Below are 72,089 nucleotides of genomic sequence, written 5' to 3'. Positions count from 1 at the left end.
CCCAATCTCTTCTCCAATATTGTCGAGAAAGTAATAGTATTTTGAAAAAACATGTGCGCAACATATATTTTGTGTCACTGTCCTTACTCTACCATTTTATAACTAAAGTCAACTGAGACACCTTGCAGTTTCAAGTGAAAAAAACTGAATCTATCAAACTTTCTCATAATGGAGTTTTTAATAGACTCAAGATTTTATATACTCTCAAATGCATATTTGTTTTTAATTTTAAAAACTTACCTTAACTGAAAATAACTTGAAACGAGTTTTCCTTCAAACAGTTTATCTTGTAATAATACAGGTAATAGTAAAGATGTATGAATTGAGGAAAAAATAAAAAACCCTATGATATAACAGTGCAAATCAATCTCATTAGGAAAATGTACAAAGAATGAAATATTACAGACTGTATTCTTTATAAACACCTAAATGTATAACCCTTATTCTGTTTGGATTAATATATCTGTTTACACTCAAAGTTGTTAATTAAAAGGCCTACCACAAACATCTTTCCATTTTCTAATGATTGAAATTATTTGTAGTGAACACTCGGGAAAAAGTCTATTCGAACATTTTCTAAGTCTAGCAGCTCCAACTTCTGTGGCAGAGAGGCTGTGTCTTATGAGCCACAGCATCAATTTTTATACATCCTCAAGCCACTTCTTAGGATTAGCCCAAGAACTATTCTCAGATGACCCTTCTGAACTTCCAGATCATGACATTAAGAAACAGTGACAGCCTGAGGGTTGCATCTGCAGTTTCCTTCCTCCAGTTAATGTAGACTATGAAGTCTGCTCCAGGGAAGGGATGCCTAACTTCCATTTTTTGACTGCCTAAAATTATTTTTTTTCTTGAGAAATGAATCTAATAAGTCATCCACAGTCAAACCTATTTAAGAAGACCCCACAGCAGGTGAAATATATAAAAAAGATTATTCTCCTCAAAATATAAATATGCTTTCTTAAAGTAGTATTTTTAAATAGGAAGCTATAAAGAAACAGAAGCAGGAAGAGAAAAAAAAAAACATATTTGGCCTTAGTGCCAAAGGTAAATATATCTTTTATGAAAATCCACCTGAATATAAGAGCTGTTTCAATTCATTATTTCCTCTGCTTTTTGACAAATGAATCTCTGTTTATCGGTATCCCCCAGTCATCGCTGCCACAAATATATATTTTTTAAAAAAAGAACAGTAAAACAATATTTTAAAAAACAGAGTTTCTGTACTAATTTTAGAAAATGTGAGTCAATCGGTATTATTTGCATGTAGTTGCATTCAGCAGACAGTCTCTTACTTGCTTTGCTGGAAATATGTACACTTTTCACCTGAAATAGAAACACACAGACTTCTTGTCAGAATTGGGACAAGATAGTTTGCATTTCCTAACCAGGTTAAAATAAATTCATATATATTTGCAAACACTGCTTCAGACTTATTATAATAGTATTACATTGTCAGTGAGGCTGATAAATAGCATAGCAATTACTACAGTACTCATAATAGTTTATACTTATGTTCAGGAATAAAAATTATAATAGAGAAAAATGTTTTATTTACCAGAATATATGTCCATTTGAATTCCAATTTCACAATAAAAACACTACTTAAAATTATTTTTAGCTCAGTATTTGGTAATAGGTAGATTTTAAATACCAGGGGCTTCCCTGGTAGCTCAGCTGGTAAAGAATCCACCTGCAATGCAGGAGACCTAGGTTTGATCCCTGGTCCAGGAAGGTCCCCTGGAGAAGGGATGGGCTACCCACTCCAGTATTCTTGGGTTTCACTGGTGACTCAGATGGTAAAGAATCTGCGTGCAATGTGGGAGACCTGTGTTTGGTCACTGGGTAGGGAAGATCCTCTGGAAGAGGGCATGGCAACCCACTCAAGTATTCTTGCCTGGAGGGCTACAGTCTGTGGGGTCACAAAGAGTTGGACACAGCTGAGCACGTAAGCACACACAGGTTTTATATGGAGAAGCTTGGATAAAGTCTTTTAAGAATTTCTGACTTAGGTATTTCTACTGTAGAGCACAGATTCATTCATTCCTGTTGAACAAGCATTTCTTGAAAGCTCAGGCCTGGTGCTCCATACTAAGAATACAAAATTGGAAGTAGAAATTATGGACTTTAAGAAATGAACTATCTAATAGAAAGTAAAGCAAATAAAAGAGATCATTATAATACTGTATAATAAGTCCTGTAATAAATGTATGCAAAGTATATGCTCAGAAACCACAAAGGTAGGCATTGAGTCAGGAAGAGGCTGCAAAGAGAATGCTACCAGTGTTAAGTCACAGAGATGTTTGATAAAGTAGACATATTTTACCACTTTGAAAAGGTCATATATAATATTGTATAATATAAATACGGTAGATTATAGGAAAAGGTGTTAAGGCAGGGAGTATATTTTGTTGTTGGAACAAGGCAAATTCACTCCTATACTACATTAACAGTTAATATATTTTTCTCTACATTGCATAGAATAGCTGCTGGCTGCTGTGGAATCTCACATGAACAGGCAGATATTCTGTGTAAACCTGAAAATTTATGGTCACCAATCTCAGCTTGGCCTTCAGTAACCCTTTAATATCTATCTTCATCTGTCCAGGCTGTTCTACCAAATACACCATAAACTGGATGGCATATAAATTATAAGCAATTATTTCTCAAAGTGCTAAAAGTTAGGAAGCTCAGGATTATGGTACCCACATGTTCAGAGTCTGGTGAGGGCCCGCTTGCACATTGATGGCTATCTTTTCACTTTAATCTCACATGGCAGAAGAGACAGGGTTTCTCTCTGGGGTCTCTTTCATAAGAATGATTATTCCGTTCATGAGAATTCTGCCTTCATGACCTAGTCACCTCCCAAGGATCCCACCTCCTAACTCTATCACATTGTGCAATAGGTTTCAACACATGAATGGGGAGGAAAGGAGGTTGGGGGAAGGCACGGTGAGGTATGCAGGGCATAAACACTTAGTCCATTATAGTATATGATCACATTTTTCTCATTAGCTTTCTTGAATAACATCTACAACAACATTTTCAAATTTCATCCATTCTTAGTGCTTGACATTTTATGATATTTCACTAAAATAAAGAAAATACATAAAGCAACAAAACTTCCAATTACCTTTGCAGCACCTGCTAGCTTTAATTTACACACACCCCTGTCAAAATTGTGTCCCTCTTCCTAACCAGGGAATCTTTCATTTTTGCCCTGAGTCCCAATCTCTTTCCTTATTCCCTTTACTTCCAGTTTCTCTGGTCTATTGATTGTTACCATTTTTGTATGTCGTTATCTGTTCTTATGAATTTTATTTTTAAATTCATTTATATTTAATTTAATCTTATATTGATTTATATTTATAGTCATTCTTATATTAATTTATATTTAATCTAGTGACTTCTATTGAAACTTTAAAATCCTCCCAGAATTGAGATTTTACCATCTAACAACTGTTTGCTTTCCTCCCTGTCATGTCTATATGCAATATGTCCTGACTATAATCCTTATTTCTACCTCCTCGTCTTTCATTAACTGCCAATTCACTCAGTCCAGCATCTACCCTCTCCCTTCTGACAGAGAACTCCGAGTTAGTTTAGTAAGAATTGCGATTCAATGAAAACATTTTTTCTTCACAATATTTGATAAGTATCCAAGATTGTCATGAACTCAGCTGAATAAATATGTTAGTCTTTTCTAATAAAGGAACTTTTATATTAAAAAATATTTCTATAGAAAGTAATGGCATACCATTCTTCTCTGGTGGCTCAGATGGTAAAGAGTCTGCCTGCAATTCGAGACCTGGGGTTCAATCCCTGGGTCAGGAAGATCTCCCTGAAGAAGGAAAGGGCAACCCACTCCAGTATTCTTGCCTGGAAAGAACAAAGGAATGTCCCAAGGACCTTTCTAATGGACTGGAGCCCATCCCGTTTTTGAAGCCAGAAGGAAAGGACAGATTAATAAAGTGACCTCGGGCTTTGCAGGGAGGGTGGGGGCAGTGAGGCTGTAGAACTGAAAGAGGGTTAAAGGGTGGGGGCTAAGTGAGTAGGTTCTGTTGTGGAGAAACCTCCGCCTTCCATCATCACATGCCATCTTGAGGCTGAAGTCTGAGAGGTTTTCTCCAGTGTGGTGTTGTCAGATCAAGTTATGCATAACTTCAATCTTAGCATTGGGTTTGGCCAAAAAGTTTCTTCAGGTTTTTCCATAACATTGCATGGAGAAACTGGAACAAATTTTTTGGTCATCCAAATACTTAATTTGTGTTACTTCCATTCTGAGATTTCTCTGGGCCTTCCACGTGGAACTATGCATTCTGGAATACATTTTTTTTGTGATGGTTCAATGGGATTGTTGGGGGAATGTGTAATTTCCTGTCTGTCTTATTGCCACAAAAATTCCTCCTTTGAGAAGGAAGTTGGCAGAAATTCCTGGGTTGCACTCTAACTACAACCCCCCTTCTTCATGTGTGCCTTTAAAAAATTATTTCTACACCTCTGCCACTTCTCCCCATTCTCCTTCCTTGATTTGTAATATTAACCATAACTTCAGGTTCTCAGTTTAGACTCAAATTCCTTTGCTTTCACGTTAGTCAATCACTGAGTCTAATGAATTCTGTCTCAAAAATATTTCTTCAGTACAGATTTCTCTACCTCAGGGCCAGCCCCTGATGTAAGCCACTGGGATTCCTTGGTCTCCTGCAATATCTTTCCAGTGGATCTGTCCACACTCACTCTTGCGTACTTCCAAATGATTCTCCACAAAACTTCCAGAAAGCCTTTGAACACATGAATCTGCTCTCATTTTCTTGCATAAGCTATTTCAGTGGCTTTCCTTGTCAAAGATCCTTAATTTCACTCTGGAACAAAAGATTGTGTAAGAACACCACATTCTCCCTTAACTCTTTGGCCTTCATTACAGTCTCAAATTATGAGTTTCTCATACTTCCTAAGTTACCAGGGAATCATTTCCTCACCTTCTTTTTTTTTTTTCTTGTTAATATCCTTGCCACACAAGTTTCTTTCACCTGGATAATTTCTATATATTTTTTATAAATGAACTTAACTATCAGATATTTGTGGATACCTGCTCTGAACCCAAATTATGTTATGGTGTCTGCATGTGTATAGACATGTGTTTTTGTGTGTGTGTGTGTTCTTCCTGTATCCTACTTTTTCATGGTGCTTATCTACTATAAGTATATGTATAATTAATTTTTAATGTCTATCTTACACAGTTTTATCAAACAATTTTATATTGTTTATTTTTATATTGTTTTTTAATCAAACAATATTTTATATTGGCAAGGGAGTATGTCTGCCTTAACTTCATTTTGTGCCATCAAGAGTCTGCATCATAGCAGTTTTCTCTCTTTTTCTCTTTTCCTTTCCTTTCTTCCAGTCACTTTTCTTTCTTCCTTAACAATATCATTTGGACCTAAATAAATACATTACTAAGTGAGAGTTGAGGTACATAAGGAATCTGGAGTTTGAGAATAAATATCAAAAATCCAAACAGTAACAATTGACAAGTGACCAAAAGATGAAATATGTGATTAAACTGAAAGAGAAGTAAAAGCAAAGAGAGAGATCTACTAATCAAAGTATCAACAGTCCTTTTAGAAATTAATATTCTGAAAAATCCACGTGGGTTAAAACTTTCATTTTCATTTATTGCTGCCAACTAAAAATTATTCCTCTCTGTCTGCCTCTATAAGGATGAAGTCACTAGCCACTGCAGTTGTTGATTTTCTACAACCCCTGAAAGGAGTTCAGGGTGCAGATCAGGAATGAGACACTGTAAACTCTAGGAAAAAAACCCAGCAGAATGGGCCTTAAGGTAGTTAGATATTTTCAGAAGATTTTATGAGCTCAATTTATTGCATTTTCTCATATTAAAATCATTAATGTTAGTATTATTAACAAATCATTAAGAAATCATACTATTAACAAACCATTAACATGAGCATTAAAAATCAACAGAGACGTCTGCTCCTCATGACTAGCAGTAAACTTTTACCAAAATATGTGCTGAATTGCATGTATTCCCCCTTCCTCAAAATCACTTATTACAAAATCACACATATATACTCCCCCAACCCTTGGGAGCAGTTCCTCAAAGGTATCTATGAGGCTGTCTCCCAGGCTATAGTACTCATTTGGCCCCCCGATATAAAAATATAAAACTTAACTCAGAACTCTCATGTTGTGCTTTTTTTTTTTAAGTCTACATTGTGGAAAAAGATATATTTTGAAGTATTACTTACTCTTCCAATACTCAAACACAACAGTTGCTTTAAAGCCATCATTGACCCTTATGGTGGTTCCCACATGTGTATGGCTTTTTAACTAATTAAAACTGTGGTAGAGGTTTGTTTTGTTTTCTGAATTTTTTGTGTGACCTTAGCATAAACATTTTGCTACCTAGTGTTAATAATAACCATTTTAGTAAGGGTATGGAGAAGGCAATGGCACCCCACTCCAGTACTCTTGCCTGGAAAATCCCATGGACAGAGGAGCCTGGAGGGCTGCAGTCCATGAGGTCGCGAAGAGTCAGAAATGACTGAGCGACTTCACTTTTAATTTTCACTTGCATGCATTGAGAAGGAAATGGCAACCCACTCCAGTGTTCTTGCCTGGAGAATCCCAGGGACAAGGGAGCCTGTAGGCTGCCGTTTATGGGGTCGCACAGAGTCGGACACAACTGAAGCGACTTAGCAGCAGTAGCAGCAGCAGGAAGGGCATACTATTCCCCTGAATTAATGTTCTACAGTTTACTAACTGTTCCCTGATTCCTAGCTATTTTTCTTTCTAATTTCCCCTATTAAAAATAAGTCTACTATAATAGCTGGCTTAATGGGTATATATTTTTCAAAGTCTTTAACATTCCCCTAGGTTCATCTTCCAAGAGAGATATTAATGAATCTTAAGATATGAACATTATTATGGATCTAAATATAAACTTCAAATGCTTTATGTGAATCTTTCTAAAGCCATTGTTTAAACTTGGAATAAACATAGAATATAGATGGCACAAAAGTGTGTCAAACTTGATGACACATATACAAGTAGAGAAAATAGGAATTCAAGTCAAATTGAGTACTTGGCCTAGAAACCTAGGCTCTGTAAATTAATGAACTTCCTTCCTTTATCTTCCCTCCTCCCTTCCCCCATCCCTCACTCCCTCTTTGTTTCTTTTTTCATCTGCTGTTATTGTTGATAGTCTGCAAAGGCATCCTAATCTATTTGAAATTAGCTTTCCAAAAGGCAAAATTGCTGTTTGAGAAGATAACATTCAAAACGATCCCTGGGCATCAGATAGTCTATTGTGAGACAGACTGAATTATGCATTGAGTTGCCAGGGACTGAATAATACTATTTCAAAAACTTTTTTTTTTCCCCTCCAATACTTTTAAAAATAGGCGCTGATAAGTAGAAAGAATTTAAGATTTCCTCTCTATTTATTTCATGCTTTGTTTCCTTCTAGTCTTCTTTCTTACTACATTCTTTTTTTCCTTCAGTTTTGTGTGTGTGTGTTAGTCTCTCAGTTGTGTCTGACTCTTTGTGACCTCATGGACTATAGCCCACCAGGCTCCTATGTCCATGGAATTCTCTAGGTAAGAGTACTGGAGTGTGTTGTCATTTCCTTCTCCAGAGGATCTTCCAAACCCAGGGATTGAACCCAGGTCTCCTGCATTGCAGGTATGTTCTTTACCATCTGAGCCACCAGGGAAGCCCTTTTCCTCAGTTATATTCCTTCAGATACATTCTTAAAACAAAAATAATATATACTAATTGTGTTGTTGATGTTTAATTATAAGAAAGAGCCTCATCAGTACAGCAAAGTGACTTTGCATTTCAGAACACATTAACTTTCAGCAGAAATATTCCTGCCAAAGACCTTGTTTTGCTAGTGCTTTAATTTTCTTTAAGCCTAATTTTCTTTCTCTGTTTGTTATGTAATGGAGCTTCTGAAAACACTGACAATCTCTGCTCATTTTGCCTTGAGCTAGCATGGGATTTTTTTTTCTAAGGAAGTGCAATTGCTGAGAAAAGTTAATGGATAATTCAGCAGCAATTTTGCAATAGCAAAAGTAAAGAAAAAAGGAATGTATGAACAGTAAAAAGCTCAGGATATAAAGGGTGAATGGTTAAAACGTATTGGAATGTCCAGACTCAAAAACACTGATGATAAAGATTTAAAAGAACATATAGTCTCAGTTTTAATTATGTATATTAAAGATCATAATTCTTTAGAATATGTCCCCAGATGTCTATAGAAACAATTACATTTTAAATGATCAGTTGGTAAACTAAACATTCTGTTTATGAGCATTAGTGAAAGGGTAAACTAAAAAATAATTTAAAATTTTGAGCATTATCCCCACTCTGTTAAACAACTTTTGAGCAATTGAGAATCTTGTTAAAAAAAAAGAAGAAAACAATATACATGTAAATTTAGTGAAATGATAAGATCCTATGCAGAATTTTCTACACAGAAAAAAGCAGCATAAATATTGATCCCAGGCTTAGCAAAGACGTCATAATGCATATGTGTATATATAACATAACCTACAGATCTTCACTGGGTTTATCTTTCCAGCCTCCCTTCATGCTACCCACATACCTACTCCCTCCACTTGAACTCACTCACCTTAAATTGCTCCCTGCTCCTTTCTATGCCTTGTTCCCATTGTAATGTCTCTTTCTATGCCTTGTTCCCATTGTAATGTCTCTTTGTATTTATATTCTAAGAGTATAAACTTTATTTCTCAAAGATATATCTCAAAACTAAAGACAGTTCGGAGACAATTTCAAATATGGTTACATGCAAAAACCTTAGATAAATATTTATAAATTGAATCCTTTTAATGTTACATGCTCTTTATATTGAAGCAAAATTTGACTTAAGGTAAAAGTCATGTGACCCTTATTTATTTCCTTCATAACATTATAAATGTTGCTCATCTGAATTATGGAACTACTGACTTCTACTATAGAAAAATATGAGATGTCTTTTACATGAAATGTAACTCTGTCCATGTTTTGGCCAGAGTACAACCAATGAGACAGAGCAATAAGAAAATATTTTAAGAGATTTATTTCAAGGAATTTTCTTATATGCGTGGGGACCAGCAGGGAAAACCCCAAAAGCCAGAGGCCACAGCAAGGGCAAAATGGCCCTCAGGAATAATTGAAGCTGCTTTCCACAGCCAGTTTCTTCTTCAAGAGTTCTGCTCTTAAGGCTTTTCAATAGACTGAACAAGGCTCACTCAGATTAACTGGGATAATGTCACTTAAAGACAATGGACTGTGGAATTTAATCACATCTAAAAAATATTTTTACTACAACACCTAAATTACTGTTTGATTAACTGAGGGGGCAACAGCCTAACAAGTCAAAACTTTAAACAGTCACAGTCAACCCCCTCACCCTCACCCGACCCCATCAACTGGGGCATGCACACACATGTCTTTTAAACCAATTCTTAAATAAAGACAATAACTAAGAATAACTAAGTCATACTTCCAAAAAACATGATACAACTATCCTGCCTAAGTCCACAAACAGGCTAATTCTCTCTCTAGAAGAGGATACAAAGTCTTGACTTGATGCTTTAAATTAAATACTGAGCTATAAGTTAATTATTCATGCCTCTTAGATGACAAGGGAATAAAATATGGAAGAAAGTATCAAGTGTGTATAATACACATATATGTATGTATATACAACATACAACACACACACTCACACACACACACACACAGGCTCCTCTGGTGGCTCAGTGGTAAAGAATCTGCCTGCAATGTAGGAGACACAGGATTGATTGCTGGGTCAGGAAGATTCCCTGCAGAAGGAAATGGCAATCCACTCCAGTACTCTTGCCTGGAAAATTGCATGGACAGAGGAGCCTGATGGGCTACAGTCCATGGGGTCACAAAAGAGTTGGACATGACTTTGTGACTAAAATATATATATATATATTTTATATATTATATATATATACACACCCACTCACACACACTCTTATAACAAAATGAGTAATACACATAACTGTTACAATCCTCATTTCTGCAAATGGTCACAGGGTTACAGATGTATTTAAAACTACTTTTTTCCCTACCAATTCCAAATACCCTTTAAAGAAGCACTTCAGCAGGTCATGGTTATGTGCCTGTGGAATTACTCAATTTCATTCCTCAAGGGGCTGGGCCATTAGCATTCTTGTCTGAAATGAATGGACATAAGTTTGAGTAAACTCCAGGAGTTGGTGATGGATAGAGAGGCCTGGCATGCTGGTGTAAACAGACACAATTGAGTGACTGAACTGAACTGAATTGAATGATTATACTTTTCCATTGACTTTAATTGTAGGACATGATTATACTAAGAGGCATCATGGGGAATATTCTGTATTCCAGACATAACTTTCCTCACTCCCATTGTGTAGCGAGAACCCAGTTACCCTGTGGTAATCAGTATCAGCAACCTGGACAGTGTAGCAACTGTCATCTTTGCCTAGTAATTCAGAGGCAGGCAGAGCCTAATGTGAAGGGCCAGGAACTAGGAATCCTGGCATGCTGCCATACATGGGGTCACAGAGAGTTGGATACAGCTTAGCAATTCAACAACAACAACAGAGCCTAATATATCCAGGTGGCATTCTAAGCTTCCAGGCAGTGAAACTACTGTTGCATCTCATTGTGGATACAATATTCCCTTTGGATCTAGGGCCTCTAAGCCAGCAAGACCTAAGATCATGGGGATGGGACATAAAAACTTTTATTAGTAGATCAGTCGGTTTAACAGTGAGTGGGACTGCTCCCATTTCTGATCCTTGATTCCTGGACCAATGAATCCTAACTGTGGAAGAATCTGCCCCATAGAATAAATGCCTATTTAGACTGTTGGGACTGCTCCCATTTCTGATCCTTGATTCCTGGATCAATGAATTCTAACTGTGGAAGAATCTGCCCCATAGAATAAATGCCTATTTAGACTGTATACAGCCTCCTTCAGAGCAGACTGCCTAGGTCCTATAAGGTATTGCCATCTATGTGGCACTATAACTGAGCCTTAAGAAACTCTTTAACTGTTCATTTCAGGATCATACAAACATGGTAAGATCAGTGAATTTCATAAGCATGGGTCCACTGACATTTTACTTGTTGTCAAGTGAATTCCTCACTCAGAAGCAGTGCTATATGGAGTATCTTGATAGAGGACAAGGCATTCTCTAGGTCCATGGTAGTAGCTTTGGCAGAGGCATGGATTTTTCTTTCCTGTACTCAGTATCCAGAAAGTGATTAGTCACCCAGTCACATCCGATCTTTGTAACCCAATAGATTGTTAGCCTACCCCGCTCCTGTCCATGGGGATTCTCCAGGCAGGAATACTGGAGAGGGTTGCCATTCTCTTCTCTAGGGGATCTTCCCGACCCAGGGATCAAACCCAGGTCTCCTGTATTGCAGGCAGACTCTGAGTTACCAGGGAATCCCTATTCTGGCAGGAAGTGTCTATTCTAGCAAGAGTAAAGTTCTGCTTTTTCTGTGATGGAAGCTGTCTTGATGATCCAGTTTTATTGTGGGGGACCCAGTTTTATTCTCTATATCTGACAGAGTGGACAATCAGCAGAAGCTGTAGTCAGGTTGGCCTTAATGGGTGAATGTCTATATTGCTAAGCTTATGTATATCCATTCCTTGCCACCATGGTCAATCTGGTCATGAGCTCACCAGGCAATGAAAGAGGTAGCTAGAGGAAGAAATTGACTTGTATTCAAAGAATGGGTACTTTTATCCACTTGCTTTTCAAATCTTCCTCAACTGAGGTCACCATGTCATGAACAGTCATATAGCATAGAAATATCTTCCCACTCACCATGAATAGTGGTATATCCACATGCCTCTTCCTCAGATTTCCCTGTCACCAGCTTTATTAGTCATATTCCTACCAAACTCTCACCACCCAGCCAAATTATTAACCAAAGCCAATGAGTTGCTGTAGACTGGTGTCTCTGATCATCTGCTTCTGGCAGAATGAACAACTAAATACAATGCCCAACATTCTACCGTCAGGAAGGACCTCTTTTTGTTATTGTCCTTTGGGATGTCCCAGAATTGGGCTACAGTACTACAACTGCCCACCTTCAGGTGGTGCCTGGATATCTTACAGAACCATCCAAAAGAGAATTGTTTTTCTTCTTCAGTCAGACTATATATGAGACACGTCTTCATAGAGACGTGTCTATAAGATCATTAGTATGGGCTTCAAAAGTGAAGGCAATGTAGTGGTGGGGACCAAGGTCATCTGGGCCACTTTTTCATGCAACTAACCTGTGCCTTTAGACTCTGTACAAGCCTAATCTTGTATATACTACTTCCAGTGGGTAATGGACTACTTGTTCAGTTCAGTCTCTCAGTCATGTCCGATTCATTGCAACTCCATGGAATGCATGTTTGACATGCTCAAATTTATAGCTTCAAGGGTCAGACAATATCAATTAATGATTGCTACATCCGTGCAAAATCTCCATATGCACCACTATGATCTCTTTGTTCATGAGCCCATTGGGCATGGAGAAGAGTGGAAAAAGGCTGACTGGCACCCACAGAATGAGTAATCCTATACATTTGGTTAGTACAATCTGCTGCAGAAGTCGCTATTTTGTGAGCATTCACAGGGGTACCTCATGTTGCCTGGGTAACTTGGTGAGTCATGGATACACATCCAGTGTGTCTAAAAAAAACCCCATTAGTAAACCAAAAGCTGTTTCTCAAATTGAGAGTAGTTATCTGTAGAGGATATCAGGGTTTTGTTCCAAACACCTAATGCACATGCTGTGTTTAACCTAAAGAAGCCTGCCAAAGGTACCAAACTTCCAGCATTATTGAATTTTTTAGGTCATATGGTCCAAGAGTTATACGGTTTGCATGGCAGGCCACACCTGTTGCAACATCTTCTCTTATTCTTGAGCCTCACTCAAAATAGTTTGTTAGTCATTTGGTAATGAGTCACAGTGGCATAAAAAATTAGAAATATATTATCTCCATATTTCATGGAGGCCCATTATCTATTGTCCTTTTGTTGTAGGAGAGCCAGATCTGCTACTTATTATTCACCTTGGAAGGGATATTTTAATATGTCCCACACCAACTGTTGTTGTTCATTTACTCAGTCATGTCCAACTCTTTGAGACCCCATGGACTGCAGCATGCCAATGGACCCCTAGAAATATAATTAAGATAACAGGCCCATGAGATTTTTAATATATTTGCCACTGACACATAGATGTCTAATATATCAGGTATAATTGCTGCTTCCTGCTCACCAGGTCCAATTGGCATAATATCTGTGTAATGAACCAGTATGATATCTCTTGGAAGAAAAAGACAATCAAGGTACCCATGGAGTAAATTATAATTCAGGGCTGGGAGTTGATATATCTCTTAGGTAGAACAGTAAGGATAATAGTATTGCTGGCCTTGCCAGCTGAAGGCAGTATTTAATGACAAATATTCAGCAAAGGACATCTGCCATCAATGGCTATGAAGCAGTTTTAGGGGATATGCTGGTTTGCTCCAGCAATGAAATAACATGGAGAAAAACAGCTACAGTTGGAATCTACCACTTGATTAAGCTTATGATAGTCTACACTTTTTCTCCAAGACCTACTTTCTGCACAGGCCAAACAGGTGAGCTGAAGTGCCATGGTGGAAATCACCACAGTGCATCCCTTAAGTCCTTGATGATGGCAATCCTTGAAATTCCTCCAGGGATGCATATGGCCTTGGTTTACTTTTGTCTTAGGAAAAGGCCATTCTAGAGGTTTCTACTTGGTCTTTCTCATCATTAAGAGACCTCACTCCATAATTTGGGGAACTAATATGGAATTTCTGCCAGTTGCTTAGTAGATCTATTACGATTAAGCCTTCTGGGACTAGGGAAATCACAAAATATGTTTATTAAAAAAACTAAACTATAAGATTTATCTGGAAAAATTACACTGATCACCTCACCTCCATAGGCTCCTCTCTAAATGATGGACACAATGATGTTTTGTGTCTCCAGGAATTAATTTCAGTTCGAAGATAGTGTCCAGTAATCTCTCAAAAGTAATATTTCTCTTTTCCTGTAACATGACTGTAAGTCCTGTGGGAACAACAGAGAAAAAGGTGAACAGCACTGACTTGGGCAGAATAGCAGGATCCTTCCTCAAGTGGAGTTCTGTGTCTGTAAACTGGCTCAAGTCTGGGAGTTGATTGAGAGACCATAACCCAGTGTTTCAGTGTTTAAGTTGGACTTCTATGCACTTAATATACAATTCTTCTCCTTCAGTTCAGTCACCCAGTCATGTCCAAATCTTTGTGATCCCGAAATCGCAGCATACCAGGCCTCTCTGTCCATCACCAACTCCCGGAGTTTACTCAACTCATGTCCATCAACTCGGTGATGCCATCCAACCATTTCATCCTCTGTCGTCCCCTTCTCCTCCTGCCCCCAATCCCTCCCAGCATCAGAGTCTTTTCCAATGAGTCAACTCTTCGCATGAGGTGGCCAAAGTATTGGAGTTTAAGCTTCAGCATCAGTCCTTCCAAAGAACACCCAGGATCAATCTCCTTTAGGATGGACTCGTTGGATCTCGTTGCAGTCCAAGGAACTCTCAAGAGTCTTCTCCAACAGCACAGTTCAAAAGCATAAATTCTTCAGTGCTCAGCTTTCTTCACAGTCCAACTCTCACATCCATACATGATCACTGGAAAAACCGTAGACTTGACTAGATGACCTTTGTTGGCAAAGTAATGTCTATGCTTTTGAATATACTATCTAGGTCGGTCAAAACTTTCCTTCCAAGGAGTAAGCGTCTTTTAATTTCATGGCTGCAATCACCATCTGCAGTGATTTTGGAGCCCCCAAAAATAAAGTCTGACACTGTTTCCACTGTTTCCCCATCTATTTGCCATGAAGTGATGGGACCAGATGCCATGATCTTAGTTTCCTATTGTTGAGCTTAAAGCCAACTTTTTCACTTTCCTCTTTCACTTTCATCAAGAGGCTTTTTAGTTCCTCTTCACTTTCTGCCATAAAGATGGTGTCATCTGCATATCTGAGGTTATTGATATTTCTCCAATCTTGATTCTAGCTTGTGCTTCTTCCAGCCCAGCGTTTCTCATGATGTACTCTGCATATAAGTTCAAGAAGCAGGGTGACAATATACAGCCTTGACGTACTCCTTTTCCTATTTGGAACCAGTCTGTTGTTCCATGTCCAGTTCTAACTGTTGCTTCCTGACCTGCATACAAGTTTCTCAAGAGGCAGGTCAGGTGGTCTGGTATTCCTATCTCTTTCAGAATTGTCCACAGTTTATTGTGATCCACACAGTCAAAGGCTTTGGCATAGTCAATAAAGCAGAAATGGATGTTTTGGGGGAACTCTCTTGCTTTTTCCATGATCCAGTGGATGTTGGCAATTTGATCTCTGGTTCCTCTGTCTTTTCTAAAATCAGCTTTAACATCTGGAAGTTCATGGTTCACATATTACTGAAGCCTGGCTTGGAGAATTTTGAGCATTACTTTACTAGCCTGTGAGATGAGTGCAATTGTGTGGCAGTTTGAGCATTCTTTGGCATTGCCTTTTTTTTGGGATTGGAAGGAAAACTGACCTTTTCCAGTCCTATGGCCACTGCTGAGTTTTCCAAATTTGCTGGGATATTGAGTGCAGCACTTTCACAGAATCATCTTTCAGGATTTGAAATAGCTCAACCGGAATTCCATTATCTCTACTAGCTTTGTTTGTAGGGATGCTTTCTAAGGCCCACTTAACGTCACATTCCAGGATGTCTGGCGCTAGATGAGTGATCACACCATCGTGAATATCTTGGTCATGAAGATCTTTTTTGTACAGTTCTTCTGTGTTTTCTTGCCACATCTTCTTAATATCTTCTGCTTCTGTTAGGTCCATACCATTTCTGTCCTTTATCAAGCCTATCTTTGCATGAAATGTTCCCTGGGTATCTCTAATTTTCTTGAAGAGATCTAGTCTTTCCCATTTCTTGTTTTCCTCTATTTCTTTACATAGATCACTGAAGAAGGCTTTCTTATCTCTCCTTGCTATTCTTTGGAACTCTGCATTCAGATGTTTATATCTTTCCTATTCTCTTTTGCTTTTCACTTCTCTTCTTTTCACAGCTATTTGTAAGGCCTCAGCAGACAGCCATTTTGCTTTTTTGCATTTCTTTTCTATGGGGATGGTCTTGATCCCTGTCTCCTGTACAATATCATGAACCTCATTCCATACTTCATCAGGCACTCTATCTATCAGATCTAGGCCCTTAAATCTATTTCTCACTTCCACTGTATAATCATAAGGGATTTGATTTAGGTCATACTTGAATGGTCTAGTGGTTTTCCCTACTTTCTTCAATTTAAGTCTGAATTTGGCAATAAGGAGTTCATGATCTGAGCCACAGTCAGCTCTCGGTCTTGTTTTTGCTGACTATATAGGGCTTCTCCATCTTTGGCAGCAAAGAATATAATCAATCTGATTTTGGTGTTGACCATCTGGTGATGTCCATGTGTAGAGTCTTCTCATGTGTTGTTGGAAGAGGGTGTTTGCTATGACTAGTGCATTTTCTTGGCAAAACGCTATTACTCTTTGACCTGCTTCATTCCATATTGCAAGGCCAAATTTGCCTGTTACTCCAGTTGTTTCTTGACTTCCTAATTTTGTATTCCAGTCCCCTATAATGAAAGTTCAGTTCAGTTCAATTGCTCAGTCATGTCCAGCTCTTTTTTGGATCCCATGAATCGCAGCATGCCAGGCCTCCCTGTCCATCACCATCTCCCGGAGTTCACTCAGACTCACATCCATTGAGTCCGTGATGCCATCCAGTCATCTCATCCTCTGTCGTCCCCTTCTCCTCCTGCCCTCAATCCCTCCCAGCATCAGAGTCTTTTCCAATGAGTCAACACTTTGCATGAGGTGGCCAAAGTACTGGAGGTTCAGCTTTAGCATCATTCCTTCCAAAGAAATCCCAGGGCTGATCTCCTTCAGAATGGACTGGTTGGATCTCCTTGCAGGCCAAGCGACTCTCAAGACTCTTCTCCAACCCCACAGTTCAAAAGCATCAATTCTTCGGTGCTCAGCCTTCTTCACAGTCCAACTCTCACATCCATACATGACCACAGGAGAAACCATAGCCTTGACTAGACAGACCTTAGTCGGCAAAGTAATGTCTCTGCTTTTGAATATACTATCTAGGTTGGTCATAACTTTTCTTCTAAGGAGTAAGCGTCTTTTAATTTCATGGCTGCAGAATGAAAAGGACGTCTTTTTTTGGTGTTAATTCTAAAAGGTCTTGTAGTTCTTCATAGAACTGTTCGCCTTCAGCTTCTTCTGTGTTACTGGTTGGGGCATAGACTTGGATTACTGTGATATTAAATGGTTTGCCTTGGAAACAAACAGAGATCATTTGTCGTTTTTGAGATTGCAGCCAAGTACTGCATTTTGGACTCTTTTGTTGACCATCATGGCTACTCCATTTCTTCTAAGGGATTCCTGCCCACAGTAGTAGATATAATGGTGATCTGAATTAAATTCCCCCATTCCAGTCCATTTTAGTTCACTGATTCCTAGAATGTCGACGTTCACTCACCATATCCTGTTTGACCACTTCCAATTTGCCTTGATTCATGGACCTGACATTCCAGGTTCCTATGCAATATTGCTCTTAACAGCATCTGACCTTGCTTCTATCACCAGTCACGTCCACAACTGGGTATTGTTTTTGCTTTGGCTCCATTCCTTCATTCTTTCTGGAGTTATTTCTCCACTGATCTCCAGTAGCATATTGGGCACCTACCGACCTGGGGAGTTCCTCTTTCAGTATCCTATCATTTTGCCTTTTCATACTGTTCATGGGGTTCTCAAGGCAAGAATACTGAAGTGGTTTGCCATTCCCTTCTCCAGTGGACCACATTCTGGACTTCTATGCACTTGACCTGGAACTCTTCTCCTTGCTGCTGCTAAGTTGCTTCAGTAGTGTCCGACTCTGTGTGACTCCATAGATGGCAACACACCAGGCTCCCCCGTCCCTGGGATTCTCCAGGCAAGAACACTGGAGTGGCTTGCCATTTCCCTCTCCAATGCATGAAAGTGAAAAGTGAAAGTGAAGTCGCTCAGTCCTGTCCGACTCTTCGCAACCCCATGGACTGCAGCCTACCAGGCTCCTCTGTCCATGGGATCTTCAGATCAAATAAGAATTTAGTAGCCTTCTCTTTTATTTCTTTTTAAGGTTACCATATTCAACTAAAATCACCATACCTCTCTGTGAGTCAGATTATTCTACTTGCTTTGACTCTACTGTATATTAAGTTAAACACATCTACCTTACCCTTTCTGCTTAGATACCATGGTATATCCTGTACCTCTGCAATCACAGTATCCCCATTGCATTTAGGAAACCCAGTTAGATGGCAGCAGTTCTCACTGTACGTTATGATAAGCTGAGAACAGCAGCCATGGGCTTTTCAATAATTTTGAAGCTTTCCTTGCAATTTTTTTTTTCTCAGTTTTAGTGGAAAATGTCTCCTCTGCACCATTCAGGATACAGGAGCAATTCTAACATGATAAATTCACTCTAACATCCCAAGATCCCTAAGCCTTCAGCCACTTCCCTTTATAGTATTGACTGATAGGGCAGTTCTGGTGTATGATACCATAGGATTTCAGCCCCCAAATTAGCCAAAAATAAACAAATGGGACCTAATTAAACTTAAAAGCTTTTGCACAGCAAAGAAAACCATAAACCAGACAAAAAATTGGTTCAGAGGGTAAAGTGTCTGCCTACAATGCAGGAGACCTGGGTTTGATCCCTGGGTCAGGAAAATCTCCTGGGTCAGGAAGATCCCCTGGAGAAGGAAATGGCAACCCACTCCAGTACTCTTGCCTGGAAAATCCCATGGACAGAGAAGCCTGGTAGGCTACAGTCCATGGGGTCACAAAGAGTCAGGCACGACTGAATGACTTCACTTCTTCACTTCTTCAGAGTAGGAGATTTTGCAAATGAAGCAACTGACAAAGGATTGATCTCCAAATACACAAACAGCTTATTCAGCTCAGTATAAAAACAAACAAACAACCCAATCAAAAAAAAAAAAAAATGGGTGGAAGACCTAAATAGACATTTCTTCAAAGAAGATATACAGATGACCAAGAGGCTCATTAAAAGATGCTGACATCACTAATCATTTGAGAAATGCAAATCAAAACTACAGCGAGGTACCACCTTACACTTGTCAGAATGGCCATGATCAAAGGCCATGATCAAAAAATTAACAAACAATAAATGCTAGAGAGGGTGTGGAGAAAAAGGAATTCTCTGCACTATTGGTGAAAATATGAACTGTTACAGCCACTATGGATTTCAGTACGGAGATTCCTTAAAAAAACAAAAATAGAACTACCATATGACCTAGCAATCCCACTACTGGACCTATACTCTGAGAAAATCATAATTTCAAGAAGACACATGAGCCCCAATGTTCACTGCAGCACTATTTACAATAGCCAGGACACAGAAGCAATCTAGATGTTCACTGACAGATGAATGGATAAAGATGTGGTACATATAGACAATGGAATATTACTCAGTCATAAAAGAAACAGAATTACGTCATTTGTAGTGATGTGGATGAACGTAGAGTCTGTCATAGGGAGGGAAGTCAGAAAGAGAAGAACAAATATATCTATATTCATGCATATACATGGAATCTAGAAAAAAAATGGTACAGGAAACTATTTGTAGGGAAGAAATAGAGAAGCAGATATAGAGAACAGATATGTGGACACAGTGTAGGAAGGAGAGGATGGGACAAATTGGGATAGTAACATTGACATATTACACACTGCCATGGGTAAAATAGACAGCTATGCATACCTATGGTTGATTCATGTTGTTGTTTGACAGAAAACAAGAAAATTTTGTAAAGCAATTATCCTTCAATTAAAAAAATTAATACATTTAAAAGATAGCAAGTGGGAAGCTGCTGTGTAGCACAAGGAGCCCAACTTGGTACACTGTGATGGCCTGGGGAGGGTTGGAGGGAAGTCTAAGAGGAAGAGGACATATGTATACATACAAATGTAGAACATTCACTTTGTTGTACAACAGAAACTAGCACAACACTGTAAAGCAATTATAATCCAATAGAAATAAATTAATACAAATAACAAACTAGCTAAGAGGTAGAGCCCTTTCTAATCCATCAGGCTGAAATACTGAATCCGGAACATCTGCATAGTGAGCCCATATCAAAAAATTTAACCTGATCCAACTTTATGTTCCTTCCAACATTATCTTAAATTCTTATGATCCATTCCCACACATATTTTCCATATTTCTGTCAATATGTGCTTAGTTGCTCAGTAGTGTCTGACTCTTTGTGATCCCATGGACTGTAGCCCACCACACATCTCTGTCCATGGAGATTCTCCAGGCAAGAATACTAGAGTGGGTTGCCATTTCCTTCTCCATTCTGTCAATATACATTTGAAAAAGATACAATTTTTTTGTGTGTTGTGCACAACTTTAAGGGTTATAGGTTGTACCTCCCTCGTTGGGGCCCACTAAAACTTGAGTCTGGTTATAGGTCTAGAAGCAAATAGAGGTTGTGGGTGTAGGTCTGAAGGAGACTCCTTAGTGGTTTGTAAGTCAACTACCTCAGGTCCACTCAGCTTAGCTAGCATAATCTTCCTTAAAGTCAACTGATTACAAACTTTAATCACATCTACAAAATATTAATAGCTTCACAGAAGACCTGAATCAGTGTTGAAATGAATAGCTTGGAATGATAGTCTAGCCAAGTTGACATGCATAACACTGGTATCTCAGTCCCCTTCCTCTCCATGTATTCACCAGAGGCAGGCACCTCACCCAGTTTCAGCCATTCACAGTCCTTCCCCAAGGACTCTGTAAACATAACCTTGAGACTCTTTCTTTCCAATCACTGAAGATACGATGTACAGTTTGTGTGCTGCAATTACCTGTTTTGGGACCAGCAAAGCCTAAAATTACAAAACAATCACCGAGAGTGAGAGGGGAAAATGAAGAAGAAACAGATATATGAATCAGAGAGCACTGACTCTGCTGGAGTAGTTTCTGGTTGTTCCTAAGGATCAAGCACATTCATATCCTTGAATTCCTTGTTAGATACTGCGATCCTGGCAATACATTTCTCTTTTGCTTAACATTACTTAAACTGTGTTTCTGTCACTTGCAGTAAAGAATATTCTAATTTCATGAGGTTTTCAAACAAACTATTTGAGAGAAAAAAGTACTATGGAAAAGTGTAATGTAATGAATAAATAAAAAGCAAAGCAAAACATTTTGACCAAAAGAAGAAAAAAATAGACAATGAAGTGTGATTCAAAGTCTACCCTCTGAATTCAGATATTACTGCTTTAAACCACATCAGCAGTGTATGTGTACTTCCATTTATTAACTGAAACATTTCACTGGGTACCTCTGATGCATCAAGTACCATCCTTGACATGTTAGGAGTACTCAATCCTACTCACACAGAGCTTAAAGGCTGACAAATATTTCATATTTATGATTCTCAGAATCCTACGTGGAGACTAAGACTGATGTTAAGTGCCTTACATAATTACAGTCAGTAATTATGCCATCTTCATAGACATAGTAAGAACATGAAATAAGATATTGCAAACCAAGTCCTTAGCAACATTGCCTATCCCATAAGTGAGTATTTATTAAATGTTAACAAGTAAATGACCTCATTTCTAATATTAAGGAGTTAGTTGAAGTTATCTCTAAAGTCATTTTCAGCTTAGACAATCATGATTATGTTGGGGACTAGGTGCTGCCAACACTATCTTTCATTCTCCTTTTCCTTCTTAATCAAAGATTTCTAATATTATTCAGTGTGGCAATATGCCCATTAAAAAGATGACATTTTTCAAGATCCCTTTGCAGGTTGGTATGGTATAACTGTAAACTTAATTCTGGTCAAAAAGTCTATGCAAAATGTTGAGTGGTTCTGTTGAGAAAGTTCCTTAATAAAATGTGGGACAGGAATTCTGTACCTTTTTTGCCTTTCCTCCCTTCCTCTCCTTTCCTTTCTGGAAATTCTATGTTACAGATGAAGCTGCAGCAGCCATCTTGTAAACTTTCAGGCGGAAATGACTCATTATGGATGATGGAGCAAAAAGACAGAAGGAACCTTGGACTGAATTGATTGCACACGGCTACCAAGTCAACTAGCAACTGCTTACCTTTGCAGTTCTTTCATGTGAAAGAATAAACCATATAGAGTCTAATCTTTGTACCGTGGTGTCTATTATAGAGCAAAATGTAATTTATAACTGACAAAAAGCAATTTTTAGGGAATAACAAGTGAAAGCTAGCATAAATAAAGATGTCAAAAGTCAGAAGGGAATAAGGACCAACTTCAGTTAAGGAAATGGCAACCCACTCCAGTACTAGTGCCTGGAAAATCCCATGGATAGAGAAGCCTGGTAGGCTACAGTCCTTGGGGTCTCAAAGAGTTGGACATGACTAAATGACTTCACTTTCACTTTCAGTTACAAATGGGCTTCCCTAGTTGCTCAGGCAGTAAAGAGTCCACCTGCAATGCAGGAGATCCAGGTTTAATCCCTGGATTGGGAAAGATCTTCTGGAGAAGGGAATGGAAACCCACTCTAATATTCTTGCCTGGAGGATTCCATGGACAGAGGAGTCTGGCAGGTGGGCTACAGTCCATGGAGTCACAAAGAGTCACACAGGACTGAGGGACTAACTTTTCAGATACAAATAGTTATTGGCATGTCCATTCTCCTCAGTGATTTCCTCTATGTAAGTCTAGCTCCAACTTGAAAAAGGAATTTGAGTTAACAAGGGGACAGGCACTAAGATATTATCATATACACTTTAAGGGACAAATATAAAATGCTTACTAAAAAACTGTTAGAAGTCAAGACTAAAGAGCACACGTCAGTCAAGAGATAAAGAGCTACTCGCATCTAAAGGTTAAAGCATTTAAACCCTAAGATCTGGAAATACCCTGCCAGTACTGGTACACTCCCTTGGCATTTATCTTGTCATTTAAAATCTTCACAGCATGTAATGTATTGGCTTTATTCTTCTTGCTCTATAGGAGATTAGAAGATGGTAAAAGGACTAGAGAGAGAGGAGGGAAAAGAGAGGCAGCAGGGAGATAAGACCTCTCTGATGGTGGTATACAACACAAAGACTCATGGGGCACAAGTGTAGACATTTTTTTTTAAGGGGTAAGTATTGACTTCCCAGGTGGCTCAGTGGTTAAAGAAACTGCCTGCAATGCAGGAGCCACAGGACACCATGGGTTCAAACCCTGGGTCAGGAAGATCTCCTGGAGGAGGGTATGGCAATCTATTCCAGTATTCTTGCCTGAAGAATCTCATGGAGAGAGGAACCTGCTGGGCTACAGTCCATAGGATTGCAGACAGTTGGACACAACTGAGCATGCATGCATGCACACGTATGTATTTATATACATATATATGTCAATATTCAATGTTTTTAAAACCAGAGATAGAACCAGCTTCACTTTAAGCAGATAATGTGTATCCTTTCCTTTGAGAACTATTTCTGATGTTGAAATGGGAGAATGAGTCCCCCTACCTCTCCTGTTACTTCATCTCTTCCTCTCCTCCCTTCTCCTCTCTTCTTTCTTTCCCCACCAACCCACCCCATGCTTCCTCTGGTGGGTTAGCATACATTTGAAAATTCTGCAGTTTCCTGGCATTAAACACCCTTTTACAAAAATTGACATCTGGAAAAGAAATGAACCCATAAAATGCTATCAGCATAACTTACCTAAGTAAAATTTTAAAGCTAGATAAACCCTTCTCTGATTTTGAAAGTCAAGATTAAAAAATTAATTAAAATTAAGGAATAAAAGGCTAATTATATACATGAAAGGACCAGCATCATGTATTACAAAAACCTAACTGGGCTTTTAAAGGACTGATTGCTTTTTGATATTCTTTTCCACCTGCTCTGCATTTTTTGTTTGTTTCGACTTTGGCACTGCTACTGTGCTTCTGAGATGACTTTCTCCCTTCTTTATATATTGGTTCATCAGCCCATCTCCTCCATGAATTTTCCTCTGAGGACCCAACAATAAGATGTCTTTCCCTTTTCCAAAGGCTAATCGCAGTTAGTGCCTGACACCACAGAGTCCTCAGAGACAATTAGTATCTAATGGTTAAGAAGACAAGTCAGACTGTCTGGGTTTATATTTCAGTATGGGGATCTTAGTCAAATTTCATCAACTCTAAGATTCAGTTTTTTTTTTTCCTTTTGCACAATAAACATAATAACATTACTATCCCCTTATATCTGTTGCAAGGATTAAAAGAGGAAATATATAAGATATGCATAGCACAGTGCCTAGCACATAGCAAATTCAGTAAAAGCCAATTCTTATTTAGATCATGTTAATAGTCATGTGCTTAATCTCTTTAACTTAGACATCAAACTCCTAGAAGACAGGCGCATGTCTTCTCTCAATATATACTATCTTTATGACTTATCATATTGCCTAACACACAGAGAACACTCAATTTATAATTGTGGAATCATCCATGGTCAACATTATCTTTTGAAATACATAATGATAATGACACTAGCAAGTTATTATTTTTTAAAAAATGTTTAGTGAATATCTACGTGATACTAGTCATTATTCTAAGAACAGGAAATATATTAGCATATAATACAGAAGGGAAAAAGCCCCTTCAGTTTTACAGGTTATCAAAACCAAAATTTCCTTATCTTTGGATTCAGATTTATCATGCTTGCTTCAATGACACTTCTCTACAAAATTATAGCTTGAAATCTCCTGCAGTATCACAATAAGATAACCTATCTTGTTAGAATTGCAAATAGGCTCTAGACTAAAGTACACCTATCTTTCCTGAGAATAAAGTCCTCAAATATTAGTGCCTCTTTAATGTCAGTATATGTCACAGTTGGTGCTTTGTTCACATAGCATGCAGTAATAGAATGACAGTACAGAAGGTTCCTTGGGAGCAACAGGGGAGCTGTTTATCTAGGGCCAAGAGAGTCAACTCAGTCACATGAGCATGGAGGGGTATGTACAATTCACCACATTATAGCCAGAAGGATACCTTTAAAACACTCCATGTTTGACCACTTCCCTGCTCAAAACTTCTAATGACTCTCCATTACAGTCCCAGTGAAATCCAAATTTTTACCATGATCCTTTGCTATTTCTTCATTTTCATTCCCTACCAAATCTTCTCTTTTTACACTCAAAATATAAACCCCATCAGGGAAAGTATTACTTCACCAATCGCTTCATCCTCAATTCTCAAAACAATGCCTGGTTGAATATATGTAGAAGTTATTAATTTGTATCTGTTAAATAATGAATTGATGATCAAAAATACCCCTATTTTAGTTCTTTCCTGTAAATGAGGGTGATTCCTCAGGGCAACCTATACACATGGCATAGCTTGACATTAATTAGCTTCATAGTTTCAGGAACACTATACACAGTGAATTTAATAGCAGTGGACTTCAAAGAGAGGTACATTCACCAGACGAAGTACAAGGAGCCCTTACAAAGTTTTACAGAACCTCTAAAGTGCAGACACTTTGTCTTCCATTTAAAATTGCATCCAGGGGAAACAAGAGTTTTCTGGAGCTCAGACTCAGCTGCCAATGTGTCAGGAGGGGGAGTCTGGCAGACAAATTCTATGAATGCATTATAGCTGGCTTTTGGCAAGATTTGGACTTCCCTGGTGGCTCAATGGTAAAGAATCTGCCTGCATTGCGGGAGACCTGGGTTCAATCCTTGGGTCAGAAAGATCCCCTGGAAAAAGGAATGGCACCCACTCAGGTATTCTTGCCTGGAGAATTCCATGGACAGAGAAGTCTGACAGGCTACAGTCCATGGGGTTGCAAAGAGTTGGACACGACTGAGCAACTAACACTAACACAGCCTAAATTTGGTAATACTTGAGGCTATAAGGCTATTGAGTGTATATTTTCTTCCATCACAGAAAGGTAGATTCTATTGCATTTTGCAAAAAAAAAAAGTGTAACATATAGGAAGATCTGTGTTTTCATGCATCTGTTCACAGTGATAGGTGGCTCATAGGCTAGATTCTGAAACAAATACCTAGGTTTAAATAATAATGGCCCCACTGTGTTGCTATGTGATTTTACAGGACCCAATCATTAAAATGGGAGTAGTATGTAACTCTTTGTTTTGTTGCTGTTGTTTTGTTCATTTTAAGGAAACTAAAAATTACCTAACCATTATGCTCCACACAAGACCTGGCATGTAAAAGCCTCTCAATAGATGTTAGCTAGTAATATTTCCCTATATGCTCTTACATATTCTTTGGAAGAGTCTAGGCTATTTGCATTCATGACTTTTACTAGTCTACATAACTTCAGAGTTCTTTTTCCTATTACCTTTTTTCATTTTTAATAGCAATTACCTTCTTTAAAAAGTGCCTGCTAAGTTGCTTCAGTCATGTCCAGCTCTGCAACCCTACAGACTGTAGCCCACCAGACTCCTCTGTCCATAAGATTTCTCAGGCAAGAATACCAGAGTGGGTTGCCATTTCCTTCTCCAGGGGATCTTCCCAGCCCAGGAATTAGTCTCTTAAATCTCGTGCATTAGTAGGTGGATTCTTTACCATTAGTGCTACCTGGGAAGTCCCTTAAAAAGAGAGGCAGCTATTTTTTTTTTTTAATATTTGCCTTACCAAGAAAATTGCTAAATTAATTTTCAAATCTAGAATTATGGAAGTATTGGTCGAAAATCATTTTATGGTTAAGTTAAAAATTAAGTTAATGTCTAAAATTCAAAAAAGCATTGACACATATTTTCCACCTGCAATACTAGGAAACATATTTACAGAGAAATCACATTTGATTTGTCAGGTCTATCTTAAATGAGAGGAAAGCACAGGTACATAAATATTGGAGAACGAGGTTTATGCAATACAGTAGGTTCTCAACTGCTTTCCCTGAATCATAATCTAACATCCTACATTCCTCTTCACCTAAACGAGCTAAAGCATTCACTTGTAATAGAATCTGCTTTATTTCAGCAACAATGATTAGCCTGCCTGTTTGGACAGCTGCTGCAGTAAATTCAGGAGACTGACAGGGATGAAGACACTAGCACATCCACAGAGGAAACTTCAGTTAGTTAATCAAGGTTTATTAACTGTCATGTGCAATAAACCAGTTGGCATCTTGTTCAAAAAAATACAGACAAAAAAAAATTCTTGTTTCCCATTGTTAAATAATTATATTGGGGAAATATATCATAGCAATAGGGGTTTTACATATCTAGGAATATATTAAAATACATTTTTAAGAATATCAAGAATTCTCAAAAAATTAAGAATAAATTTTTAAAAATTAAATAAATTAATAAATAAGAATTAAAATTAATATTAAAATAATTCAATTAACATATCTATAAGTTGTTTTCCCTCAATAAATTAGGAATATATGTTTGATCAGATATTAGATATTGATTAAATATTATATGTGTTGTTGTTCATTTAGTCATAAGTCATATCTGACTGTTTTGCAACTCCATGGACTGTAGCCCTCCATGTTCCTCTGTCCATGGATTTTCCCAGGCAAGAATGCCAGAATGGGTTGCAATTTACTTCTCCAGGGAATATTATATATTAGAAATATTGATATGTACATATATAGTTACTTATTATGTTAAATATGATATGCACCTATTCATATTTTATATGTAACATTTATTTATATCCTTATAATATTATCACACATAATAATATATAATAATAATACCATATTCATATATAGAAATATTGAGGGGTAAGTATTCTGAAGGAAATGATGAACTAGCATTTGAAGAGGCAATGGATATAAATCATTAGGGATATATTTCCCCTAAGGTCATCACATAAAAAGCATTTTTGTCTCTTTTTAAATTAATTCTTACTGGACCAGCACTTATAGTTGCATCACAAATTACAATGTTGTGTTAATTTCTGCTGTATAGCAAATTGAATCAGCTATATGTGTGTATATGTATGCATGTATGTATGTGTGTATATAGTGTGTGTGTGTGTATATATATACACACATATATATATTTCCTCTTTCTTCCCATTATGGGTCACCAAAGAGCATTGAATAGAGTTTCTTGTGCTCTACGGTAGGTTCTCAGTATTTATACATTGGAGAAGGAAATGGCAACCCATTCCAGTACCCTTGCTTGGAAAATTCCATGGACTGAGGAGCCTGGTAAGCTACAGTCCATGGGGTCGCAAAGAGTCAGACTCGACTTGCCAATCCCAATCTCCCAGTTCATCCCACTTCTCTTGTTCCCTTGGTGTTCATAAATTTGTTCCCTATGTCTGTATGTCCATTTCTGCTTTGCAAATAAGTTCATCTGTATCATTTTTCTAGATTTCATATATAAGTGATATATGATATCTGTTTTTCTGACTTACTTCACTCTATATGACAGTCTCTTGGTCCAACCACTTCTCTGCAAATGGCATAATTTTGTTTCTTTTTATGATTGAGAAATATCTGGATATTAACAGCTTATTTTGAAGGTAAAGAGAAAGTAAACTTCAGTGCTGTAAAGAACAATATTGTGTAGGAACCTGGAATGTTAGGTCCATGAATCAAGGTAAATTGGAAGTGGTCAAACAGGAGGTAGCAAGAGTGAACATCGACATTTTAGGAATCAGTGAACTAAGATGGCCCAGAATGGGCAAATTTAATTCAGATGACCACCATTATCTATTAACATGGGCAGGAATCCATTAGAAGAAACTGAGTAGCCCTCATAGTCAACAAGAGTGTGAAATGCAGTACTCGGGTGCAATTTCAAAAACAACAGAATGATTTCGGTTCATTTCCAAGGCAAACCATTCAGTACCAGAGTAATTCAAGCCTAACCCCCAACCACTGATGGCCAAAGAAGCTTAAGTTGACCAGTTCTTTGAAGACTTACAAGACCTTCTATAAGTAATATCAAAAAAAGATGTCCTTTTCATCATAGGAGATTGGAATGCAAAGTAGGAAATCAATAGATACCTGGAGTTACAGGCAAGTCTGACCCTGAAGTACAAAATGAAGCAGGGCAAAGGTTAAAAGTTTTATCAAGAGAATACACTAGTCATAACAAACATCCTTTTCCAACACAACAGACGACTTTATACATGGACATCACTGGATGTTCAATACCAAAATCAGATTAATTATATTCTTTGCAGCCAAAGATAGAGAAGCTCTATACAGTCAGTGAAAACAAGACTAGAAGCTGATTGTGGCTCAGATCATGAATTCCTTATTGCCAAATTCAGACTTAAATTGAAGAGTCAAGAAAACCACTAGGCCATTCAGGTATGACCTAAACCAAATCCCTTATTATTACACAGTGGAAGTGGCAAATAGATTCAAGGGCTTAGACTGAATAGATAGAATGCCTGAAGAACTATCAACAGAGGTTCATAACACTGTACAAGAGACAGTGACCAAAATGATCCCAAAGAAAATGAATTGCAAGAAGGAAAAATAGTTGTCTGAGGAAGCTTTACAAGTAGCTGAGGAAGAAGAGAAGCAAAAAGTAGGGGAGAAAGGGAAGGATATATCCAATTGAATGCAGAGTTCCACAGAATAACAAGAAGAGATAAGAAAGACTTTTTAAGTGAACAGTGCAATGAGGTAGAGGAAAAAAATAGAATAGGAAAGACTAGCGATCTCTCAAGGAAATTAAGAGATACCAAGGGAATATTTCATGCAAAGATGGGGACAATACAGGACAGAAATTATAAAGACCTAACAGAGGCAGAAGAGGTTAAGAAGAGCTGGCAAGAATACACAGAACTATACAAAAAAAGTGTTAATGACCAGAATAACCACAGTGGTATGTATGCTCACTCACCTAGAGCCAGACATCCTGGGGTGTAAAGTCAAATGGGCCTTAGGAAGCATTACAACAAACAAAGCTAGTGGAGGTGATGGAATTCCAGCTGAACTATTTCAAATCCTAAAAGATGATGCTGCAAAAGTGCTCCACTCAGTATGCCAACAAATTTGGAAAAGTCAGCAGTGGCCACAGGACTGGAAAAAGTTAACTTTCATTCCAATCCTGAAGAAGGGCAAAGCCAAAGAATACACAAACAACCTCACAATTGTGCTTATTTCACATGCTGTCAAGGTAATGTTCAAAATTCTTCAACTTAGGCTTCAACAATAAGTGTACAAAGAAATTCCAGATGTACAAGCTGGATTTAGAAAATGCAGAGGAACCAAAGACCAAATTGCTGACATTTTTTGGGAGTCATAGAAAAAGCAAGGGAATTCTATAAAAAATCTATTTCATCTTGAATGACTATGCTGAAGCCTTTGACTGTGTGGATCACAACAAACTGTGGAAAATCCTTGAGATGGGAATACCAGACTGCCTTACCTATCTCCTAAGAAACCTGTATGTGGGTCAAGAAGCAGCAGTTAGAACCTTACATGGAAAAAATGACTGGTTCAAAATTGGAAAAGGAGTATGTCAAGGCTGTATATTGTAACCCTGTTTGTTTAACTTACTGTTTGTTTAACTTATTAAGCCCAGAAAAATGCTGGGATGGATGAATCACAAGCCAGAATCAAGATTTCTAGGAGAAATATCAATAACCTCAGGTATGCAGATAATACTACTCTAATGGCATAAAGTGAAGAGGAACTAAAGAGCTTCTTGATGAGGGTGAAAGAGGAGAGTGAAAACGCTGGTTTAAAACTCAACATTCAAAAAACTTAGATGATGGCATGTAGTCCCGTCACTTCATGGCAAATAGAAGGGGGAAAAGTAGAAACAGTGACAGATTTCATTTTGGGGAACTCCAAAATCACTGCTGATGGCAACTGTAGCCATGAAATTAAAAGCTGCTTACTCCTTGGTAAGAAAGCTATGACAAAATTAGACAACACATTAAAAAGCAAAGACATCATTTTACTGACAAAGTTCTATATAGTCAAAGGTATGGTTTTTCCATTAGTCATGTGCAGATGCAAGAGTTGGACCATAAAGAAGGCTAAGTGCCAAAGAATTGATGCTTTCAAAGTGTGGTGTTGGAGAAATCTCTTGAAGTCCCTTGGACAGCAAGAAAATCAAACTGGTTGATCCTAAAGGAAATCAACCCTGAATATCCATTGGAAGGATTGAGGCTGAAGCTGAAACTCCAATAATTTGGCTACCTGATATGAAGTGCTGATTCACTGGAAAAGACCCTGATGATGGGAAAGATTGAAGGCAAAAGAATGGGTCGGCAGAGGATGAGATGGTTAGTTAGTCTCACTGACTCAATGAACATGAATTTGAGCAAACTCCCAGAGATACTGAATACCAGAGATACTGGCGTCCTGCTGTCCATGGGGTTGCAAATAGTAGGATGTGACTTAGTGACTGAACAGCGGTAGTGGAGTAAAGAAGTGAAACCAGAGAAGACAAAGTACAAAGTGAACACTGTCAATTGGCTCTTTGACCTTTCTTTGATTGGGGAATTTAGGATCCCAGTCTATGACACCTGATTCCAAACTATCTCCCTTGAATGGCAAGGAAGTGGGACATTCTACTTCCATCCTCTCTGACTGTCATAGGACTCTCATTGATTCAGAGCTGTTCCTAGGTGTTTTCAAGTTCTGAGCATTCCCAAAGTGCCATAATGGTGGCAAAGTGAACTCAAGAGTGTCAAAGCAGTCTCTCGCAACATCAAAAACCCTCAGCGATAAAATGCTCATTATGGGAGTTGGAAGTTAGACCAGCAAATTCTGAAGATTCAGGGTGAGAGGATAAGGGTCTGCTACACAGCATTGATCCACATGTGCCAGTACATCCTGGCATTGATCCCTCCAGAATGGCAACTTCTCACAGTTCTTCATTCAAAAAAAAAAAGAAGTAGAGGAGAAGGCAAGGGAGGAAAAGATTGATGCAGGTGGCAATCATATTATGGCTACTTGAAATCTTGTATCTCCTGGTGGAAGTATCCACCTTGGGAATAGGGGACTGTAGCCTAATACTGCTGATGGGAATTACAAATTGACCAGTTGGGTCACTAGGGGGCAGGGTGGTAGGGGGCCACTGCTAGATCCATGCTTTGTGTCCTGGACAATTGTTATACATACATGGACCTACATGGGATACAGCACCATGAAATGATGAACTTGAAATGCATCAGTTCAAACTTCAGGGTGTCTGTGTGTATGCTCAGTTGCTCAGTCCTGTTCGACTGTTTGTGACCCCATGGGCTGTAGCCTGCCTGGCCCCTCTAACCATGGGATATCCCAAGCAAGAATACTGGAATAGGTTGCAATTTCCTACTCCAGGGGATCTTCCCAATTCAGGGATTAAAGCTCCATCTCCTGAGACGCCTGCATTGGCAGGCAGAGTCTACCACTGAGCCACCTGGAAAGCCCTAAACTGCAAGGTGTCTTCCCTCAACTGGCACATTCTATGATGCTGAGAACTACTAGAATATGACCATGTTAATTTGCCAACTGTCCACCTCCCTGTCAGTGGAGGTTCTTTTTCTATTTTTTTTCCCTGTGTATAAAGGACAATGTTATATGAGATCATAAGAGGATGATAAATAAGGTACTCTATAAACTCTTGGATGTTGGTGCTATACTTAGGGACTCTAATCAAGAAAGGCAAAACCAAACCCAGAAACTGTGTTAACGTACATCAAAATGAATTCTCAACTCCAGTAGGGAATGGATTTAATGCAGTTAACTTGTTACCAACGATTTGAAAGTCAAACGGAAATAAAAGCTAGAGAAGTCTCACTGAGAAAGCTTTTTCGGCTGAGGTGTCCAAAATAACCATCCCTGATCACAATGGCTACAGCATTATTGATCCATTTTTTAGGTACTTGGATAGCTGAACACAGAGGCTGGATGACCTCTCCTGGATAGTTTTTAGGGTCTCCTCAGTGAGCAGTTCTCCCTGACATGAGATGACATATCTCTGTACTCAATTCCATAGGACCATCCACATGTTTCCCAGCCAGGCTATGCAATCTCTAATTTCTAGTAGTCTTCCTGGCCTCTGACCAGTATGCCAAGATGATCAGAACTCCTTAGAAGTTCTCTCAGGCTGCTCTCCCTCCAAAGTTGATGTCTGGGTGCACTGCTCATAGTTCTATCTACTGGGAAGTTTACTCCTCATCACGGATTTGGAGGGCTACCTCTATGTGATACTCAGCATTCAGGCACCATTCTTTTTTTGTACCTTAGGGTTGAACAATGCCATTCAAGAACCAGAAAATTTTTTTCCTACTCTTCCATTATCTGGTCATACATAAAATATTATAGGGCCATAGTATGGTCTAAAAAGTAGATGCAACAGAGGCTAGTGACATAGCTACATGAGTCACCTAATCTAACTTGTGTCCAGTGGACCATCTCAGGACCAAATAGGTATGCACTATTTCACTTGTGTAATGAGTTGATGCTCTGTCAGTCAAGCCTTATTACTTGACAGGTCTTTCATATTCAGCTAAAGATGGGAGACTTCAAATACAGAGTTATTTTTTTTTTTGTCTTATACTTGTGTTTTCAGTCTCTACTAGATTCCAGTAGCATTTCAGGATCTACTTTTTTATGTAAGGAATAGTTTTTGCTGCTGCAGGCACGATCTTCTTTCAGGAACATGAAAAAATTTATATTAACTATAGTTCAGTTCTTTTGAGGAGTGTAGGATTTAAAAACCTCCAACAAGACATTCCTGATCACCAATAGAAACTTGAGATCTCCTGGATCATAAGGTCTAATTGATAAGGCTACAGATAGTATAGTCTGGATCTGCTGCAAAACCCTTCTCCTGTACTTATTCAGAGCACACAACTTTTCAAGGCACTAATACATAGTTTAAAGCTATCTTCTCAAGTGTGGTATATGCAGTCCTCAGAATTCAAATAAATTTGCAAGTGCTAGACCTTTGTGCAACAGATGAAACCTTGTTCTTTATTTTGGAAATAAATACTTGTAATTTTGAAAATTGTTATATGATGGAGACCCTTAACACTAAATGGTGTAAATCTACCAAGATGGCATTAATCTCTGCCATCTACCTGGATGTAATATTGTTTCTAATTTGTTACCATGACCTGGGTAGAGGAATATAATACTAGGACCTTCACTTGGATCTTCTGTTTTGTTCTTATTTAACACATCCTGAGATAAATGAGAAGATTCTTACAACTCTAAGTCTCTCCATCCCAATTACAGACTAAGGTACTGGAGAACTGAATTTAGGGTTGATGGCCCAGTGGTCTTCTTGAGAGATGAACTTGGACCAGAGAGTCACATATCTCCTAGGCTCCATAAACTCCCACAGCACAAAGGGAGATGATAGTGTTTTAAAGAGTACAAGGGGATTCATTTAAAATTATTAGTGCAGAGATTTATACTTGCAACTTGGTTTGTTTCTGACTTGTGGCCATGAGACTATAGTATACTATATAAAATATCTATCAACGCTTCAAAGCTAATTGGATGTAAATCAAGACAGGAAAGGGAATTCTGAGTAAGACACTTGACTAATTCCTCTAAATGAGTTATTATACCCAAAAATCACTGGAGAATTTTCTGTACACATACACACAAACTACAATCACTATTCTAGATGATTGGCTGGGACTCATTTATAATCATCAATAACAATTACATTGTAAAACTGGAATACTAGTATATTTACTGGTGGTATATATAATAGTGGGGATTTCCAGGTGGCTCAGTGGTACAAAATCGGTCTGCCAATGCAGGATATACAGGAGAAATGGGTTCAATACCTGGGTTGGGACGATTCCCTGGAGGAGGAAATGGCAACCCACTCCAGTATTCTTACCAGGAATAAACTCATGTATAGAGGAGCCTGGTGGGCTACACCCCATAGGGCTGCAAAGAGTTGGTCACAACTGAGCACACACACATGTATGTAATAGTATAATATAATCAGGTTAATACACACATGAATTGTGTCCAACTCTTTGCAACCCCACGGACTGTAGCATGCCAGACTCCTCTGTTCGTGGAATTTTCCAGGCCAGAATACTGGGGTGAGTAGCCTTTCACTTCTCCAGGGGATCTTCCCAACCCAGGGATTGAACTCAGGTCTCCTGCACTGCAGATTCTTTACCATCTGATCCACTAGGGAAGCCCACAGTGGAAATTATATTTTGAATGGTTACAGAACTAAAAGTCACACATTTTAATATAGTCATCAAAATCTGTTTATCTGTAAATGAGAACAGTATCTAAAATATTACAATCCCTCAACTTGGACTCCTCCCTGATTTTACCACAGAGATCAGAATTTATATTCCTCAGAGAATACTGTTATGGTGCATGCCTGGATAACTAGGCCTTATAGGAAAATAATATAGCCAGAGAATTCATACCCACACAAATGGAAAGTAAGTTCCTTGTCTGAAAATGTGTAAGCCACTCCTTCTACATAAGAAAACAAAAACTGAAAAAATTCACCCAGTTAAGTCATAAGAGTAATAATAGCAACAACAAAAACAACCTAGCAGCTAAAGAACTAATTTAGAGATTTACCAGTATTACTGAGTTATGAGCTTCTGGCATCTGTAAGCTACCTCACTTTAGAAAATTAATTTCATGCTTGCCTACTCCTGTAAAACTCGTGACTGATGGGTCTCATCAAGGTTTGGAATGGTCAAGGGAATATCAGAACTGTGATTGAAGAAAGCCAAGAAAAAAGCAGTCAACATCCCAGCGGTCAGTGATGTATTTTTTCAAAATAAACTGTATATGCTAAATTGGGGACATTAAAGTAGGGATGTTAGGTGTAAACTTTGGTTTATTATGAGATAAACACAGAGAACTTTTATTTTTATCAGGGAAACAGGCCTTCATTTTAGGCAATACACCCTTCCGATATTATTTAGAGAAATGTTTATTAAAATGAAACATAACATAAAGAATTGTTTAAAGTTTACTTACTCTAAGTTTAGATTTCAAGTCTATAACACTTTTAGGATTTTCTGGACCAGTATTATCTATCATAATTCTATATAGTATATTCTGTTATTCTTCAAACACATTTAAAAAATGCCATAGAGAGCATTACCTTTCTTTTACTGCAAAATCTCTACATAATAAAAGGAAATAAATAAGGAACTGTAAAGACAATAAACAGGATGATATTAGAGAAATGAACATGCTGCCATGACTGTCTAAATTTGGGTGGGAAATGTGGGTCGTATATACCTGGTCCATACTAGAAGTCTTCACATTGATACTATAGGATCTTTGTTGAGCTTACAAAAGAAAATAAGTGAGGTTTCCATGGGAGTGGAGAATTGATAACGGCCAAGATTTACACAAGGGCAGAATTTGGCTGAGTTTTTGTCTGTCAACTCCGCTATAGAACACTCATCTAAGTGGGATGAGCACGAACCTACGCCACTCAGACTGCCCATCAACCGAAGACGTCTGGCTGAAGAAATGTAGCCAACAGATGGTCTCCTCTTTTCAGTTGCTTCTGAGGTAGCTCAGCCACAGAAAGCTGCTTTGCCTGAGGCCTTGCCCTTGAGTGCAGCACAATAGGAGAGAAAGGCAGCTTCCATCCCGTGGCTGAGCAAAGTGGGCTACAAAGGCCTGGAGACTGCAGACCAACTTGGCACAACTCCATCGGGCAGGTCTCACTGCCAGACTTCCTAGAGGCTGGCTAAGGCTTGCTCGAGCTCCATCATTATTCAGTTCCTCCCTCTGCTCAAACTCCCTCCCATTTCCTTTCCTTCACAGGTGCTGCTCATTAATAAAGATTTTATACCCAAATCCATCTCCGTGTCTGCTTCTAGAAACCTAAGCCATCACACAGATACTCCTGCATGTCTAATTCTAAAGGGTTCCCTGGAACCACATTGGGCTATGACTGAACATTTCTCTCTGGTTTGTAGCCCTTCTCTGATCATCCATGAAAAGAAATGGTTTTGAGAAATTAGGAGAGAAAAGTGCACAGTATTACAAACACTAAAAGAGTAAAACAAGCCAACTCTGGAAAGACGTACTTTTATATACAGTAGTCACATTCAAGCTATGCCTCATCCAGTTTCTGTTTCCCAATTTCCACATCTGCTTTCATTCAGCTCTTCTGCCTCAAGAACTTCTGTGGGTATTTTGGGATTAAAATGTTGTTTGCTAGATACATTTCAACATCTTCTCCTGGGTGCTGAAAGTTCAGATCGACTCATGTAACATCACAATTAAATGATTCCACTTGAGGTAAGTCCCTGTACCTTTCTATCACTCCTTCTTGCTGGTATCTTTTCAGTACCTTATTATTTCACACACAGGAAGAGTTATAAAATCCAGTTTGGGTAAATTCACCAGAGTTGAATTTTATAACTTCTCACATGGCAGTTTCTGAGATTTTTCTTAAGTGTGCATCCTCACCTGGATTTCATACAGTTTATCATTTTCTTAAGTGCTCTGGAGAAAGCACTGAGCAACTCTTATTTTTTGCCTAAAGAAAGCAGAGGACTCTGGCAATGTTTATAACAGCTAACTCTACCAGATGCACCCATGTAGAGGGTGCTAACACCCCCACCCATGGTTTGTCACTATTGAATTCTATCTCTCTGCTCTCCAAGCAATTCTGGCCATTTGGGCCGATGTTCTGAACTTCTATGAATTGGTATCTAAGTTACCATTACATGTTCATCACCTGCTAGGCACTCTGCTAAGTCCTCTATAGTATCATTTTAAAATTAATTATATACCATATATATGCACATAATGAAATCTATCCCTCAGTCCCTCAGTTGGCTGGCCCAGTATCTTTCAATTCATTGTCCATTTTTACCAATGTATGCTAATTTTTCAAGAGCAATTTAATATTTTAACCCAAGAAGATTTTATTATCCATGCCCATTCTTCCAGGTGAGGAAACCAAATTTCTGAGAGGTTAAATATTAATATTTTTCCCAATGTCACATAGCCAGGAGGTGAAAAAAAAAAATCAGGATTTGAGTCAGGTCTTCCTGACTTCAAAAAGCATTCTCATAACCACTTTGTTTGTCTACCCAAAGGTATTTGAGTGAATAGAATCTCCAGGTTCCTTCCTTGTGATAGCAGCTAGGCTCAATGCTAAGTAATACGGTCCTTTGTTCACATTTTTAAAAAGTGTCTCTTCCTTCAGAATGTAATATTTCAGAATATTGTCAGAATGTATTAATCCCGTTCTATCAAAACACATTCCTGCTGCTGCTACTGCTAAGTCACTTCAGTCATGTCTGACTCTGTGTGACCCCATAGACGGCAGCCCACCAGGTTCCTCCGTCCCTGGGATTCTCCAGGCAAGAACACTGGAGTGGGTTGCCATTTCCTTCTCCAATGCATGAAAGTAAAAAGTGAAGGGGAAGTCGCTCAGTCGTGTCTGACTCTTCACGACCCCATGGACCACAGCCTACCAGGCTCGGTTGTCCATGGGATTTTCTATCATCTCTCAAAAACTGTCCCCCCAGACATCCACATCACTGAGGTCTATGTTATGAACAGCTTCCTCTAGCATTACATAGTGCACAACTGGCCCAACTGTACATAGGAGCCCTAATACTGCACATAAGCTTTTAATTTCAAGCTGCAGCAAACGGTAAGTTTGGTAGTTTCCCAAAGGGTCATGGTGAACACATTCAGCAAAAAGATGAGAAACAAGTTCAACACGGTTGATATTTCTTACAAAAGGAGAAGAGTTTAAGCCTATTCCTTGCACCAAAAGGCATGTAGAACATGTAGCTAGCAGCAGAGAAAATTCAGAGATGCTTGGGGAGCTTCAGGACTATGTGAAGAAGGAATCTGGTCATATTAATGAATAGCTAGAGGCAGGGATTTTACAGCACATACTAGAGGGAAGCTTATCCTAAGAGAGTAATTCCTGAAGATATAACATTCAAAGTGAATTTTAATTAATTATAGATGTAGAAATCTAGAATTTTAATAAAAGGATAATAAAAATATTCATATAGGGAAGGGGCATCACAGATCCCATAAATGTTGTACAATAATACAAGACCAACAAAACTGAAACAAAGCAAGAAAAGAAATGTAAATGGACCAAAACAAAAGAAGAAGGAAAAGTAAAAGGCATCCCTTAGCTAAAATGCTTTTAATAAATGTTGGTAAGATATAATTGAATGTTCATGTCAAATTCCACCAAAACTTACAAAAATATATGGTTAGTTTTCAATTCCCTGTTAAGGGTCTGTGCAGGTCTATAAAACTAATATTTATATTTCACAAAATCTGGAGTTAAATAAATCTGAGTTATTATTATAGGAGAGAAGTATAATAAGCTGGATGGACTCCACTTGACTACTATAGCTGCCTTGATCCTGGAACCCAAAGTGGGCAGTTCAGGTAAGGTGAGCATTATCCCATGATGAATTATCCTTTATTACAGAACACACTCAACTTATTGCATATCATTCAAAGATGTAATCATCATTCCTGTTCTGAAATAGAAGGACTCATCTTAGAGCAGGTAGTAGTTAGCAAAAACTCATGAACATCCAGCAACTTCCAACTAGCCTGCTGTGAAAACATATGAAAAGGAAAATGCATGAAACATCAAAAAAGCAGGGCTATGAAACCAGAGTGGAAACCACCACCGTAATATTAGAAAGAATGTAATGTCCCTATTATCATGAAAACCTCCCATCAACACTTCACTTTTCAATACATTCAGTTAACACCCAATCCTAGGGCTTTAACACATTAAAGTTATAAGTACAATATGGAATGCACTATTTGTGCCCCTCTCTTATCCTAGGTTCTTAATGCCAGATACTATATATTCTTTGAACTTTTTTAAGAAATATAACTTTGGAGTATATAAATGTCCATGTACATACTCAGATGTGTCATAACTGCTAGGTATGTTTTTACACATGGTGCAGAGGAGAGAGGTAAATGGGATCTGATATCTACATTCTAGAAGATTATTCCAGGGAAAGACAAACTTCTCATGGGAATGTAAATTATTGCAAAATTTCCGGAGGACAGTTTGATTATAAGTAGGGAGAAGTCCTTTTGGATAAACTATTTTGAAAAATGATATAGGTACATGTTAAAATTCAAATAATATAAATTAATTAGAATAAGAAGCCTGGAAAAGGCAATGGCACCCCACTCCAGTACTCTTGCCTGGAAAATCCCATGGACAGGGGAGCCTGGTAGGCTGCAGTCCATGGGGTCGCGAACAGTCAGACACAACTGAGCGACTTCACTTTCCCTTTTCACTTTCATGCATTGGAGAAGGAAATGGCAACCCACTCCAGTGTTCTTGCCTGGAGAATCCCCGGGATGGGGGAGCCTGGTGGGCTGCCGTCTATGGGGGTCACATAGAGTCAGACACGACTGAGGTGACTTAGCAGCAGCAGAGTAAGAAGCTAGCCTCCCTTCTCAGCCCAGACTTCCCATTACAATGACACCCTTCCCAGAAATATTCAACTTGGCTGGTTTTTACATATGGATTTAGAAAAATTCTGTATACTATAATATATTACACAAGGCCTTATACAAATGTAATCATAACACAGCACTCTTCAGCACTTTGATTACTTTTACTCAAAAATGCATCCTGGAAGCTATTTCATGGTAAAACATTCTGCACCCAATTCCAACATGTGTGTTAGGCATGGGGGGATGGTTCCACAGCTACCAAACAATATATCAGTACCAACTGGATGTCCTACAATTCAACTCAACTCTTTACACCCTCCACCCAAAGACGCCATCATGTCTCACAGATTAAGGACTCAATCCTAGAAGACTTCTATTGTTCTAGCCTCATATTTCTCTTATGAAACGCTAGAAGACTGAAAAAATAGTACTTTTCTATATTTTCAGTGAGAAACAATTATAACCATGAATTACACATCAATAATTAATCTTTATGTGTAAAATCAGCATAAATATATTCACATATCCTGAAGAAATGTCTTAGAAATATCTTCAAAAAAATCTTAAAAACCCATGAAACAAAATCAAGAGCTCAAGAATTGGGAGATTTGTCATAGGTAAGTAATACATGATACATGTGATTTCCTACTATTTGGGTACATATAACCTCAGTGTTCATAAAAGTATTATTATTTCCTTGATAAACTAAGTAAGTAATATCAATGTTAATAACATATTCAGAGATATGATCCTGGCAGCATAAGGCACTAGGACATTGTTCTAAAATATGATATTAGACATTATGGTAGGCAATATAGTTGCCTGCTACCTCCCTCCCCAACTCCCAAGATGTTTATGTCCTAAGTACTAGAACCTGCGCTTAGGTTATGTGGAAACGAGAATTAAGTGTACAGATGGAAATAAGGTGGCTAATCTGCTGGCCCTCAAAGAGGAAGGTTATTCTGGATTACCAATATTTACACAAATGTTCTGAAAAGTACAAGAGGGAGCCAGAGACATAGATCAGGGTGATATAATGTGGGAAGGGCTTAATCCACTGCTGCTGGATTTGAAAATGAAGCATAGCCATGAGGCAGGGATCACAGACAGCCTCTGCAAGATGGAAAAGGCAAGGGAAAAAAATCTGGAGCATCCAGGAAAAAAATAAAGTGTAGCCCTGCCAATACTTTCATTTTATCCCCATAACATCAGTGTTGAACTTCTGACTCTCAGAACTAAAAGATAGTAAGAGTTGTATTGTTTTAAGCCACAAAGTATACGGCAATTTGTTACAAAAGCAATAGAGAACTAAAATAGGCATCGATTAAAGTACACTTAAGATTTTTAATGATGTGGAAAATATTTGTTTATATTAAGCTAAAATTGCAGAATTCAAGTTCATATAATTATACACAGCCGAAAAAAAAAAAATGATACTTTCAAACTGACGTCAATAAACTCTTGCTGTCAAGAGCATGGTATTTACATTAGACTTTTATTTGAATCCCGTCTCTATTATTTATTTGCACTGTGTGACCATTGGAAACTATCAAGATACTGATCCTTGGCTTAACCATCTGTGAAATGGGGACAATTATTTCTACCCCATATGATTTTTGTGGGTTTTCAGTAAGATAGTCCAATACATGACACATTGGCAAATATTGAAAGGGGCTTCCCTGGTGGCTCCGACATTAAAGAATCTGCCTGCAATGCAGGCAGTCCCTAAGTAGGGAAGCTCCAGGTCCAGTACATGATATAATACACATCTGGCGAATGTTAGCTGGTGGTAAGAACACTATTCTTACCCATTATATTGCCTATTCCTAAGCCAAGAAAATGGTTATATAAAACATTCTCCCTACTTTAGTGTTTTATTAATTTTCAGGGTATATTTAAGTGAAGATTTGTTAACTCAAATGCATGTCTAATTGATACAATGTCAAAGAGATAGATGACCAGAGAAGAATGAAAAATATCAGACACAATTTTCATTATACCTAAATTTTCATTTACCTAACACCAGCTTTTTCACATAAAGTTGGTGTTAGGTAAATATCACCATCATGTAAGGGATATAGTGCTCTGGCTTCCTAGGATCCATTTACTTAAGTTTAATCAATTTATCACTACTGTTTTTTCTTAATTGGAGGATAATTGCTTTACAATATTGTACTGGTTTCTGCTGTGCAACACAAATCAGCTATATGTATGCATCTCTCCTCTCCCTCTCACCATCTCCCATCCCATCCCTTGAAGTTGTCACAGAGCACTGAGCTGAGCTCCCTATGTTCTTTATTTTGACAACTTCTACCCTCTGATTCTGTAACTCTATCATTCCATGATTCTTCCAATGTCCTTAATGCAAAGAAAAAAAAACTTAAAGGAAGAGCAATAGACTTATAATTTGGGTAAGTGAGGATAAAGCAGCCCAGAATAATCACCCACAAGCTAATATTGCCCATATGTATTACAATGTCAAAAACATAGGCTAAGGGAATTGAATGGAACATTATATATCACCCAGTCTGTCTTCTTATTTTATGTATAAAGATAAGTCCCCATAGTATAAATAACTAGTTGAAGGTTACAGTGCGTCAGATACTAAGAATAAATAAATCCTAGCTACGCCTAGTAATACACACTTTATATTTCAATGTTTATCATTTTATTAAAAAAAAAACCTCCTTCCTTATGTTTGTCTTCCCACTGTTGAGCTTTTCACTGAAAGCTAAAATCACTCAAAATTCTCCTTAGAGTAGAAATGCTCACTGTTATTTTGCCTGTAAGGAAGAATCTTAACCCCCAAGGCAGCAGGAGGCATGTTGCTGAGGTCCATGGAAAGGGCATTGGGGCAGCAAGTGAAAAGACTCAGCAATATATAAAAATCCTCTATAGCAAAGGTCTCCCAGGTGTTTCTCTCACATTCCAATCCCCTCCAGCACACATCTCCTTAAGAACAGGTGTGACCTCAGGAACAGAGAATCAGCAGGGGTAAGTGAAAGGTTATACAGAGTTGAAAAACAGCAGAAAATTTGAAAAATAGGCAAATTTAATAGACAGCATCTGTTTTCAATATGGGTTTCTACTATTTAAACTTAACCTTCTATCTTTAGCTCTGAAAGGAAAAATGACTAAGACAAAGAAATCTGTGACATAAATAAGCAGAGATTATGAAAAATAGTAATTCCAAAGGTCATAGATATTATGATAAATGAGCTAGTTTAAAATTTATATATGTTATTTCTTAAAATGGTAAAGTCATGGGGGTATAATATATCAGTCTGTCACATAGACCAGTTTCATTTATTCTAATCATTTTGTTCTCAATTTTGGGGGTATTCTCATTAGGAATTATCATGAAAAGTTCATAAACTATTCTTGACAGTGAATAATGAGCAAATTGTCAGATTTAGCCCATGCTGACATTTCTGTTCTGTTTGATGGTTGTTGACCTCATTAGATGCACTTATAAAACAGGGCTTAAAATCGAAAAAGGGTTGGAGACTTGACAGCAAACTATTGTATTACCTGCTATTATTCCAGCCTTAAGAAAGTTGATTTTGATGCAGTAACTTTCCCTGAGATATTAAGAAAAAAACAGGAATTGGTGAAATGTTAATCACAGACTCTAATTTTAACTACCTGTACCAAAGCATTGGTAAGTTTATTAACTTTAAGCAGATCATGTGCAGTACATACAGGAAAAAATACTATAGTTGCTTATTATGTGGTGTTAGAAATAAATGCAAGGGATGAAAGCCTATTTCTTTTAAAGGATAGTGTATTGTACATCTCAAAACTTTATTTACTAGCTGGTTCTAAATGTACTCAAATGCTTTTTTCTTCATTTTTAATAAAGTAGGCAGATATTTTCTTTGGTATTAAAATCAGATAACTGGAGGTATCTGGAAAAAGAATCAATAATTTTAAAGAGAACCTCTCTGACATACCTGCATCAATGAGTTTCACATGTCAAGGTCAGCCTTCTTGGTTGTTTTGATGACAATTAAGGTAAACTATATCAAAGTAACATTTATGAGTATATTTTCTGTAAAAGTAATCTACCCCCTATATTTTCCTAAGGGAAATCTCTGGTGGTTGGGTTCTGAGAGTTCCTCACCCTTTGAATTATGTAGCTTCATAGTCTATTTGCTAACTTATCAATGTATAACTTTGGACAAAATAAATGGGAACAAAGTAAAAAACTGGAGAAGTAGAAGTTAAAACATAAAGCAAAATTGGTAGTGTTAAGGAGACACTGGTTCGGTTCCTGAGCCAGGAAGATCCCCTGGAGAAGGGATAGGGTATCTACTTCAGTATTGTTGGGCTTCCCTAGTGGCTCAGATGGCAAATAATCCACCTGCAATGAAGGAGACTTAGGTTTGATACCTGGGTTGGGAAGATCCCCTGGAAGAGGGCATGGCAACCCACTCTAGTATTCTTGCCTGGAGAATCCTCATGGACAGAGAAGCCTGGTGGGCTACAGTCCATGGGGTCGCACTGAATGTCTAAGCACAGCACAGAACTGAGCATCTAAGCACAGCACAGTGCAGAGGATTATAGTAAAAATATTAATTATGGAAACATAAAGGATACTCTTCTAATAAAAATAGACCAACAATGTAAATCTTCTGACATTTCTTCTCATCTATGGAGTAAGAAAAGTAGGTAGGAAATAAACAGAAGTACATATGATGCAGATATAGGCAAGCACATAAACAAGTGTACAAATTAGAGAGACTGTCTCCACAAAGTAAACAATGTTGAATAATTTCAGGTTTTTATTTATTTGCAACAAATAAGCCGAATCCTAAGATTAATGATTAACTTTCTTCACTATTCAGTGAACATTCAGTTACAAATAAAGAAAATCTGCATGCCTTATGTTTAAATATAGAAGGAATCATATAGCTGTTATGCATCAAACTGTGTTCCCTAAAATTTCTTATGATACAGTTCTTATGATACCTCAGAAGGTGAACTTATTTGAAAACAGGATTGTTGCAGATCTAAGCTGAGGTCATATTGGAGAAGCCTTAGTCTGAGATGACTGATATCCTTACAAAAACAGGAAATGTGAAGAAACAGATATATACAGAAGGAGAACGCCACATGAACATTAAGGCAAGGATTGAGCAGATGTATCCACAAGCCAAGTAATGCCAACTACATCCAGCAAACTACCAGAAGCTAGGAGAGTAGCATGGAACAGATTTTCTTTTACTTCCCTCAGAAGGAATCAACTGTGACAACACCTTATCTTGGACTCATAGCCTCTGGAATTGTGAAACAATAAATGCATGCTTTTTAAACTACTGAATTTACAGTACCTTTTAAAGGAGCCTTAGCAAACAATTAGTATAGGCTTTCCTGGTGGCTCAGATGGTAAAGAATCTGCCTGCAATGCAGGAGACCTGCGTTTGATTCCTAGGTTGGGAACCAGAGGATCTTGTTCTAACCACTCCAGTATTCTGGCCTGGAGAATTCCATGGACAGAGGAGCCTGGAGGGCTACAGTGCATTGGGCCACAAAGAGTCAGACATGGCTGAGCAACTAACACTTTCACTTCAGCGAATAAATATAGTATATCTACATCACTACTCCCTTATATTAGCATGAATGTCTGACAAGGTGGCATGTTTACAAATATACATAAAGGTAATTGTGGCCAGCTGGGGACTACCATGCACTTAGTGATAATAATTAGATGTATACATTCCATCTTGAGCAGACATAGAGAAAGAAAGCCATAGATGTACATTGAAGGATAATATTCTTTCCTGGTGAAAGACTTAGAACACCATGACAACAAACAGAACACGCTACTTTTGGGGGCCACAGAACTCATGTCCAATTATATATGCATTATTTAACCATCATTTACTAAAAGGTATGTAATTAAACACTGAGTTATGATAGCCAACAGTTCAATGGAAAGTGGCAGCATCAGCCGAGCTTTTGTGAAAGTAATAAAAATTGTCAAGAGAATTCAGTGTTATAGCAAGTCTATTATCTATATTCTCTATCAAATACGTGTGTTATTTTTGTATGTAATTTTCATTCTTCCAGATAAAAATAACTGACCCTATTCACTACTATATATAAATCATTTTGAGTTCTAGGTTATTTGGAAGTTGGGAAGTCAATTAACATAGGTCAGCAGCACTGAAACAGTGCTGGGGGAAAGAAAGAGGGGAGAGAGGAATAGCTCAGGCTTATATGAAAATGATGAATATAGGTGAAGGTTTTCCAGGATGTAATCTAAGAGAAGCAAACAGCCAAAACCAAACTTTGCAATATAAGAATAATCATGACTAGCTGACATCATCCATTCATTCAATACGTATTTGTTGAATATGTATTGGGCATTAACCGGACACTATGGGTTATAAAGATACAAAACAAAGCATTATTTACTTAGTGGAAAAGACAGAAAACAAGTTAGGAGTCAAATGCACATGGTGACTTCATGTAGCTACACACACTTTAAAGAAAATCAAAGGGTTATAGCTGTTTTAGTTGAGGTCACAAAGAAGATCCTTTGGAAGCGATTTTTAAACTGTGGCGTAAAGGAAGGTAAGGGGTGATCCAAAGACAGGGGTGTAGCACTCCTGACCGAGAAAGAAAGAACAACCATAACAACACCTCATGCTACACAAGAGAAGTCTGTTTTTCTGGGATTGCTGTATTTAGAACTGAACCACTTTTCCTGAATTAAGAGGATGGATACACAAGTATAACATAAAAAATATAATTTGTAAATGTTGGACAGTAGGTCATACACATTTAATTATCTCCCCTTTTTGTCCTAGAACAACTGTTATATTCTATATCATGTAGGTTCACATGGATATGTTTTAATTATAATTAATGAAAATCTACCTTGGATTTAATGAATATAACTCAATATGGCATATATAACATACCCATAAGATATTAAGCAGATCATTCTTTCTAGAGTTATAGCTTACAACTAAATTGTGCTTGTGATTTACCATACACTAGGGTTTCCCAGGTGGCTCAGTGGTACAGATTCTACTTGCACCGTTGGAGCCACAGGAGATGCAGGTTCGATCCCTGGGTCAGGAAGATCTCCTGGAGAAGAAAATGGCAACTGACTCCAGTATTATTGCCTGGAAAATCCCATGGACAGAGGAGCCTAGTGAGCTTCAGTCGATGGGGTCACAAAGTGTTGGACATGACTGAAGCAACTTGAGCACATATTTACACTGTAGATATATTATTTCTATGTTGTATAGGAGGAAACTAAGCAGAAGGAAGTTATGAAAATTATTCAAGGGTATAGAGCTGTTAAGTGGGGAAGGCACAGCTTAAACCCAGGAGTTCTGACTTCAGAGTCCATGTACGTAATACTCATTTTGGTTGCACTGCTTGAACTTTTTGTTTACTTTATTTCATATTTAACCAAATACATAAAAGCTTATAAAGAAGATTTGCCTTACATACTATGCTGTATTTAAAGAATATTCCTCAATAGCAAGAACAAAAATAAAATGCGAACAGTCATCTGTTTTCAATCAGCTCATGTTCCCATCTCCCAATCCAAATGGAGTGATTCTTTTTTTTTTTAGCCAAATAGAGTAATTCTTTTTTTGTCATTTCATAAATATTATTTTTTTCAATGTATGGCAAAACCAATACAGAGTTGTAAAGTAAAATTTAAAAAAATAATAAATTTAAAAATAAATAAATAAAATATTTATTTTAATTGAAGGATAATACTTTACAATACTGTGATGGCTTTTGCCATACATCTACATGAATTGGCCATAGGTTTACATGTGTTCCCCTCATCCTGAAACCCCCTCTCACCTGCCTTCCCACCTCATCCCTCCAGGTTCTCACAGAGCATTGGCCCTGTGTGCCCTGCTTCATGCATCGAACTCGCACTGGTCCTCCGTTCGACATATGGTAATAAACGTGTTTCAATGTTATTCTCTCAAAGCATCCCACCCTTTCCTTCTCCTACTCAGTCCAAAATTCTGTTCTTTACGTCTGTGTCTCCTTTGCTGTATGTAGAATTGCTGGTACCATCCTTCTAGATTCCATATGTAGGAGTAATTCTTATATTGCACAAGCTTAAATGCGGGCAAGTTTTGTCAGACAAGCAGGCTATAAATACGTTTCACATGCAAAGAAGACATGAATTGGCTTATGATCCTTTGGAGAAAATACTGAAGGAAAACCATTCTAAGCAGGCAATGTAAGGTTTAGAAAAGGGATTTTATAAGGCACTGCTAGAGATGAGGCGGAGAAGGCGATGTCACCCCACTCCAGTACTCTTGCCTGGAAAATCCCATGGACGGAGGAGCCTGGTAGGCTGCAGTCCATGGGGTCGTGAAGAGTCGAACAAGACTGAACGACTTCACTTTCCCTTTTCACTTTCATGCATTGGAGAAGGAAATGGCAACCCATTCCAGTGTTCTTGCCTGGAGAATCCCAGGGATGGGGGAGCCTGTTGGGCTGCCGTCTATGGGGTCGCACAGAGTTGGACACGACTGAAGAGACTTAGCAGCAGCAGCAGCAGAGATGAGGAACATGGCAATAACATCTGGGTATGTTTTCATCATTCACTTCACTTCCCTGTATTATACAGCATAAATCTGATTCACTTTTCAAGCCAAAATTCCTATATGTATTCTATAATCCTTCCCTTATGACATTAATTACATAGAAAAGAGACTTACGGGGCGATAGTAACTTCATGAATTCCTTAGATACTTATAAAACTTTTAAACTGAGCAAGACTTGAAGAAAGATATTCAGAAGGATACTATGCCTTAAAAAGCTTAGATGATTGTTGAAAAGCCATACAAGACTGTAATAGAAGACAGAAATGAACTCTGCATTGTAGACTTTGCATTATGTAGATTATGCCAAATAAAGCTTAACATTATTGCAAACATAGATGTCCTTTACAATATTTTTTCACTGAATATTAGAATACCGTATTGCACAGTAATTTTTGTGATCCCCTTATTGAAGGAGGAAATTGTTACTTTAAATACATTCTAAATAAAACTTCTGAGTAGAAAGCTTATCCATACTGCACATCTACCTATGCACATACATACACACACACAAACACACACACTTGCCTCTACACACACTACATAAATAACTTACCTACATGATAACATTTCTGTTTTTTCACTATTTTTCTTTATGAAACTATGAATACATGAAGTCTAAATACCCCAAGGCTATGGCTGATTCTTTTTTGAAATTTCATTAACTACTTTGTATTTTCTATACCTAACTACAATTTTTAAATTATAATTCTGCCTACATCTATAAATAAAATTTTAAGACTTATCTACTTTTAGTTTACAGGAAAGAAAATAGAACTTTATTGAATTTTACTGTTGGCACTAGGAAAAGTCAACAAGGTGAATTGATTGCACCTTTGAGAAGCTAAGGATTTATTGGTGTTATTATAAGATTCTCTAAATTTAAATGGCTTTATCATTGGTGATAAGTTTATATGTGGAAAAGCTGAATACTACAGGGTCTGAATTATGTCTACTCAGAACTATATTGCTTAGTTTGTTCAAAATATAACAATACATAGCCAAATTACTGCAGCATAAATAGCATAAATTTAAACTCCTAAATGAAATATAGACCATGAATTTTAAGATTCTGATTATAATTTAACCACATTTACTAGGAGTGAATCCTGGAGTAGGAAATAGCAACCCACTGCAGTATTCTTGCCTGGAAAATCCCATGAACGGAGGAGCCTGGCAGGCTACAGTCCATGGAATTGCAAAGAGTAGGACACAACTGAAGTGACTTCAGTTCATTAGGAGTGAATAGAAATACTTAAAATATTACATTAAAATAAACATTTATGTCCACATACAATAGAAAGATAGTAAAAATTATTTAATCTTATAAAAGTCTAAAGCTCTTTTATTTAAGCAATTTCTACTTCAAGCTATTCTTTGATGTGTCAGCCTAAGCTTCAGAGGGTTTTTCCATTATGTGAATGACTTTGCGTTGGCATATGCTCTCTGAATAGAGATTTATGCTAGAATCAGTCTAACAGCATTCTGCTACTTATAGAGAAAAGCAACCATTACAATACATTTAATTGCATTAATGCTGAGAAGGAATAAAAGGTCACTGAAAGAAGTCACGTTTGAAATTTACTTTTTAAAGCCATTGCCTCATTTTATAAGCTTTCTGTCTGAAGACTTGTAAACATGGATGCAGATGTCTCAGATTCTGGTTTTCTTTCTGCTACTAACTCATACAGCTGTCCTAGCTACGGGATACACTCTTTGAAATACAAAATATACTTAATTACACATGGATCTATCTCAGTGGTTCAGGGAGTAAAGAACCTGCCCACAATGCAGGAGACACAGTGGGCATGGGTTGGGTCAGGAAGATCCCCTCCCTTAAGAAGGAAATAGAAACCCACTCCAGTATTCTTGCCCCCCAAACTCTCATGGACCAAGGAACCTGGCTAGTTTATAGTCTGTGGGGGTCTCAAAGAGTCAGACACAACTGAGTGACTAAGAACTCAAGCACTATGACAAAAAAGCAATATTTTATAAACACTTTAACACATGAGTGGATCAGAATTTTGGAATATTACCAAAGTAAATGTATTAATTTTCCTTTAGCTATGGGTCAGCTGATTAGAAAAACAAAGCTGAGTATAATAAACATTTACATAAATGTTTCTCTAAAGTCTCTGTATTGGGAACACATGCATAAATACAGCATTCTCTTTTGGAAAATGGAACTTTCGGCAATTACCATGATAATCTTCAACTTCTCTGTGGATTCCAACATGTATCTGTATACAGACTCTCCACAGCACACAGCACAACTGTGTTACTGCAGTTCATCATCTGCCTTATAGAGCAAAGACAGCCACGAAAACTTGTTTGTTGCTCAGGTAATGACAAAAGAAACAATGCAAGAAGACCTCACTTTTTCATTACCATAGGTCAGATACACATCCCATAAATAATAAAGGGAATTAAACAAGGCTAGGCTAGATTCCTGTATTATAGGAAGAAGGAAAAATTTTAACATTTGATTCATACAGTTGTTATTTACTATTATTTTTTAGGCTCTGACTTAAATGATTCTCCAAGAGTGAGACTTCAGTTGCAAAAGCAACATAAGGGAATATTAGGAAGGGGAATATTGAAGATAATCTAACACCATGATTAATTGATCTAACTGAAAAAATTAAAAAGAGGAAGACTGCTTTTCTAATATATTGTCATCACTTAGGTCTCTTCTTTTACCTTTTCTATTGACTATTTACCTTCCCAAAGTGTGCAAAGCCAGAAATGCAAAAGAAAAACAACAGTTCCATCCTAAATGGAAGCTGTTTCTCTATTTACACAAAGAAACACATATCCCATTTTGTGCTTTATAGTCACCAGGAAGGAAAAGTGTGGACGGCTGTTACCTCCAATATAGTCATCAGTCAGACACACTACAGTGAATATAAAATTGAAATGAGGTAACAATAGTGAATCCTCTGCTGGTGTGCAGGTGTATAGCTAGTGATCACAGAAACCCAAAAGAAAACAGAATTCATTTTCTAAACTTCTAATCTTCTTTTTCCTAAAGTTTCTGCTCTCTTTATATTCTCATCGCCAAAAGTCATTGTTAGTTACAAATTCACATTAAAGACTGAATTATTGTTGGGGGAGTTTGTAATTCCCTCAGTTCTGTCTCACCACAACAAAAATTTGAACAAAGGATGGACCAATGTTGCAGCTCAGTTTTAGCTGGTAAGCAAATGAAAATATATCTTTGAGGCATGAGGATGGGCCAACCCAAAAGCAGCAAAGAGGAAAGAAGCCCCCGGTTCAATATTGGCTACTCTTTTTATGTTTTTTTTTTTTTTTTCTCTCCCCTCGAGCCTGTCCTATGTAAATTGGGCTAGCCAGGAGAGCTATTTATTTCACCTGAGGTTCTCACTCCGGTCCTCGGACCTGCCTTTGTTCTATTTTCATGGGCTTTTCGCTTCTTTGTCTTTTAGCCACCACCATTCTGGACTCCTTTTTCCTCTTCTAACTACCTAACATTATCAATTGAAGATATTTAAAATAAAAATTATAAAAATAACAAATATTCAAGAAATTGGTAAATTTGCTCCAGGGACACTATTTTTATACTGGTAATACCGGGTTAGGTGCAAAAATGAGCAGAGGGTAATAAGGAAACTATGCCATCTAATCTACTGAATCTTTGCATTTTAATGCCTTAACAAAATAGAAGTTATTTCTTCCTCTTATCGAAGTCCAATGTAGCTATTTCTGGTCAAGAGGAAGTTGAGAAGAGAGACATTGCTACAAAAAATTCAGGGACCCAGCTGAAAGAAGCATTAGGAATCAACATCCAATTTATGAAGGAGAGAGATACTGGATAATCTGTGTGTTAAGTGTTTTAAGGAATACCTGAAGGTTGCATAGAATACTTCTACCAAAATTTCATTGGCTGTAAACCCACAATAGGAACTCCCGTAACTGCAAGGGATTCTGGGAGATGTAATCTAGCTATGTTCTCAAGAAAGAGAGAAGATGGGTTTTAGGAGGAATGTTCTCTTGGTCAATAAGGATTCATTTTCAGCCTTATTCAAACTCACATACTATATTCTCCCCCTAGCTCAAAGGAGAAAACCAAATGTTCATATGAGGGATTGCTTGTATCTCAAAGTTCACTACCTCTGTTGGAACATATTACTCAGGTTTAATAAGATTATGTCCTCCTCAGGAGATGGGTTCTTCCTTCTCTTGCAAAGTTATAAAGCCATAGGGTTGTTTCAGAATTAAAAGATAATTAAATGGGGCTTAAAAAAGAAAAAACTCAGTAATATTCTTCTTAAGAAACTTAGTAGACTTCTAATTCTTTTGCTACTAGTCAGTAAACACACAAAAACTCTTTCCCAGTCATCATTTTTAAGTCTGGATGTTTTTTCTTGTCATCATGCCTCTGAAATAATTAGATGAGAAGGAGGTTCCCCTACCATAATTTTGGTAGGAAGATCAAAACTCTTTCTTTAACAAAAAAAAACCTTAGTGAATCCTTGTCATGCAAATCCTTTTTCTAGTATTATCTCATTGCCTTTCTCAAACAGATGTGGCACCAAATTTCTCGCTGCTATTTCTTTCTACCTCTACTCTGAGATTAGTCAATTCTCCCCCCCCCGCCCCTTTTTTTTTCTTTAACCGCTTCCTCAGACATCAAATAAAAGTTAGCAAACATGTAACCTCTTCACTTTTCCCAACCACTTCTTTAAGACACGGTCTGCCTTCTGAGTTACCTTAGATAGTAATCATTTTCTTGAATATTTGGCCACTGCATAAAACAGATCTTTAATTTTTAAACCAGTAGTTGCTAACAGTCTAATCATCTGCACCATGACTGCAATGTCAAGGGCAGCAGTTAACTTCTACTACCTATTTATGAATTAACTATCTTAAAGCTATCTGAAATTAAATGCCAACAGTTTAAAGGCATAATAGACTAAAAAACTATCTCATAGATATATAAAATTTCAGTGCTTGTGTAACTGGTATAGATGCACTGATTTTTCTTCATGCAATGAGTAATTTATTCCAGAACTTTCTATGTTGTAGCTCTGAATCCTTTAGGTTAGGAGTCTCTTCATTCAAATTATACAGATAACAGAAAAAGGAAAAGAGCACAAAGAAGCCACAGAGAATTCTTGAAAACCATGGGTATGAGTAACACTCATCACTTCTGGTTGTAATTTCTTTGCAAAAAAAGCTTGTTATAAGACCACATATGGGGTCAGCGGGTGATGGGCTGGTAATAAAGTGCTTGACTGAGTCTTTGCTATAGAAAAGGATATGATTGTGGGGAACAGATACTGTCTCCATTTGTTAGGACCTGAATTCTGTCTCAGAACTCATATATTGGCTCTTAACTCCCAGTGCCTCATCAGGTGACTGCAGTTGGAGACAGAGCCTTTAAAGAGACAGCTGAGGTAAAAGGAGGTCACTAGGGCAGTCCTTAATCCAGTTTGACAGGTGTCCTTTTAAAAAGAGGAGACTTGGACACAGACATAGACATACTTGGAAGATGAAGTGAAGACAGAGGGAGAAAACAGCCATCTGCATCAAGCCATGGAGAGCAGCCTAGAACAGATTCTTCCCTTAGAGTCTCAGAAAGAACCAACCCCACTGAAACCTTGATCTCAGACATCTAGCCTGTAGAACTGCAAAAAAATAAATTTATTGTTTGCCACCCAGTCTGTAGTAGTCAATACTTTGCTATGACAAGTCTAGCCAGCTAATACACCATTGAATACAGAATTGAAATAAGTATACACATCAATTACAATGAAAGCAAGTCACATCCCTATTTTAAAGGAAAAAAGGAAATTTTGAAAATATCTCAAATAAGCACATTTCAAAATAGATATTATGATACATAAGTTCTCTTAAGATATCTATAAATGCTACATTTATGTATATATATATTATTCCCATATTCCAATTTTATAAAGATTCAATTTTGAGTAGTAAAGCATGATATATTGAAACCATATCCTGGCCAGAAATATTACATGAACTCCTCCAATAACCATCACCTAAACGAAAGCTCTAATCACATGCAGTAGCTTGAAGAAGCCTACACCGTGAAGACAATGATACCCCAGTCCCTCTGCCAGTTTGTCTCTCTCTGCGTAGGTTAGCCTCTGCTCGTCTGAAAATCCTATATTGATCCCACATAAGCTGTTGTTTAGCAATGAGATGGCAATTCTCAAGATTTCTACCAGTCATGATCTAGCTAGGAAAAAAAGAATTCTCTTTAAAAATGTTGAATACAGGGAACAAATTGCTGCTTTAAATAGTGGAAAATGTGAAAATTGAAAAATCTGAAACTATAAATGGATTCTAAGATCATATAGAATTAAAAAATAGCAAGAGGCTTATGATTTTTGTCTTTTCACAAGAGGAAACAGGGGAAGTGGTATTCCCCTGCATTCATGAGTCTTGGTTAATAGAAAACAGCAAAACCCCTGTTTTCTTGGTGATTGTGGAAATTGAAGACACACTGCCGCCGTACTTGTGAAAACTGCTGCCGAGAGAACTTACCTGATGTAGAAAAGGCACATACTGGTACTTTGGCTTCCACTGGCTGGCTGGTACTTCCCAGTAAGAATCTGGTTGATACTGCAGTCTGGAATATAAAATAAAGCAATAGTTACTTCCCTTATTCATCCAAGCTCCTGCCAAGATACAAAGCAGGCCGGGGAGAGAGGAGGAAAGTCTGACAACAGAATATCCCTTCTCTTTTATTCATTGGTATCCATTTTCACATCTTACCCATACTTAACAATATGGTTTCACCTGATGTGAGCTAGCTATCTGTCCTATAAAAGATGTTTTCCTTCTCTCTCTTCCTTCCCTCCCTTTTTACCTCTCTTTCAGTGAGAGGCACAAAGCTCAATTAGTCTTTGCAACAAACCCAAGTTCAGGATCTCCATGTAAAAGGCAGTCCTCCCTATGAGGTCCAGATGTGGCTCCTTTTCTTTTAATAATCTCCAAATTTATAAATTCATCATTTACAAGTTAATCACTTCCAACCCTCCTCATCCAAATTAATGAAGTAAAAGGATGAAAATACCCCCAAATTGGTGTATGTGGGTGGGTATACACATATACTCTACAGTCTTTATTTTTCTAACCACTCATGAAACCATCTTCAATACTAGTTATTCTTGGTAATAGATATCAATCACCCAAGCTAGCAAAGAAAGCCCCTTCTCTATAATTTTTTTGACTGACACATAAGTGCCCCAGATAGATTTTCTATCCATTTCAACTTCCAGTTCATTAGGACCATTGTGGGAAAGATGGGGAACCAACAAATCTCAAACAGCACAGTCCACATTTGACTGGATTACTAGATACAAAGAGGGAGAGACAGAGCCGGGGGGACCACTGCTATTTCTACCCCTTGGTCCCTTGACTTACATATTCCACTTTTCAGATAACAGGATCATATACTGATCACTGGTTCATGCACATATTACACCTTGAAATCGTGGGGTGTTTTCTGCCTTACAGCCCCATAACTGAGGGTTTTGTTGGCCATTCCACCATTATTTCAGGCCATCAGCTCCTCAAAAGAAGAATGGTTATCTGCAGGAAAACACATAGCTTTCTATAAGCATGCATTCTGTGATTCTCCTTTGGGGCTGTTCAAAGACCCCATATAGCATTCTTATCAGTGACACTTTGAGCAATGCTGTGTTTGCAATCCCATGAGGACAAAAATGGTACATTATCTTGTAGTATAACTACTGTAGAGCATTCTTTAGTGCAAGGCCTCAGGAAAACTTGTTGGTTTGCTAACAATTTACTAAGATTCATAAGGTATACAATAAATGGGTTAGAGCAGCATACTGGAATATAGTAAACGTGGCTTCCAAAATATATACCACCACCCCCCCCAAAAAAAAAAAGAAAACTCATAAAGAATTGAAACTCTTTTCGAGTAGTAAGAGGAACAAGGTAAAGCATCTCAGCTTCTATTTAGAAAGAATATTCAACGTTCTCCACCATTAAAATCCTAACACCTTCACTGCAGTAACTTTCATAGATGTTTGTCATGATTTTTCTCTGCACTTCAGTGCTAGCACATGTATCTCAGGCTTCCATGGTACCTGATACCTCCTGGTCACCAGATTCTACTATGTGAATGTCATGATGTCATTAATATAGTAGGCTGCTGCTGCTAAGTCACGTCAGTCACGTCTGACTCTGTGCAACCCCATAGAGGGCAGCCCACCAGGCTCTCCCGTCCTTGGGATTCTCCAGGCAAGAACACTGGAGTGGGTTGCCATCTCCTTCTCCAATGCATGAAAGTGAAAGTGAAAGTGAAGTCACTCAGTCATGTTCGAGTCTTAGCGATCCCATGGACTGCAGCCTACCAGGCTCCTCCATCCATAGGAGTTTCCAGACAAGAGTACTGGAGTGTGTCGCCAGTGCCTTCTCCAAATAGTAGGCTAGTGTGATTTAATATGGGACATCTAAATAAGGCCCTTGAAGACTATGTAAGACATAGCTGCAAGCCTGAACTAGTATTGGGGAACTAGAATTAAGTTGGACATCTGTTCCCTGCCACAGCTTGTGATATTTTTTTGTCTATCATGAAAAGAACAACTTTGCCAGAGCCAATAGTTACCAGATGCCAGAGACTGTATTGATTTACTTCAACAAAAATGCAAGATACTGAACTCAACTGTGGTTAGTCTCTTAAGTGTACTTAGTCATATCTGACTCTTTGTGACCCCACGGACTGTAATGCACCAGGCTCCTCTGTCCATGGACTCTTTCAGGCAAGAATACTGGAGTGGGTTGCTGTTTCCTCTTTCAGGGGATCTTCTTAATCCAGGGATCGAACCCAACCTAGAGATAAAACCCAGGTCTCCTGCATTGGTAGGTGGATTGTTTACCACTGTGCCACCTGGGAAGCCCTGATTACAGTCCCTACCTGACTGCAAGATCCATTTGGTTTTATATCAAACAGATGATAGAAAAGGATGTATTATAAAAATCAGTTCTTTACCTCTCAAGTCTCTGAGGGCATTTGAAAATGACAGTACCAGGGGTTTCAACTTGATTCTTTCTGCAAACATCTCCAAAATATATGAATGTATCCACTTCCTAGTACCCAGTCACACGATAAACAGTGCAGTTCTCTCCGGGAGGTAAATCATACAAGAATTGTACTTTTTTCCCCCTGCTAAGACCAGTGGTTCTCAAACTATAGAATGAATCAGGATCACCTGAGTTTTTAAAAAAAAACAGACTTCTACCTGAGTTTCTGTGATATGCCTTCAAAGAATTTGCATTCTTAGTAAGTCCCTAGGTGACCCTGATGTTGCTGAACAAGGGACTACAGTTTCATAACTACCTATCAACAAATCCTACCTTGGTTTTAGTCAGTGGAGTTCTGCGTATATGAATGACTTTAAATCTGAAAACTGAGGGAAAGTTCCTGGCTTTCAATATGAAATTTCCAAGAAGAGAGTACATCAAATGTGTTCTTCGTTACCATGACTTTAGCTTTTTCAATTACAGGTAAAATATACTTCAATACAGTTCAGCTCAGTTGCCAGTCATGTCTGACTCTTTGTGACCCCATGGACCACAGCATGCCAGGCCTTCCTGTCCATCACCAATTCCCAGAGTTTACCCAAACTCATGTCCATCAAGTCAGTGATGCCATCCAACCATCCCATCCTCTGTTGTTCACTTCTCCTCCTGCCCTCAATCTTTCCCAGCATCAGGGTCTTTTAAAATGAGTCAGCTCTTCACATCAGGTGGCCAAAGTATTGGAGTTTCATCTTCAACATCAGTCCTTCCAATGAAGGCTCAGGACTGATTTCCTTTAGGATGGACTGATTGGATCTCCTTGCAGTCCAAGGGTCTCTCAAGAGTCTTCTCCAGCACCACAGTTCAAAAGCATCAATTCTTCGGCACTCAGCTTTCTTTGTAGTCCAACTCTCACATCCATACATGACTACTAGAAAAACCATAGCCTTGACGAGATGCACCTTTGTTAGCAAAGTAATGTCTCTGCTTTTTAATATGCTGTCTAGGTTGGTCATAACTTTCCTTCCAAGAAGTAAGCATCTTTTTACTTCAGTACACTATTTTATTCCTTAGGACCCATTGTTCAGTTGGCCACATCCACAATTCCTATAATTCAAAGCATAATGCTGATGGCTTCATGGATAGTGTACCAAACTGATATATTTATGAAAGAGAGGCTTTGATTCTGAGCCAATTGTTTCTGTATGTCCATAACTGTTAGTCTCTCAGTCATGTCTGACTCTGCGACCCCATGGACTGTAGCCCGCCAGGCTCCTCTGTCCATGGAATTCTACAGGCAAGAATACTGGAGTGGGTTGCCATTTCCTTCTCCAGAGGATCTTCCCAACCCAGGGATCAAACCCAGGTCTCCTGCATTGCAGGCAGATTCTTAACTGTCTGAGCCACCAGTGATTTTGTATGTCCATAAAAACAGCATTAAATAAAATATGCTTCTACAGCAAATATACATTCCTTCACAATGTTAACAAAGCAAAGAAAGTTCACACTCTTTTCATTTGTTCTTACTACAGAGGTATTGATTTAGCACTTAAATTCATCAAAATGCTCTAGGATTTAAATTTGAATTAAGCATTGAGATTAAAACACACACTGTCTTTTAAAAAGACCCCCAGATATATTAAGGTTCTCCATAGTGTGACTATATTATTAAATTGGTATTGATTATTATAGAATATGCTGTTTTTCAAGTTGATATTGTTTTAATTTTTTTAATGTATGAATTTAATTATTAATTTTACAACATAAAAGTTAAATATTATGTAAAAACTACTTCATGGATTTATGAGGGCTAATTTAAACTTATAAATCAAAATTTAAATAAAGTATTATAAATAAAAATATATTTCTTAAAATGAACAGGATGAAATATATTAATTGGTGATAAACTATGCTGAGACATGATATTTGCTTTTACAGGATAATCCTATGTAAATACATTTGAAATTTCTAAAGAGTTTTTTAATATCTGGAGTAGTAAGCATTTTCAGAATTTTTCAGAAGAAACTGCATTCTATCATGTTTTTACGATGCTGTTAAGAAACTAGTTATTCTATAGAAAGTTTTATGTAAATATTCACTGTCAGTACAGGAAATTTTTGTAATTCTCTTTGTGGTTCATGGTGATGTAAGTTCAGAATGAACTGCTAAATAAACTTAAAAAGAAACCTTTAAAATCTACTAGGAAAGATTGTCTTCCTGTACCTATCTTCATGATAAACCTTCAAACACAAAAAAGGCATAACACCCTAGGGGCTATTTGACAGATAAAGTAGAACAGCTGCCAAGTGGGGGGATTATCACTTCAAAATAAGGTCTTGGAAAAACAAAGCTTTCAAATGCACAAGTCTATTCTTCTTAGAAGACCCCAATCATGAAAGGTTCACACAATAAAAAACAAAGATAAGACTGAAGGTTACAAATTCAAATCTAGTGAAATTCATTTTGGTAAATAAATGGAATGAAGCACATTAGCTCTCTAAATTTCATTTGCTGTTCTGCAATCATTCCTGTATCAGATGGCACTAAACCTAGGTAACCTAATGTTTCCAAAAAGACAGCTAACTACTCATTACAGGCAGCACTCCAAAACACAAAACCCATAATAGCCTAAAGCTCAAAATTTTAAAAGTTGACTTTCCAATTACCTCCATTTCCTCCAACACTTAAATCAATTTTGAAGACAATTGGAGTGCTTGGAACTAGTATATATATATATGCTTTTTTTTTTCTTATTTCTAGTGGTTTATATAATCACTTATTTCTTTCTACTGTTGCTACAATTTGGATAGCAGTATTGATCTGGTTTTCATTCAGTTTATAGAAGATTCATGAAACTCTGTTGGAGATTCTAATTTTACTGCCTGCACCATTTCTTCTGTAATAACATTTCCTGTTGTTATAATAAACATTTAGGGACTAACCCACTCTATCTTTATTCTTCTACTGAAGGCCTTAAAAAATGCTCACATTACCATACTAGTGAATTGAACAAGGGAGCATATGGGTTATTTGAGTTCTTATCTGGATTTTCTTATCTCTAGTTGGGAATTCTATCTGGAGTTAAAGCTATTGATGCCTGGCATCTGCGTGTAGCCACATTTATAGGTATGGAGAAGGTGGCTCCCTGAGATAGGCCTACAGACAGCAGAAAGCTTTCAGATGAACAAAGAAACTCCATGATGGTGTTTGAATCCATGATTCCAGTCATCCCTCAGCCACAAGAAAATGTCTTTCTGAGTTGTAGTAGTTTGAGTTTTATTTTACCTCCAACAAAAATGACAACCAGAAAGATACAACAGTTGTTTTTATTTTGTATTAGATACCTATTTCTGCCATTACAAAGTAACACAAAAGCGGCTTAACACAAAACAATTCTCTTACAGTTCTAAGTCAAAAGTTAGCAATTTGGTCTCAAGGAGCTAAAAAAAAAAAAAACGTATCGGCAGCCATGCATTCCTTTCTGAAGGCTTTAGGGGAGATTTGTTTTGCTTTTCCAGTCTCTAGAGGCTGCTCATATTCTCCTATTAGATGGTGCCCTATTTCATCCTCAAAGCCACTGTTGGTTGATTGAGTCTCACACTGCATCACTCTCTTGCCTTCCTTTTCCATACCTAAGGACCCTTGTGATTATTTGGTGTGGCCCAGATAACCCAGGATAATCTCTTCATCTCAGGCTTACCTGATTATCAACCTTAACTTTATCAGCTGCCTTAATTCCCCTTTGCATGTACTACAGGTTCCAAAGATTAGGACACTAAACTCTTTTGCAGATCACTATCCTGCTTACCACAAGCAGGCAACCTCAAAACAATAGTGAGAAAGTAATATTTAAAAAGTGATAAACTTAGTTTTCCTTACTATTAATACTCTATGAAAATCATAAAAATTATAATTCTCATAATTATATAAATTCACATTAACTACTAATTTTATAAAATAAAAAACTTAGGTACATTTCCCCCCCTGTATCCCTATGCATTTTTGCAAGTGATATTTTCTTTCCTTATATAATATTGAAAGTAGCATAAACTGTTGATTTAAAATGTCAGGCATGGAAGAAATGCTAGAGATTTTCTTGTCATTCACACAATGCTTGATTTGCTTCTAAGACATCCCTCCATACTATTATATATATAGGAATACTTCCAGTGACAGAGAACTCAGTGAGTTTAATGGATAACCAAACCTGCAGGTATCTAAGAATGCCCTCATGGCTCAGCTTCTGTGGCTTTTCATGGTTTGCGATCTTGGCTGATAAAGGGAGAAAGGAACTTCTGAACCTTCTATGGTTGTATTCAATTTCCCTTAGACCCATGGAGCCAGTGAAAAACATGGGCTCTCTAAGGGGCTGTGGGATCACCAGCTCTAGTCCTGTAAATCTTTGCTGTGGTTCCAGAGGAGACTGCAGAGCAGTTCAGGGGTGGACGTCCTCTTCCTGGAGTATAAGCAGCTTGAATTATTAACACTATGTCTCACAGTGAAGTGTAGGCTCTCTCTTACCCTATTGTACTACATGAAACATACTTTACTCATGTGGATTTAAAGAAAAAATAAAAGGTCGTTTGTATTTATTCTAGTGATTAATTTTGCCTCAGAGTTAGAAGTTACAGTTAATAAAGAAAATACCTGCTTTCCTTCAGAGTGATAATTGTAGTCAACATGTAAGATCTAAAGAGTTATCACAGAATCTTTCATTATATTATTTCATTACATAATCTTTCATAATATTATTTCCTGGTGGTTCAGCTGGTAAAGAATATGCCTGCAATGCAGATTTCTGGTTCAATCCCTGGGTTGGAAAGATCCCATGGAGAAGAGAATGGTAACCCACTCCAGTATACTTGCCTTGAGAATTCCAGGGACAGAGGAGCCTGGCGGGCCACAGTCCATGGGGTTAGAGTTGAACATGACTGAGCAACCTTTCTTTTTATCATGTCAGTAGGAAGGTCATAAAGAGGTTTTGTTATGTTTAAAATGATAAATTCCATCATTTATCTTATAAATCCAACAGTGGCTAGATTCTGGAATATTCATTAATGTATTTCTATTTCATCAGGAATCCTGAAGTCTATAAAAACATATGCAATGAAATAGGAACAACTGCTTTTAATATGCTACAATATCAGAAATATAAAAAATATCACCACCACCATTTTAGACAATATTTTTATTGGGGCTTTACCATAGCCCCAATGAAATAAAAATAGCCAATTCTGATACCAATATTTGTAAGATGATCGTAAGGAATATCTATTTGTTTCATGTCTTTATTTTTTCACATGAATACACACACCACAGTAACACTTATCCCATTTTCTTAGATTAGAAGAATATTGTTAAAATGTTTACATTACCCAAAGCAGTCCATAGGTTTAATGCAATCCCTATACCCATGATAATTTTTAATAGAATAATCATAAAATGTATATGGAGCTACAAAGGATCCCAAATTGCCAAAGAAATTCTGAGAAAAAGGAACAGAACTGCAAGTATCCTGACTTCTAAAAAGCTACAGTAATCAAGGTTTTGGCACAAAAACAGACACACAAATCAATGAAATAGAGCCCAGAAACAAACCTATGCACTTTATGGTCAATTAGTCTTTGAAAAAGGAGATAAGAATATACATGGAGAAAAGACAATCTCTTCAATAAGTGATGCTGAGAGAACTGGACAACTGCATGTAAAAGAACACAATTAGAACATTTTCTCACATACTACACAAAAATAAACATAAAGGCATTAAAGACTTAAGTGTAAGACCTGAAATTATAAAACTCCTAGAAGAAGATATAGATCACTCTAACATAAATCATAGCAATATTTGCTTTGGATTGTTTCCTAAGCCAAATGCAATATAAACAAGTGTAATCTAATCAAACTTAAAAGCTTTAGCACAGCAAAGGAAATCACAGACAACATGAAAAGAAAATGTAATAAATGGAAGAAAATATATGCAAATGATATGACCAATAAGGGTCATTTTAAATGAATTCACCTCTATTACATATTTCTTTGTAAAAAAAAAAAGATAACAGTTTTTCTTACTTATTATAACATTCTTGCACCTAAATACTAATTGTTTCCAATTAATAAGCTAGTAAGATACAAAACATAACTGAGTCTAAAATTATAAATGACTTTACTCTGGGGTATTAGCTTAAAAAAAACAAACAGGAAACTTTAAAAATACCTAGCAAAGAGAGAAAAGTGGCTACTTACACCACACCAATCTAAAAAGTTTGCTTTTTTTCCAATAGTGCATGGAATTACTAATAATTGTACATGGAATGTACAGTAATGGTACACGGAATAGTAAATGGAACCTATACACAGCTTTCAGGAAATGAAACCAAAAATGGAAAGGTCAAAGGAGGTCATCCCACCAGGATGACCATATCAAAATGAGGATGATAAAACAGGGCAAGAGTGATGTGTTGCACAAATTTGCTCCTTTATGTGTACCATCCAAGATCTATCAACAGTTTCGATATTAACTCAATATTGAAACCCCCAAAATACCCAATTAAATATGGACAGAAGAACTAAGCATTTTCCCAAAGATATACAGATGGCCAATAGGCACATGAAAAAAAGCTCAACATCACTAAAGAAATGCATAACAAAACAAAGATATCACCTCACACATCAAAATGGCCATCATCAAAAAGTCTACAACTAATAAAAGCTGGGTAGGATGTTGAGAAAGTGAATGTGTTAGTCAATCAATCATGTCCGACTCTTTGTAACCCCGGGGACGGTAGCCCTCCAGGCTCCTCCACTCAGGGAATTCTCCAGGAGTGAATACTGGAGTAGGTCACCATTCTCTTCTCCTGGGGATCATCCTGACCCAAGGATCAAACCTGGGTCTCCAGCATTTGCAGGTGTATTCTTTACCATCTGAGTCACCAGGGAAAGGGAAAGTTGGTATACTGCTGGTGGGATTGTAAACTGATGCAGCCACTATGGAAAACAGTGTGGCTGCTAAGTCACTTCAGTCGTGTCCGACTCTGTGAGACCCCATAGACAGCAGCCCACCAGGCTCCCCCGTCCCTGGGATTCTCCAGGCAAGAACACTGGAGTGGGTTGCCATTTCCTTCTCCAATGCATGAAAGTGAAAAGTGAAAGTGAAGCCACTCAGTCGTGTCCAACTCTTAGCAACCCCATGGACTGCAGCCTACCAGGCTCCTCTGTCCATGAGATTTTCCAGGCAAGAGTACTGGAGTGGTTGCCGTTGCCTTCTCCATGGAAAACAGTGTGGAGGTTTCTCAAAAAACAGAACTAGCATATAATCCATCAATTCCACACCTGGGTATATATCTGAAGAAAATGAAAACACTAATTTGAAAAGATATGCACAGACTGCAGCACTATTTATGACATCCAATTATGGAAGCAACCCAAATGCCCATCAACAGATGAATGGATAAGATATGATGTGTGTATGTTTGTGTATGTGTGTATATATATATGTGTGTATGTGTGTGTGTGTGTGCATATTTATATAGGAAATGGGAAATCACTCAACCATAAAAAAAAGGTAAAATTTTGCCACTTGCAACAACATGGATAGACCTAGAGGATGCTATGCTTAGTGAAATAAATCAAACAGAGAAAACCAAATATTCTATGTTATCACTTGTATGTGAAATCACTAAAATAAAACAATGGAATATATAACAAAACTAACTCACAGAGAACATTTTAGTTGTTACCAGTTGGAGAGAGGAAGGGGGAATAAGATAGAGGTGGAGGGTTAAGAAACAATAACCACTATGTATAAAATAGATAGACAACAAGAATATATTGTACAGCACAGGGAATAATATATGCTTATTATTTTGTAATAACTTGACAAGGATTATAATCTATAAAAATGTGCTCAGTTGCTCACTTGTATCAGAGTTCTTGCAACTCCATGGATTGTAGCCTGCCAGGCTCCTCTGTTCATAGGATTTTCCAAGCAAGAATACTTGATTGGATTACCATTTCCTCAAGTGGGCCTTAGAAAGCTCATTACCAACAAAGCTAGTGGAGGTGATGGAATTCCCGTTGAACTATTTCAAATCCTAAAAGATGATGCTGTGAAAGTGCTGCACTCAATATGCAAGCAAATTTGGAAAACACAGCAGTGGCCACAGGACTGGAAAAGGTCAGTTTTCATTCCAATCCCAAAGAAAGGCAATGCCAAAGAAGGCTCAAACTACCGCACAATTGCGCTCATCTCACACTCTAGTAAAATAATGCTCAAAATTCTCCAAGCCAGGCTTCAGAAATACATGAACCATAAACTTCCAGATGTTCAAGCTGGTTTTAGAAAAGGCAGAGGAACCAGAGATCAAATTGCCAACATCTGCTGGATCATCAAAAAAGCAAGAGGGTTCCAGAAAAACATCTATTTCTGCTTTATTGTTTATGCCAAAGCCTTTGACTGGGTGGATCACAATAAACTGTGGAAAATTCGGAAACAGATGGGAATACCAGACCATTTGACCTGCCTCTTGAGAAACCTATATGCAGGTCAGGAAGCAACAGTTAGAACTGGACATGGAAAAACAGACTGGTTCCAAATTGGAAAAGGAGTATGTCAAGTACTGGATATTGTCACCCTGCTTATTTAACTTCTATGCAGACAATGGCACCCCACTCCAGTACTCTTGCCTGGAAAATCCCATGAGTGGAGGAGCCTGGTAGGCTGCAGTCCATGGGGTTGCTAAGAGTCAGACACGAATGAGTGACTTCACTTTCACGCATTGGAGAAGGAAATGGCAACCCACTCCAGTATTTTTGCCTGGAGAATCCCAGGGACAGGGGAGCCTGGTGGGCTGCCATCTATGGGGTTGCACAGAGTCGGACATGACTGAAGCGACTTAGCAGCAGCAGCAGCAGCAGAGTACATCATGAGAAACTCTGGGCTGGAAGAAACACAAGCTGGAATCAAGATTGCCAGGAGAAATATCAATAACTTCAGATATGCAGATGACAGCACCCTATGGCAGAAAGTGAAGAGGAACTAAAAAGCCTCTTGATGAAAGTGAAAGAGGAGAGTGAAAAAGTTGGCTTAAAGCTCAACATTCAGAAAACAAAGATCATGGCATCTGGTGCCATCACTTCATGGGAAATAGATGGGGAAACAGTGGAAACAGTGTCAGACTTCATTTTTGGGGGGCTCCAAAATCACTGCAGATGGTGACTGCAGCCATGAAATTAAAAGACGCTTACTCCTTGGAAGGAAAGTTATGACCAGCCGAGATAACATATTAAAAAGCAGAGACATTACTTTGCCAACAAAGGTCCATCTAGTCAAGGCTATGGTTTTTCCAGTGGTCATGTATGGATGTGAGAGTTGGACTGTGAAGAAAGCTGAGTGCCGAAGAAGACTCTTGAGAGTCCCTTGGACTGCAAGGAGATCCAACTAATCCATTTAAAGGAGATTAGTCCTGGGTGTTCTTTGGAAGGACTGATGCTGAAGCTGAAATTCCAATACTTTGGCCACTTCATGTGGAGAGTTGACTCATTGGAAAAGACTCTGATGCTGGGAGGGATTCGGGGCAGGAGGAAAAGGGGACAACAGAGGATGAGATGGCTGGATGGCATCACCGACTTGATGGACATAAGTTTGAATAAATTCCAAGAGTTGGTGATGGACAGGGAGGCCTGGTGTGCCGCGATTCATGGGGTCACAAAGAGTCAGACTCAACTGAGTGACTGAACTGAACTGAATTTCCAGGGGATCTTCCTGACCCAGGGATCAAACCCATATCTTACTGCATTGGCAGAATCATTCTTTACCACTGAGCCACCTGCTGCTGCTAATCGCTTCAGTGGTGTCTGACTCTGTGCGACCCCACAGACAGCAGCCCACCAGGCCCCATCGTCCCTGGGATTCTCCAGGCAAGAACACTGGAGTGGGTTTCCATTGCCTTCTCTGACTGAGCCACCTAGGAAGCCCCAATCTATAAAAATATTTAATCATCATATTGTGCACCTGAAACTAATACTGTAAATCAATACTTCAATGTTTTAAAAAGTAAATAGAAACAAACTATTTACTCTTTTACTACTAGTTTACTATTTACTATCTAAAAGTAAATAGAAACAAGAACCACTTTAAGATGAGAGTCTCAAAGTTGGCACTATTGATATTTGAAGCCAGATAATTCTCTGCTGAAGAAGGCAAAGAAGAGGGCAGCAGAGGAGATAGCATCATTGACTCAATCGACATGAGTTTGAGCATCCTCTGGGAGATGGTGAAGGAGAGAGAAGCCTGGCGTGCTGCAGTCCATGGAGTTGCAAAGAGTCAGACAGGACTTAGCAACTGAACAACAAACTCTCTGTCAGGGCCATAGGGATGCTGTCTCTATGTATTGCAAAATGCCACCTGGGGAGCAAGATCAATGCCTGATTTAAGACTAGTGTCTGTAAAATAGTCTACTCTAAGAAGAAAAATTAGTCATATTCTGATGCAGGTAAAAATATTTTATAAACATTATACTCCCTGTATTGTAAGTACACAAAATTTTAAAAGTATTCTCTGAACAACCTTATTGTACATTTTATTTCTGGTTATGTATTTTTTCTTTTACTGAATTAAGGAATATGACCAAATCATAGCTTGTTTCATCACTTTTAAAAATATCAAAGTATTAATTATTTGTCATTTCTGATATCCAAATAGGTATCCTTCTTCATACATATGAGTGCAGACTCAGTCACTCAGTTGTGTCCAACCCTTTGTGACCCCATGGACTGTAGCCTGCTAAGCTCTTCTGCCCATGGGATTCTCCAGGCAAGAGTACTGGAGTGGGCTGCCATTTCCTCCTCCAGGGGATCTTCATGACCTAGGAATCAAACCTGCGTCTCTTACCTCTCCTGCCTTAGCAGGTGAATTCTTTACCACTGAGCCACCTGGGAAGCCCCCTTCTTAATATATAACTCTAGAGAAACATGCATATTTTTAATGATTTTTTTCACTTAAAATACATAACATTTACTGCATATTTATTATGGGTTAGGAAGTATGCTAAGCAGTTTACATGTTGTTACATTTAAGCGTCTCCATATTCCTGTTTGTTAGATCATATTTTCTCTAGTAGGGAATGCAGCTAAACCCCTGAAATGAATTATCTCTGAGACGGTCTCCCAGCTTCTCGATGCCAGAAACACTTAAGAGTTGGCTACTCTTCTGCTTTGGGTTTTAGTGATTGTACGCATGTGTTCCCAAGTCCGAGCTCTGAGAGCACGGTATGATGGATCTTCTTAATCAGCTCTCTCTTCTCCTGCCACCTCCAGCGTCTTGCATACAGGCCCCACTGAACTCAGCTAATTTCCTCCAGCTAGGAACTACTTTGCCTTTTAGTCTCCAGACCCTGAAATAATATTTTTCACCTCAGTCTCGTCACGTTTCCACATCGGAGTTAAGAGGCAGAGCTCACTGGATTTTGACAGCACAGCTTGGTTAAGCTGTAATTTTAATTTTGCGGTGCTCCCTACTGGTGGCCTTTCGAATCTTCCTTGTTCCAATGCTAGCTGTTTTTAATAAACTCACCTTGGTCTGCTGCTCATTTTAATCAGCACATATGGAAAACTCCAGGATTCTTTTTTTTTTTTAATCTAGTCATGTTGAAGATAATACAAGTAACTTGTGCTAAAACCATCACTTGGAGGTGTTGGAAACCCTTGGAGGAAATGTCTGTGAGGTGATGCTGCAGCTAAAATAAAAATAAATAGGAGTAGTATCCTGTAGCTTCAAACTTCCGAGCAAGATTAAGTAAAAATTATCTTGCTAGAAGGGAAAATGTAAATCAATGTATCAGAGACAATAAAACTGCCTGGGCAAAAGTGACTTGAACAGTGAAAATACTAGTAACCCCTCATGATACCTTCAGAGACAGGCAGAGGCAGGACGGACTCTCAGCCTGGCAACACTCTCAAGGACCGCGGCTCTCTGCATATTTCTTCTTTGTGCCTTCAGTGTCCTGGCCACGTCATCTTCTAAAATTTTAGATGGTGACAGCACTTCCATATATCACCAGCTCCAAGTGTCAGAAAACTCCTAAGACAGCAACCAAGAGAGGGGAAAAAGAAACCCTACAGATCCCAGCTTTCTATCCTAGACGAAAACTTCAGAAACCTCGATTATGCCCTGCCCTCCCTTATATCTTACTGGTCAGAAATTAGTAAGGCCAATCACTGGTAAGGGAATGGGATTACCATCATTGATTACATAATTGTAATCAGGAGTCACTGACTGACCCTAATTTCCCAGGGAACATGATCCCCACAAAACAAATCAGAGTTCCTGTTGGCAAAGCAGAGAAAGGGGAAAAGGCTGTTAATACTGTTTGCCAGACTTAGCAAATGTAATTAATTTAAACCTAATGTGTTTAGATATTAAATATGCAAGTATTAAGATATGATTTTGACTTACAAACAGTGCCTCAAATCTGCTGGACCTCATAATAAAGACTGGACAGAATTCTATGATGACAGATGATGAAGGAGAGTACCTTGGGATAATAAAATGACTGGATTCTCAATCCCCCAAATAGGAAACACACAGACGAAACTTCAGAGGCTATCGGAAAATAAATCAACACACACACACACACACAAACACACATTTATATACACATACATGTACAAACACACATACATACATACATACATACATACATACATACATACTGTGTGGAACCAGCTACTAATTCCAGTCAGGAAGGGGATCCTCTCCCTGTCCCAAATTGGACTGAATCATAACACAGAGGAATGGAATATAGGCATTAGCATTTTTATTAATTATATTTATTTTTTAACAGGTGGAAAGTTGCTTTTACAATGGTGTGTTTGCTTCTGCCATACAACAACATGAATCAGTCATAATTTCATATTTTTATATATATCCCTTCCCTCCATCTTCCCTCCCCACTCTCCTCCCATCCCCCTGCTGCTGCTGCTGCTAAGTCTCCTCAGTCGTGTCCGACTCTGTGCGACCCCATAGATGGCAGCCCGCCAGGCTCCCCCATCCCTGGGATTCTCCAGGCAAGAACACTGGAGTGGGTTGCCATTTTCTTCTCCAATGCATGAAAGTGAAAAGGGAAAGTGAAGTCGCTCAGTCCTGTCCGACTCTTAGCGACCATATGGACTGTAGCCCACCAGGCTCCTCCATCCATGGGATTCTCCAGGCAAGAGTACTGGAGTGGGGTCCCATTGCCTTCTCCGATCCCACCCCCCTAGATCCTGACAGAATGCGAGGCTGGGCTCCCTGTGTTATTTTTTTAGCATTTACTTCCCAGATAACACTGTGGGGCATCCAGGTCTAGAACTCTGCTCCACAGTAAAGGTGCTTTGAGTTATTTTGGATTTGAAAATCCCAGTAAATGTGATAAGGACAGGCATTTTATGTGGCCTTCAGATATAACTGCTTCTAGCCTTAAGATCACAGAGACTTAAAATTTTCTCCTCCTTCTTTCTTTCCTCTTTTCTTCATACCCCATCAGCATCCCAGTGCACCACTAACCTCCACGATAATTCCCTCTGCTCCCCTGATCCTCCCACTCTTCTCACTATCTCTGACCGTCACTTTGAACTCCAAGGACTAGTTTCTTGACAATTTCCTTTAGATCTTGATAGGAAGCAAAGTCATTATCCAAACCAGTACCCTTACTGCCCTATGAACAGTGTTAAAAAAAATCCATCACAAATTGCCGATAGGAATGGATTGGCTTCTCCTTTGAGCTATTTCCATAATAATTAATATTGGGACAACAAATAGAACGGATTTGAAATGATCTTTTTATGAGGTTTTTTAATGACCTTTTAATGAGAATTTTTGAAATGTCTACAGTTTATATAAGCATTTTATTTAAAGTAAGGCTTGAAATTTATTATTTATTTGATTCCAAA

Source organism: Oryx dammah, unplaced genomic scaffold, assembly GCF_014754425.2.
Source record: "Oryx dammah isolate SB20612 unplaced genomic scaffold, SCBI_Odam_1.1 HiC_scaffold_24, whole genome shotgun sequence".
In the NCBI taxonomy this organism is placed as follows: domain Eukaryota; kingdom Metazoa; phylum Chordata; class Mammalia; order Artiodactyla; family Bovidae; genus Oryx; species Oryx dammah.
Note: the sequence above shows the minus strand (reverse complement) of the source record.